Genomic DNA, 72089 nt, shown 5'->3' with positions numbered 1-72089 from the left:
ATAGTTTACACAGCTTGAGTCGCGGGCCTGTTTTTGGGTGCATCAGTGGAACTCTCTGAACACCGGAGGAGTCATGATTCTGCAGTGCATTTGGAAAGAGGTGAACCTGAAACATAAGACCATGTATCACTGGCCTGGTGTGAGGCCCCAGGCCTATGTAAACGTGGTCAAGACTTTACTAATATAAAGCAAAGATGAGCTGTGAGGAAAAGGCAGGCCCTGCTCACGGATTCTGGCGAAGCCAGGGCTGATATTGCAAAAACATCCATAACTAAGAGGGACTATGCACAGGCCATAAATATACTCCAGGAGGATGATAACAGAGCACCTTGTCAGGAGACACCTTGATACCGAGGTACCAACACACTTCCCACAGATAACAGGGACATACAGAGCGGGTTTCAGGACAGGGTCTAAAATGACAGCCAGAAGAATAGAAATGTTTTGATCAAACTCCCTTGGCACAAGGCAATGTCAGAGGGTGGCAACCTGATATGTCAGGAGTGAAGAGTAACTTGTTTGCACCTAAGTATAAAAATTAACCTTAAAGAAGTTGTCCCTGTCCAGCTTAGAGATCAGTGGGAAATCCTATGGCCTGAACCAATGTAACAGACAGTGGAACATACACACCCAGCCAAATGATTATCAATGTTTGATAGAGCAAGATACCTGTCAGGGCATCACGTGGGTGTCCTATGACCACACAAAATGTCGAAGAGAGCAAAGTGGTGATAGTGGGAAGGGTGAGAGCGACTGATGCAGAGTGTGGAGAGAACAAGGACAGACAGAGAAAGCCAGGAGGTGGAGATGGGGGACCCATGATTCACAATTATCTGAGCTTTATATAAGTTAGTGGTCAACACGCGTGTGGGTTTATATAACTTTGGCTTTAAGGTGAGCTGGTTCCTCCATTCCCAGCAGCAGACACCTTATTCTTGCAAAGTCAGGCATCACTAGTGTATGTAGAAGCACAGAAAACCACACAACACAGAGCTACAGCAACCCGTGCTATTGCAAGAAACTCGTGAAACCACACTGACTCTCGGCAAGGGGAAACCACTGCTCAGAAGGACTAGTGTCAAGAACGGTGGAACTGCAACTGCAGAGGAACATGCTCAGAGTCAGAAAGACAGAGCTGGAGAACACCTGTAATTCTCAGACCCCTAATGGGGGAATTTTTGGACAGTCCCTGGCAAATGGGGACCTCGCCTGGATAGCTGATAGGCACACATGAAAAAGTGCAGCATCAGCATGTGCACTTGGGAGAACCTTGCCCAAGACTGTCCCCAGAGTAGAACGATAGTCCATGATGGGGAGGTGCTACTTGAGAGGTCCCACCACTGTGCAGATGAGGAGAGGCAGAAAAGAGCCTCAAAAACTGCCCCGTGCCCATCCAACAGCTACCAACACCCGCCCCTTCTGTGACAAGACCTGCGGCTCCAGATTTGGGCTGATCAGCCATCAACGGACTCACAAATAGGAGGGTGACATGAAGATGTCCTAGTCGTTTTCAAGTGACTGCCAAGAGACGAAGCTGATAGGTGCTATCAGGCTATAAACACTCAATAATAAGCAATCATCACCAGCATTATTCAGGCACAACAGAACAGACTTGACTTGCTCTCCAATTAACTGCATCCTGCCCTTTTACAAATTCCAAATTCTCATTAACGTCTGTGTCCTTCCCTAGTGAATTCCCCGGTGCTTACTCTGAGATGCTGCAAGAAACCTGATGGGCTCATACTCGTTATGGCCAGCTAGCTGGAAGGAGAAGGATGCAGGTTTGCTGACAAGGCCTCTGGGGCCACAAACCCCACAGTTTCTGCAGCCAGGTTTTAGTAGTCTGCACAGAACTCAAGGGCTTCTCTTCCTCTAAGGCCCACCCACCAGCATCAGCCACAAATCTGGGGGAGGGAGGAGAATTAAGGACCAATGTCATATCCTCCTACATCTCAGCACATACGTCAGACATCTGCAAGCCTCATACAGTCATGTAAGAACCATTCAATGGGCATGCATGGACTAGGAAAACAGATCAGGGTTCAGAATGTGTTCACCAACATGCTAGTGTAGACAGGGTTTAGCATATTTACAAATATTCTGTCTTTACAGTCAACCATCAGGTTCCTACTAATATTTTAAATGTGTTAAGCCCAGTCATCATTAACTGGTAAGTGGCCACTGCTATTTCGGAGCAGCCTGATATCTGCCAATCATTGGTCCCTGTCTGTCTCCCAGATTATATAAACAATAGATCTATAATTTCCTGTAGCCAGAAGCACAGCTCCAGAGTGATCCATGCAGTGATGTCAATTACTCAATAGGTGAGAGGGGGAGGCAGAAGATCATTGAGAGAGGGAGAGTAGAATTTTCTCATGCCTGCTAACGAGCTAATCTGTGGATAAGCAAAATGAAAACAGTTTCAGAGGAGTAGCCCTGCTACCCTGTTTCAGCCAGAACAACAAGGAGTCCTAATAAATACCCTAACCAATGTATTAGTCTTTAAATGCCATGGGCTCCATGTTGTTTTTTTAAATGAAAAAAGTTCCACTTCCTTGCAGAGTGGTCAGAAATTTGGGTGTGCAGAAGCGGGAGAGGTAGACCAACAAGAAAAGAGGATGCAATTGATTATAAATGTTAACTTTCAACTGAGCTTCCTCTGTAGCTGTGGAAACAAACCAAGAATGACACATGCATAGGTACAAGTCAAAGGCAACCACTCCCTTTGCAGTCTACCAGGGCCAGCGTCTAATGCCTTGCAGGACATGATACATGTATTTATTACGGTTAGTGTTTCATTATGTATTTGCTCAGATATTGGTGTTTTAATGTCTGTAATGAGCTTTGCTATATTATGTCAGATCCCAAAACGTTGTCAGCTGGACACACTGATTGCAATTATCACTTAGGTAGCCATATTAGTCTCTATCTTTGAGAACAACAACAAGTCCTGTGGCATCTTATAGACTAACAGAGATTTTGGAGCATCAGCTTTCGTGGGCAAAGACCTGCTTCATCAGATGCACGAGTCATTGCAATGAAGACCCTGCTGTCATGTACAAAGAGCTGGTAACATGGAAGAGCCAGGCTAGCAGACTGAAGAAGGGCTGGCAAACACTGCATGAGGAGATTGGCCAGGGAAGCTGGAGATGTAAGGGGTTATTGTGTACAGAACTCCAGGGCTTCTCTCCTGTTATTGTTTTGTTGTCATTTAGTGTTTTGCATTTGAATTTCATGTTTACAGCTGTATAATGATGTATTTGCATATTAGCTGTTCTGTTATTCCCCCAAACTTAAATAAAAATGCATTGCTGATCATTTCAGCATATAAAAAGTAAAAAAGGAAAAGCAGCCTACAATTATTATTACTGATTGCCCTAGTTGGTTTTAGACCCATGCAGCGTTCCCTCTAGTTTTTTATGTCCACGCGTAGAATGACTTTCGTTATGTGTCCCAGTAAAGAGCTGATGTACTGCTACAGTCATTTCACGCACAGTGTATGGCGGGGTGGGGTGAGAGGCTTTGGGTATGGGAGGGGACTACAGGCTGGGCCAGAGACTTGCAGTGCAGCTGGGGGATGAGAGCTCTGGCTTGAGGTATGGATTCTTGAACGGGGCCAGGAATGATTGGTCCGGGGTGCAGGCTGCCCTAGGGAGAGAGAGGGCTACTTTCTGCCCTTTCCCACCACCGCAGCTTGGAGACATGTGAGAGAAGCTTCTCCACAGCCACCGAAGTTCCCGCATGCACAGCTGGGGGAAGGGCACATGTCTCTCTCCTCGCTGGGGCAGGTTCAGGCTAGTCTGGGCACTGGTCAGGGAAGGGGCAGTGGCAGCTCTGGGATAGCTACAGGTTGGGTGCTGTGGCCAGAGGAGAGATGTGCTCCTCTGGGACCAGCCCTGAGCTGCTGAGGCCGGGGAGAGGTGCTTTACCACCCACAGCAAGGACCCGCTATGGCTGGAGAAGAAGGCGGGCAGCGTCCTCTCCCTGCTGGCCCAGGCACGTAGCTGCCACAGCCAGGGAAGAAGCACCCTTCCTGCTGGCCCCAGGCTTTTCTGCTGCGGCAGCTCCTGTTGGGGCCAGCAGGCAGAGGCATCACTTTGTGTGGCCTCCTTGATCCCCTACGTAGGGCTTGTTAGGCAGCTGTGTGACTGTATCTTAGACACAATGTAGGAGCTGAGCAAATATTTCATCTATAATCATTTTAGAAACTGTTTTTTTCTGGTATGTCCTGAGATTAAAGCATATTATCAGGAAGTAATTCCAGGAGTGCAGCTTACTTGCAACAAGTTGTAGGCAAACAGTCAAAATTCTTGATTGGATACATGGATCACGTCACTTATAGAACTAGGTTGCTGGTGCAAATGCTTGTATTTGTTCAAAATTCGTTTTCCTTATATATTCTCCCAAAATGAATTATGATAGAAATCCCTAGCTCTTCTACATCAGCAACGTTCATTGAAATCAACTGGCTTTTTCAACTAATTTAGTGTAATTTGGTGAGTTCATGATTTAATCTAAAGCAACACAACTCATTTGTAAATTGATCTATGAGTGTCCACACAGGAATTTCCATCAGTTTATTTAATTCAGGTTAAAAGCTGGCTGTAGTTAAACAAGTGCAACTTGCATGTGGAAACAAGAACCCCAAGTTTTATTACGTTTTAGATTACCTCTTGTTGCTTTATGATTCTTGTCTGCTTTCGCTGAACTGCACCTGTGAAAATCATTCGTATAGTTAATATTTTACAGTGACAGTAAACATTCTATACTTCACATGAATCACTTGTATCTAGCAAATTTGCTAACTCTTAAAATCAATTGTCCCATTATAATTTCGAAACTGAAGATTTACATCGCGGACAGAAGGAGAAATGGATTTTTGTGTCTGAGTTCGAGATCTCTCTGTGTATGTGTGCTGGGAGCAGCAAGGGGCAGTTATTTACCTATAATTAACCCCACATTTCGGAAGGATCTGTTGGAAGGTGTCTAAGGATTACAGGACTGATTTTTTCCTCACTAACACTAGTTTTATGTGTCTGCAGCAACTTCAGTGGAATTACTTCAAATTTCCACTGCTACATGTGAGATGAGACTCAGGCCTTTAGGTTTAATTACTTGGCTTAGCTATAACATTTTAGATACGTATCCCTCTGAAATATCAGTGTTGCCCTGTGACACTGCCTTTTGGAGCTGGTCCTACAGTGTTGCTCACAACTTTCCACCCTCAAAAGCTACACATTGCACCAGAGATGTCACCTACTATTATCTGTGATATGGGACAGTATATTATTGCAGTGCCCTGATACTGAGCTACACCACTACGAAGTCTTCATTGTGAGTCACTACATGAAGAAAATATGTTACAATGTCGCACGACATCAGAACAGTATCTTCATGTACAGACTCTGGGGAGTCAGGCTGTGAGTCTCGCTCTTGACATGGTGTCAGATAACCCTAAATAAATCCACGTCCCTTTTGTTGTCTTCTGACAACTTTTACATGTTTCCCCAAAGGATCAGGAGCATCCTGCACATTTCAGGGTGTGATGTAATGGGAGGGCTTCACTCTGGCTGGGAAAGCAGCTGGTGGACATCTCAGAATGCCAGTCAGGGTCACGTGGATTTGTTCATTAACTACTATTTTTGCAGAATCAAAAGCACCATCAGCAGCGGGTGAGGTGTACGAGCAAGACCACTCACCCTTACGCCATCTGCAACCAAAGAACTGTAACAGCACGAGGAGGAAGAGGAGGAAGCTGAAACTTCCAGTGATGCTTAATCCAAGGATGAGTGTGTCAGACAGTGGATCTGAGTAGTGACAAAGAGACAGCTGTGTTAGTCTGTAGTCCATCAAAACAAAGAAGCAGTCATGTAGCACTTTAAAGACTGAAAAATAATTTATTAGCTGATGAGCTTTCGTGGGACACACCCACTTCTTCAGATCATATGGAGTCTGTTCTGGTCTGGCTGTGATCTGAAGAAGTGGGTCTGTCCCAAGAAAGCTCATCACCTAAAAAATTATTTTGCTAGTCTTTAAAGTTCTATTTGACTGCTGCTTTTTGTTTTAAATGGGGTATCTGTTTAATTTCCTGACATATAGAAGGAGATATTGCTCTATAAAATACTTTAATATAAAATATGGCTAATGTATATTTTTCAAAGAAGTTCGTGTTAAGTTACAGGGCTGTGCCGGACTGAGGCAGCAGTGCTGGGATGGCCCCCACGATGATTTCAGATAGTCTATCAGCACTCGTGCCTGGGTGACTACACAGATGTGGTGCCCTTGCTCCCACTGCACCTGGAAAGATATACACTCAGTGACAGAAGGGTTTCTGCACCACCCCACCTCATTCACTGCAGGCTTCGGAGACACGGCAGTGGGAGTAGAGCTGTGTAAATAATGATTTTTCAGTCTGAAAGCAAAAAGAAGCTGCCCACCTTAATATTGCTAACAGTGGACCAAATAAAAAACTAAACTCCAAATATGGAGAAGTTGGGAGCCAAAAAATTTTTTTTGCATGCTGGATCCACATTCAACTTATCAAAAGAAGATGAATTAATCCTTTAGGTTTAACAGCCTCTTAGACTCACGCTGCGTAGAAATAAAGATGTACATTCAGTACTAACTAGTTTGATTCAGCATTAGCATTGCATTAAATGTTTGCAATGAAATTTGAAAGTGTACAAAATGCAGCTATTTTGGGAGCGTGTTACAACCTGAAAACTCAAACTTGGGTCCTCTGACAGTGGAGATACCTTTGCAGAACAGCTAGACTGATGCATGGCTCTGCTCTGAGATCATGCAAAATACCACAGGCTTCAATGCAAGACCAAATGAAATGTGATGCCTTTGAATTGAAGTCTGGGAAGTTGAGCTCTGGGAGGACGTTCTGGTCACGGAAGGGAGCTTGGGTGCAGGCTCTGGGATGGAACAGAGGGTTGGGGTACAGGAGGGGTTATGCAGTGTAGGCACTGGGCTGGGACAGCAGATTGGGGTGTAGGAGAGGTGCAGCAGGCAGACTGCCCTGGGGCGGGGAACCAGAGTGGAGGACTCTCCTGCTTTCCTCCTTTCCCTGGCAGGACGCGCACCAAAGCTCAGGAGTTCCAGCCAAGCCAGGATAAGGCCTCCCACCCTCAGAACTGCCTGCTTGTGGGGGAGAACTGATATGTACCTTCTCCTCCCCTCCTCCCACCACCGATGCAGCACCAACTCCGACCTGCTCCCAGCACTGCTCCCTCTTAACCGGCAGTGCCTGGAAAGCGAGGTCAGGGCATTGCTGCAGGAGACAGCCCTGTGCTCCCCAGGGCAGGCAGAGCCAGGGGTCACCCCAGGGGAGGCACGAGGGAGCTGCAGGCTGGGATGCGGGAGAGACCTGACTCCAAACCTTGGTGGAGCTAGCACCTCTGGCTAGGGGTATTCCTGTAGCCTGGGTATCATGAACCCATACAACTCGCCACCCCTGTTCACAAGAGCCTAATACAAAGTGAAAGGGGTGAGAGTTTAGGTTCTGCCACACACTGGAAACTTGTTAACAATAAAATAAACAAATTGCAAGTACCACTCTTCAATATACAGTTTAGACGGCTAATTGTCGTTAATGGGAGTGTCCAATATGTACTAGGCATGCTCCAGACATTCAGTACAGCTGGTATCTGCGTTGGTAGAGCAAGAAGGAGCCACACTAGGATTTATCTTATGTATTAATGATTGAGAGAAGGAACTCACCTGTGAAGTGAGTTCCCAGATTAGCAAATAAGATAGATAGTTTACTCATGATTACAGAGGAGTGAAGACCTAGAAATATTTAGCTAAATTAGATGATCCATCAGGGATATAGTAGATGTAATGTATAACTAAATGATGCACACTGAAGTGAACTGCTTGTCACGGTTTCCAGTGGTGGCTCAGACTTCCTGGGTGTTGTGTGTATTATAAGTTACATACATACCAACAGCTGGGGTTCTACTGTCCGACTGAGGTTCAGACACAGTTAATGTGATTTTGCTGCTTTGCTGTGACGTGCCCAAGGTGATGCTGTAGATGCCGCTGTCGCTGAGCTTCAGGTTCTGAAGGAGCAGAGAAGCATTTTCAGGGAAAAATAAAACCCGGTCGTGGTATGTGCGATGTATGAAGAGACTCCCAGAGCAGCTGGTGGGAATCCCCTCAGCAGAGACAGAGCAGTTAGTCATTGTGTAGGTGGCGAGTGGATTAGGGGTTTCACTGAAATACCACCTAATGGTCAGCGGAAAGGAAAATGGCTCCTGAAACTTGTAGGAGACGGGCAGGAGGACAGAATGACCAACAGTTCCATTGACTGACTCCTGAGGAATGTCTATGAGAAGAGGGTGGGAGGAACCTGCAATAAACACAGACAGATCAGCAAACCACCTGCACCTGACACCAGAGACAACTTTCCCCTTAAAATTCATAGTGTCTGTGGGAAGACACTAGCCTAATTTTATTGCTAAAAACAGCTTTCCATAAAGTATGCAGTGTAACAAACAGCATCCAAGTGCAGCACGCTGTGGTAAACGTTAGCTGTTGTGTCACATTATATTCCAGTACAATTATGATTGTATTATCAATATTGTCAATCTAAGAACAGTGGTTTTCTAGGATACACCAGGTTGCAAATTTGAATACAATAAAATCCGTATGTGAACAGAAGGCAGAAACCTTGGTTTATATATGTTGAACAAATGTCCAGTAACCTGCTCATTCTCAGAGACATCTAAATCAGCTGGAATGCTGTGTGTGCATCTGAGGAGATGGTTGCACCTCTCAGAATCTCTCAGAATAATGCTGTTTCCAGAGTTTCAACAAATAAACCAGCAATGGGCAGGCCGTGACAGTAATAGCAAGAAATAGGGCTCCATCATTTTGAGAACCAGCTTTCCTATAATAAGCCTAAGAGCTCTCAAGAATGTTAAGTTTCCACTCATTTAACAAAAAGAATAAATGCTCATGGAATAACTTTGTTGATACCTGCACTGGAAAAAAGAGAGAGGGTGAAGTTCGGAGGAATCCTGCCTTGCAGAAGACTCTGTAAGACTTGGAGATGTACCAAGTTGCCCCCAAAGAGCTTGCTTGGTGCCGAGATCCTTTGGTACACTTAACAGTACAGGGGAGATGGAAGAGTTCACTCAGAACTAGATTAGTGGAGATGGGTCACTCTCTTCCAAAGACATCAAGAGGAATAAAAAGCAGGACTGAGCTTGGAGGTGTCAGGGAGGTGAAGGTTGCTTCCCCTTTCAAGTTCAAATACCAGAGAGACAGCTGTGTTAGTTTGTATCTCCAAAAGCAACCAGAAGTCCTGTGGTATGTTATAGACATACAGAAATTCTGGACATAAGGTTTTGCTCATGGGCAAAGACCTGCTTCGTCAGATGCATGAAGAAGCTTATGCTCTGAAATATCTGTTAGTCTATAAGGTGCCACAGGACTTCTGGCTGTTTTTGAAGTTCAAGTTAATCAGATTTCATCCTCTCAGTGAAGGGGCACGCAGCAAACCTCTGCCTATTGTCATGAACCCAGCCCGGAGCGTGCGAGATCCAAACCAACAGAAAACTGTAGGGCTCAAAGAGCTTTCATACTATTCTTCAGGCTATTAAATCAAACACAAACAGAATACCTCTAGCGACAGGACCAACCAGTTCCCTTCTCCTCACATGACATTAAACTATATCAGTGCTAATGATAATTTAGAAAAGCTGCAGAGCCTAACTGTCAAATCCAAGTTGGGACATTTCCAGTGAGATGTTTTTGGCTCCCTCCCCAACTTACCGAGGAACAGCAGGATAGACCAGCAGCTCCTGCATGACTTCATGTCTCTTCAGAATCAGTGTATGTGGCCGCAGCAGAGACAGTGCAGGAGAGCCCCTCGCTACAGACCTCACAGCCTAAGTGAACGTCTCTGAAGTGTCATCTGAGCCAGGAAGGAAGTTACTTTGCTCTCAGGGTCTTTACAATAGGCAAGGGGTTTATTTATAAATGTAAATGATTCAGGTTTTTGCCCCATCACTTGAAACAGGCATGCGAAATTGTAAAAGTGTTGAAATCCAATCTAGCTGATCTCTTTCTAAGGGTATTACTTAGTAAAGTAAGGGCTGAACCTCATTCTGGGCCAGATTCTGTTTTCAGATACTCTGGTGGAAATCCACTGGAAATCCACTGAAGTCAAAGGATTTACATTGGGGTAACAGAGCATAACACGGCACTTTGCACATAATTCCACACTCAGTGGGCTCATGTTGTATCACACAGCTACCTCTGGGAGATCAACTGTAACACTATTCAAGCTCTGTTTGAACATGTGGTGTTCTCCAAGAGAGCGATTTCTTTTGTAAGTGGAGACAGGGCATTTGTATTTAACAGAAGTTTGGTCATAAGTTCTAAATTGCCTAATAAAAATCATTTTCCCCCTCAACCTGGTTACACATCTTTGACACCCAGATGTCAGAATTCTATTTCTAATTTTCATAGATTCTTCAAGGAAAATCAAGGCAGATAAGATCAGGCCTCCTAATATAGAAAAACAAGAAGGGGGAAAAATAGCAGATCTATAAAAAGAGGCACAAAACCACATAAAACAACCATTTTTTCTGAGCTCAAATATTTAAAAATTCCTAACATAGCAGCAACTATGAATACAAAAGTTAATGGGAACAGAGTAAATGATTAAATCTCCAATTCTGCAAAAGTTTGCTAGTGCAATTAATGTTGTCCACTGTAAATACTGCCAACACTTTAACAGATTTATTTACAGTGCTCAAAATTAAGTAGCATGCGAGCAAGTTTTTGCAGGATTGTGACCTCAGTGCTTTCTGGAATCATGGCCTAGAATAGGTTTCAGTTGTGGTTCATTATAGAATGTATCACTTCATAGATTTCAAAATAATGAAAGTATTTTAGAGAATAGCTTAGCTGGATACTCAAACTTAATTCAGGAGGAAAACTGATAATTCATCAGGTAACTTGGAGGAAAGCAGGAGGAAGCAGGGAAAGTATATCTAACTAGTCTTTAATAGTAGTATGATTATACAGATCGGAAAATACTTTCGCTTAGCGCTTAATTTTCTGGAGATAGTGCATATGTACAAATCTTCTCTGGTTTAGCAGAAGCAGCTCTTTGCTATTTTGAGCACAAGGATTGCCTAACCTACAATTAATCAATGTTATACCAAACCCATGTAATACGCCGCAGTCCATGTCTCCAGCAGTTACTCAGTTTTACACAACCAGAATTAGCAGCCATCAAAAAACTAACAGAAGTACCCTGATCTCCATGTGTGTGGAAGGATAGAGTAGAACCATATTTAGACTCACATCTCAGAACACATCCTTTATATTACCAGTGTGACTCCTTCAGTATTCTGGTATATTAGCCAATATAGCTATTTCAAGAATTCCTAGGTGAAATACTTCTAGTTAATTTTAGTCGTGCATCATAGCTGATGACTTACTAACAGACAAAACATCACAAAAGTTGAATGAAAGTATTTTTCCTAATGCTGATAATTCATCCAATCATTCTGAAAAAAAAATCTACATTGTGTTGTGTTTTGTTTCTGTAACCCCAGTTTACGACAAATTAATCTCTCCAAATTTGTTCTCAGGTATCTCTCTCTGAGTTAACTGAGATGTGTCAGATTTCATCAAAGAGCTGAAGCATGCTTCATATCAGGCGTAATATTTTCGGGATCAGTTACTTAAGTGTCCTTCACCATATCCATGATTCAAAAACCTTCACTTTTAATTATGCCCCAAAAGATTCTGATTATTATTCTGTTATTTTTTTCTGATGGAAAATACCCAACCAGCTCAACTGGATATCAAAATATTTTTCATTTCTGTTTTTCTAACAACTTTCTTTTTTTTTTGGTGAAAAATTATTTTTTTCAAGAACTGTTCAAAACAGTTTTAACACAATTTTTTTCAATTAATCCTATCATGAATTCCACTCAGATGCCTGTACATGGTGAGATGATAGTGTCGGCGTCTCTGGGCCCAAATATACTAGGAAGGCACTATACAGTCAAATCACATGTTTAAGAATTTCTACCAATCTTGCTTCCAATAAACGCATCAAGAATATATAAATATGAGAGCATTTTTGCAAGAAAATCATGAATATTCTATCCATCCATCCAAAAGTCTAGGCCATCCTCATGTTCATGGGATCACAGTGACTGGAGATAAAGTCCTGTTTGTAATTTTCCTTGTGAAATGGTGTCCATAACTGGTAATATCAGGTTACATGACACCAATGGGATTGAGACAAAGACTTAATTTCTGACCAGTTTCAATTAGAGGAGCAAATTTTGTTGTCAGTTAATGAGTGCTACCCTGTGGGTTTCAGTCAGCGTACTAGTTGTAACTGACAATGGAATTTAGCCCACTGAGTTTTTCAAGCAAAAACTCAGTTGCATGAGATGGATGAAATAGTGCAACATCAGACCATGCACAGAAACCTCTTATTGTCCCAGGAAGAGCCCCTGTATCATGAGAAATTGACCCAGAGAACATGACAATTTAAATTTAATTCAGCAAACCAAATATTAAAGACAGAGAATATTTCCAGTTAAGTTCTGTATCTGTGGGACAACTGCCCACAGAAAACACAGCTGGCCCCTCATTCAGACACAGCCCTTCAAGAGCTCAGTCTAACCACAACGATAGCTTTAGAGAAAGCCACTCCAGCTTTCTGCTTCACTGCTCTTGAGGCTGAGAAAAGATGGACTCTTTTTATGTTTGCACTGAGCTGTGACCACCATGTGTTAGAAATGAAAACCAAGCCCCCACCACCTACCCCAGTCTCTGTCACTGCCAAAAACAGTGGGCAGCTCTGTAATAAACAAACTGTTCTGTATGATTCATTTGTACAGCGTTGGTCTGGGGCCCACAGAGGCATATTCTCTTTTGTCACGCACAGACCTACATTATTATTGCAGGTCCTTCTCTGTTCTTAAATCCTCCCGAGTAATTCCATTGAACCCATGGCATTCCTCCATTAGCGTTGGTGAGGGAATGGGTAGCTCACATCTAGGCTGTGTCTGCGTTTGAGATTTTGTCTTACCTATAATTATTCCCAAGAGATTCTGTTTGATGTTGGTAGCAAGGGTAGAGGTGGGGTTTGGAGATGGCACATACACTTTTTCCAAACTGTGTCATCTAGACTTGCTCAGAGTAGGTTGTTGATGATGTAGCCTCCATTGTTGTTACTATTGGTGGGGCATTAAAAGTAAAATAAATTCTACTGCAAGCAAGGCCACAATGAAGAGGCCTGTAAAAGTTGGTTAATGGATATTCTCTCCCTCAGAACATACTACATTTGTAACATTGCTATGCAGCATATAGCACTGAGGTCAACTAAAGGACTAACTGTGCACTACCATCATTGAGAGTTTCAGAGCTCATGGGTGGCCATATTTCCCTATCACCAAGAAATCCTGTGCCATATTGTAGCCTAACAGATATTTTGGAGCATAAGCTTTCATGGGCAAAGACCCGCTTCATCAGATGCAACAGCAGGTCTTTGCCCACGAAAGCTTATGCTCCAAAATATCTGTTAGTCTATAAGGTGACACAGAACTTCTTGCTGATCTCAAAGACACAGACTAACACAGCTATCTCTTTGTTACATACTTCCCTATGCTGACTATGGGACATCTGGCAAAATTACTTGTATTCAAACAAGTTCTATAGCAATCAAGCAGATCTCGGTACTACAAACATTCAAATTAACGAGTTGACTTGTGCCCTGTTCAAAAGAAATATCATGTTGTTGGATTGTTTCTGGTGTGTGGCTAGCTGGCAAACAGGGATCCAGCCAGCAGTAGGACCTGCCTATACTAACAGGGAGAGAGAGAAAATGCAGACCAATTTCCTTGTTTTGAAGACAGTGCCAGGACTCCTGTAGGAGGGGTGAAATATGGGATTGCCCTGTAAAAATGGGACATCTTGTCACCCTAATGTTTTTTCCTGTCTCCTCCCAGCTAGTTGGACCCCAGCTAGGCCTGTGTGTAAAATACACCAATAACCTATGCAACTTCTCGAACAAAGATCACAATTTCATTCTGAGACATACTGCATCACATTGCAAACTGACACTTGATTGAGCCTCCTTTCCCAGCAAGGGACGAGGCCAGTGAAACAGGGCTGCTTTGGCTGAGCATTCTGAATAGTTAATGTCTGCCATTCCTCCCGGCAATATGTACCTTATGCCTTTAACTCCCACCCCCATCTCACATTTCTGTAAGTAATGACAGTGGAACATAGCAGTAAATTCAGCTATGGACAGAATTTGTGGGGCAGCAGCCTGATGTTGACTAACATGAAGTTCAAAGCATCAGCAGATAGGCTGTGGTAGTAAAAGATGCCACAGTTTCAGCCCACACACAAGTAGCAGATAAAAGACTTAGCAAATGTGGTAATGGCTGGGCTCTCCAAAATAGCTAATAGGTATACATGCATGGCATGAGCTCAAGCAGGGAGCTTATACTGTCTTCTTTGCTCATTTTTAAAAAAAATTCTCTTTAAGTAAAGAAACCCGTTTGATGTGTAACTGATTTTTCCGATGACAGACGTTCTCTCCAATCTGAAGTGTCCACCAGATGTACTAGGTGCAAAGCTAGCCAGATCCTTGCATGGGTGCTGAAGCACTCCATGACTTGTAGTGTTTTCTATTATATCCAGGCATTTCTATACAAGGATAAGAGTTTGGTTCAATGGTTCTCAGCACCTCACACTATACAAATAGTTCCAGCACTCCTGTATCTTTAGACAAATACAAAACCCAGACACACTGATCAGCTGATAACTTTGCCCTGTTCAGTTCAATGATTTGTGTGGTCCCGTTATCCAACACCGGCAAATATTTAGTTAGCTGCTGAGAATTTCTGACCACGCTTAGAAGTTCCAAGAGTTTTCTAAAGTTTAGGCTCCAAGACTGCTCATCCAAAAACCTCTTACAGATGTTTGTTTAAAAACGTTTCAGTTAACAGGTCAGGGAACACAACACAAGCAGTATCATGAGACAAAGGCAACCTCGGTCTTACAGCATGCCAGATACTCTAAGGCTATGTCTACTCTTAGGAAAAACTTAAAAATGGCCATGCTAATTGCCAAATTGAAGAATACTAATGAGGCGCTAAAATGAATAAGGGGATTTTGAAGTTTGCAGGGTCCTTTAGAAGAGGATCCCCATGTAAACAAGGCATGCGTGAGCGAAATGTGGCACTTTCAAAGTGCCGCAGCCGGAGGCATGCTAATGAGGTGCTGAATAATCATTTCAGCGCCTCATTACTATGCTTTGATTTGGCATTTAGCATGGCCATTTCGAAGTTTTTCCTAAGTGTAAACGAGGTCTAATTGAACAATTTGCAAATAATTGACAGGCTAATTCTTTTTCATAGAACCTATTTCACGAATACTTACAAATGATGACTGTGGACGCAGAACTCAGGAACAGTTCACAAATGATCAGCCAGCCAAAATCAAGGTCACATTCTTAACAAATTTTCTTTACAGAAAAGAGATCAACCAGCTCTGTTCACCATGCTGGGATTTAAAACTTTAAGGTTGCTGGAAATGACTCTTACCTTGAAGAGTTTTCAGCTAGAAATTGTTAGGCAACTGGGGCATGGATAGCTATGGTGACTGAGCTAAATAGAAAGAAATATAGCTCTTTTGAACTTTTTTTTTTTTTTTTTTGTGTGCAGGGGATAACTATTTTAGGAACTAAGAAAAGTTTTCTCTGTTGCTACACTACTAGGAACTTAGTTGCTGTTTGAGAATTTAATGTCGATATTGTAACAGGAGTGCGTTGAGCTAGATCACTAAAATATTGTGGAATGCAATGAGAGTAATTCATGTTGCTCCGACACATGAGAAAGGAATTGTTTGAGTTTAAAGCTCTGTTCTGTGCAGCTGCATTATATTGGATTAACATACGAACGTAATGTAATTTAATCCATGGTCACTTTATACTTACGTTTGCAAACGACGGAATGTCTGATACATTGTTTTATGTCTTGAAAGCAGCAGCCTCCTAGACCACCCTTTCCTTCCTGCCTTCCAATATTACATCTATAACTTAGAAATAAAATACAATTATACTTCCTCTAAAATGCTGAGGGTCCGGTTTAGACCTGTGATAAATAACTCTAAAGAAGTAACACTTTCGTATTACTGCTTTGGACAGTAAACATGTATATCCACAACCATAAGTAAGGGCCTCATTGGGTCAGGCCCTGTACAAAGAGACAGTCCCTGCCCTGAAAGACTTAACCATCTAACTATACAAACACTTGAATATTAGTTGTTCTAACCTTGACATTTATACTCAATGTTGACAAATGTACTAAACCTCAGGGGCTGGAATTTTGGGCCAAAATTGTATGATTCACCTTTGAAACACACATTATTGATTCATCTATGATCGCAAAAAAGGCAGACTTTGGGACTGAAAAGTGCACAGGAGGCTTGAAATTTCTTCAGGTCAAGTACATGAAAGCTACCTCAAATTTCTCTCTCAAAACACCTGAACAGAATGCACAAAAGAGGTGCTCAGCAAAGAAAGCTATATTGCAAACGTTAGAAACGGAGATATAAATTAGAACTGCTAAAAGTGAAGCTGAATTTCCTCTTGTCACTGAAATTAAAATAAATAAGAGGGTTTTTTTAGTTATATAAACAAAACAAAGTAAGGAAGGATGAGATTTGGAAGGTGATGAAAGATAGGTAGGTATAAGCGGAACAATAAATGAATATTTTGCTTTGGTATTTAATTTGGATAACAGTATGAGCATGAAAACAGGACAGCAGAGGGAAATAAATGTTTAGAAACAGAAATTACCAGATCCAAGGCAGACGACAAACTTAAAGAGCTTAATGTGCTCAAAAGAGGGGGCTGAATACTGATAGAACTGGCCAGCCCCAGTACTAGTTCACTAGCAATAATTTTTAATAAAACAATTTATCTGGGGGGTTGTAGCACGTGTCAAGAGAATAGGTACCATATGCATATTTAAGAAAGGGAGAAAAAGGGATTCTGGCAATTACAGACCAGTTAATCTAACCTCAGAAGTATGTTCAACCGCAGTACACATAGTGAAGGAAATAATAGTTACATTCATGGAGGTAAATGGTAAAGGGGATGCAATGCAGCATGGGTTTACCAAAGGTAGATCATACCGGTTAATCTGAGTTCCTTCTTTGAGGAAGGAACTGGGTATTTTTGGATAATAGAAATTAATAAATCAAATATCCTGTGACTCCAGTAAAGCCTTTAACATGGCATCACATTGGAATTTGTCAGGTATATTAACCAAGATGGGGAATAGTACAAATACTGCAAGGTGCGCAGGGAACGGGCTTAAGGGGAAAAGGCAATGGGTTGTGCTGTAAGATGAATTATCAGCTTACTAGTGGAGCTCTTCAAGGATCAGTCTTGGAACCAACCATATGCAGTATTTTTATTAAAAACCTTAGGGCAAAATGTAGAGGTGGACTAATGAAATTTGTTGTTGATACCAAATTGGGAGGCATTGGCAATACAGAAGAGGATTGGAACATTATATAGGAAGATATGGATGACCCTGAAGACTAGAGCAACAAACATGGGATGAAATTCAGTAATACAAAGTTGAAAGGCGTGGACATAGGGTGGTATATAACTATCAATGCAGTCACCTTGCTAAGCCGGAGACCGATAAGTGGAAGTGCAGAGGAGAGACCTGGGCCCATCACAAGATGACTAAGAGTTGGAAAGTGACCATCTGTCCCACATTAGGCAGGACAGTCCTGTATTTGGGATGCCAAAAGGCATCTCAACGTTTTTTTTTTTTAAAGGGTCTAATCGTCCAGTATTTGAGCCCTCCCCTGCCACAGCTGTGCAGATGCAGCTGTTGGCGGGAGTCACTTCCCTGAGCCTTGGGGAAGCAGAGGAGTGTGGGTGGCTGCCGAGTCCTTGACGCTTCCCCAGGGGAGTGCTGGGAGCTGCTGCTTCCCCAGGGAATGCTGGTGGCTGCCACTTCCCCGGGGCTCTCGGCAGGAGGACCGGTGGCTGTTGCTTCCCTGGAGCTCCCAGGGAGCGCTTCGGGCTGCTGCTTTCCCCTGGCTCCGGGGAAGGGCCGGTGGCTGCCGCCTCCGTCACAGCTCCCTGGGGATTTGTGAGCCAGGAGGAGCTGCCCCTCTCCCACATATCTCCCTGTCCCATATTTGGGACAGGGAGTTACGATTGCCCTAAAGAGTTACCGGTGTGATGGAGCTGTGAAAAAAGGCAAATGTTAGCCTGGGATGTACGAGGTGAGGCATTCCAGGAGACAGAAGTATTAATGCCACTCTACCAGGCACCTGTAAGGCCTCACTTGAAAGCCTGCGTTTACACCTGTTCCAGGAAGATGCATTTAAACTGGAACAGGTAGAGACACAAGCTACTAGGGATGATCATGCAAATGGATGTCCTGTTATATGACAGGAGACTGGAAGAGCATTGATTGTTTAGCCTACCAACAAGAAGACAGAAGGGGCTAAGAGTCCTCTGCATAAATACTTTAGGAGGGTAAGTGAAAAGCTATTTAAGCTAAAGGGCAATGCTCGCACAAGAACAAATGGATATAAAATAACCATGAACAAATGCAGGCTGGAAATTGGAAGGTGTCTGGCCATCAAAGGGGTGAGGTTCTGTAACAGCCTCCCAGTAAGAGTTTAAGTTATGGGGCAAACCATTTAGTTATTTCTGAGAGAGTTGGACAATTTTTTGAGTGCAGCTGTGTAACAAGGTTGCTTGTAGAGGGAGAGGCAGGGCTCAGCAGTCCAGGGGCTCTCTTTGATTTACATACAGTTGTTCCTAAAGCTCCTGCTTCAGGGCTTGAGTAAGCCTTGGCCAGGGTCAGAAAGGGACCCCTAAATGTATTCTGGGAGGAAGTTTTTATTCTCCTCCAGTGGATGCCTCAGGGATGGTTATAGCTGGAGATGGGGCATTGGAGGGAGTTCCAGGACCCTGAGGTGATGGCACTGAGTTTTCTCGGTCTTAGGTGCTTATCTGTCTGGTTCATGATCATGTGCTGTATCTGATTGCCGGATGTGTGGGGATGGGAATGAATTTTTCTCTGGGTCCAACTGGTAGGCAGCTGGAGGGTATTTAAGCTTTCCTCTGCAGCATGTAGGTGCATGTTTGTTGCCAAAAATATCAGATATCGCTCAATCAATCATTTCCCTGCCATTGTGTGGTTGGTTGGACCCTCTTAAAGGGTTTGGCGATGACTGTGGTTCCCCTGCACATGAGAACACTGAGTTGCATTAGATCTCTGCAAGGGTTGTTATGGAAGCTGCCTGTCTCTTGCTTACACAAGGTCAGCCCACCTCCGCTTGGTAATCAATATCTAAATGAAGCCACAGGGATCAAATACGCTGCAGGGCCAGCTATCTGCAAACACTCAGGTCTGCACTCCTTCATGTCAAATGCAAACAGCACCCTTTGCAAGTCATCTCAACAATGAGTTAGCCAAATAAGCACCTGGCCGAAAACCAGCAGGCAAGAGCTGAGCGTGGGCATGACTGAGGCAATGCTGGTAGAAAGAAGAGAGTGTTTTGAAGCACTTTCTTCCTCTATAATTATCTCCACTATTGAGAGCATGTGTCCCCAGAACGTTAAGGCAGTCCATAGCCTCGGGGTCCTCTTGGACTCAGGGCTGTTGGACACCCAAATAAATACCCACAGTGAAGACAACTTCTGTCTGCAACTCACTAGAAGATTAGACATCATTCTACAGACTGCAGCCCTTCTGATAACAGGGGTAGGATTCAGCTGGCTGGTAGTTCCTTTAAGATTTACCAGACACCACCAGTCCATGAAGCAAGGAACTTTCTATCAGAAGGGGAAAAAGAGATCAAACACTTTGGAAGAGACCTGAAACAATAAACCACAAGTATCTCTACATATGACTATTCAGCAAAACTCCCACTCCTACCCACTAGCCCAGCAGTGTTTTTGGTAATAGCCTTTTGGTTCAGTTTTCCATTGCGGTGCAAATGCCCAAGAAGGCAATATTCCTTCGACAGCCAGTCCCCCATCTCTTTTTCACTGCACCCCTCTCATTGTTTGTTGTCTAAAGTTAGTAGAGGCCAGAATTCAGGCACATCCCTCTCCAGTCCCTACGTGAAATCCTGGCTGGTCTGCCTAGGAACCCCACCGTCTAATCCACCTATGGGCATTTCAGCTGTAATAAGCTGGGCCCTGTGTGGGTTTCTCAGTTTCACGGTATCTGTTCTTTACAGTCTCACCAAAAAACACCCTGTGCCGCTTCCGCTCACTGTGCATCTGCTACACGGCAAAGTGTTCCAAGAGAAATCGGTGGCATACAGGACCCTAAACAAGACCCTGCCACCTGGGGTGCACCCGCCTCAGAAAATAAAATCCCTTCTTTGAGCTGGTCCAGGCTGTGTGACACAGCTGTGACAGACCCTGGTGTTCATCTGGGTGACTGGTCACCCCACACACTTTTGGGGCAGTTCTGTTGCCTTTGGCTGGAGGAATGACAACCTTTTAATCACCTTTTTCTACCACTACTTTAATGCTCACACAGCTCTTTTCAAAAGGAGGCTATTCTAAGCTGTTGGACCCTTTTCCTGCAGGAGAGACACGTTTCACTGGAACCAACAATCTTGTCAAAGAAAAGAGAAAGCTCTTGAATACATGAGAGGGAAGTGGATCTGGACCCAGGAAGTGGAACTCTCTGCCACAAGAGACAGGAATGAGCATGGGCCTCAGCAAGTTCAGAACAGAAACTTTCAGCTTAGCTTCCCCCAGATGAAGTGCTTCAGACACACACCCACACCCCACAGCCATTGACTGGCTCACGTACAAACACCCACATAGCAAAGCATAAAGCAATCAGATGAGTTCCCTGAGACACGGGGTAGAGAGAAAAGGCAAGAGATTAGTATTTTAAACATCTGACGATCAGATTCTACAATGATGGGGTCACTCAAGTTCCTAGACAGAAACATCAATAAAAAATACGCAATAACAGCTAACGGAGCTGTCAGCTAACTCTTCCCATCAGTAGATCTCAAAGAGCTCTACAAAAGGTAACTATCGTATCTCCATTGCACATGTGAGCTACGTCTACACGGGGATGCTACTTCGAAATACCTTATTTCGATGTAGCGAAATCGAAATAAGCTATTTCGATGAATAGCGTCTACACGTCCTCCAGGGCTGGTGCCGTCAACGTTCAGCTTCGACATTGGGCAGCACCACATCGAAGTAGGAGCTGCAGGGGAGTGTCCACATGCCAAAGCAGCCCACATCGAAATAAGGGTGCCAGGAACAGCTGCAGACGGGGTCACAGGGCGGACTAGCACTTCCCTGGCAACAGCTAACCGCTCCCTTAAAGGGCTCCTCCCAGACACACTTGCACTAAACAGCACAAGATCCACTGAGCCAACAACTGGTTGCAGACCCTGTGCATGCAGCATGGATCCCCAGCTGCAGCAGCAGCAGCACCCAGAAGCCCTGGGCTAAGGGCTGCTGCACACGGTGACCATAGAGCCCCGCAGGGGCTGGAGATAGTGTCTCTCAACCCGTCAGCTGATGGCCGCCATGGCGGACCCCGCTATTTTGATGTTGCGGGACGCGGATCGGCTACTCATGCCCTACTTCGACGTTCAAAGTCGAAGCAGGGCGCTATTCCCATCTCCTGATGGGGATAGCGACTTCGACATCTGGCCGCCTTACTTCGATTTCAACTTCAAAATAGCGCTCGCCACGTATAGACATGGTGGGCGCTATTTCGAAGTTGGTGCGGCTACTTTGAAGTAGCCGGCACGTGTAGATGCGGCTGTGCAGTGCTTCTGCTAGAAAACAAACAAAAAAAAAGCAGCAGAAACGTAGCACTTTAAAGACTAAGAAAATGATTTGTTCAGTGATGAGCTTTCGTGGGACAGACCCACTGCATCAGACCATTCCCGCTGCTTTGTTTTGTTGGAATAGAGACTAACCCGGCTACCTCTCTGCTTCTGCTAGGACAGCGTGGCTCTCCCTCATTTGCTGCATCTCAGTGGGCCTGAACCAGGGAATCTGCCAGACCAGGGGAGGTCAAAGCTGGTCCCTCTGCTGATGCTGCCTGTGGGTTTCTGCTGTGGCAGCAGCAGAGGGGCCGGCATTAACCCGGTGAGGACTGTGATAGGAAGGTGCTCAGGGAAGAGCCAAGATGGCCACGGAGCCTCATAACCAGGGGCCAGGAGCGCAGCTCAGCCAAAGTACACTGAGCTCTTCAGCTGCTGAGCTGCACTGCCAGGCCACGGATGCCAGACCACAGATGCTGCCAGACTGTAGAAGTCCAACCTGTATACAACCATGAGTGCAGTCTCCCTGCTAAAGTTATCTACAGCAGCGAACTACAATAGAGGGAAAGATTTAACTTGTATCTCGTTTAAGAGCTCCCTCTGTGGGACAATGAATGCTGCTGCATGGCACGAGAGACTTGTTTTCATTATCAAAACAAAAAGCAGTCAAGTAGCACTTTAAAGACTAGCAAAAGAGTTTATTCGGTGAGCTTTCGTGGGACAGACCCACTTCTTCAGACGTGTTTTCATTTCATAGGGATCTGGATTTTGAAATCCACCAAGTTCAGAAGTTTGAAGCTCCAGCCCTCACCTCCCATCCCATCTCAAGTTCATACTCGGTGAAAATTCAGATTTATTTTTTCTAAGCTTTATTTAAGAGTCACACAAAATGAATGCAAACCAACTGCTCTCCTATGGGCTGAGAGTACTGCTACAGTGACTCATTCAGGGGTTAATGCAGCAATGTCAAATTCCCTAGGAGGAGGCTGGATTCCACTTTTAATTTTGGTCACTGTTTCAGACAGTCTGCAAACTCAGGCACCACTGTACACTCAGATCACATTTGGAAGTTCTCTCTGCAGCCAGCTGGGCTAGAGATTTACTTCTGTTTCTTCCCCTCACATTTTAGGTATGTCATGCTAGTCATATAAATAAATCACAGTTTCCTAACTGGGTCTGTGGGTCATGCATTTGTCCCCACAAGCTGTTACCTCAGGGGACTAGGCAACAAGAGAAACAGAACTGGGAAGGAGGGAAAGTAACCCTTGTCCCAGAAAGATTACAGGCCCACCTCCGCCTGTATCTTGTCACTGGTGGAGTAGCTACCTTAATACACATACCCCTCCCCAGTGTGGTGCAAATAAGAAAAGGCGCCAGACAAAAGAATCAGGTGCAACCAAGGTCAGTGTGGGGAAGGGGGATCAATGCATCATATTACAGTGAACTAACAATGGGTATCCCTTGTGCAAACAGAGCCCATGTGATCATAATGGGGCATGAAGCCCAGGCCCCACTTGGCCAGAAGGAAGAAAAGGAGATAGAACACACCACTAAAGGAAAAGACCCCTGTATGTTACGTGCAGGATGGGAATATGTGGGTTGATGCCTGGGACCTACAACCTTTGGGCTAACGTAAAGCCCTCAGGGAGGAGTGTCAGGGAAATCCAGCGAGCGAGGTCAGTCCTCGCGGGGAGAAGTCTTCTTGGATGACACACTTCACTAGGCTGCAGGGTAGGGATGGTCAGCAAATGTCGTCTTTCTCCTTCTCTAAGGAACAGATGATATTCTCCAGAGCAACAGTCCGACACCTGGAGATCCAGCCACAATCTGCACTTCCCTGAGGGTGGCGAACGGCAGCACGCAAATGCAGACCCGACTTGCACTGTCACTGCAATGGCCAGCCGGCCAGCACTGCAGCTGCACAGAACCTTGCAGAGAATCTTAGGCGGGAACAGCTCTGAGGAGATGGAACCTGGGATGTTCTCTGGCGGGAAAAGCCAGATTGATCTGGTTCTAGCTGGCGCAGCCCAGCCTTAAAGGTCCTTTTTGGCTGGTACAATAACAATATGGAGTTTATGGTCTGGGGCAGAAGTTTGGGGTGCAGCTGTGGATGTGAACTACAGGATGGAGATTGAGGTGCTCAAGGCTGGATCAAGTATCAAAGGGGTAGCCATGTTAGTCTGTATCTGGAAAAACAACGAGAAGTCCTGTGGCACCTTATAGACTAACGTGTATTTTGGAGCATAAGCTTTCGTGGGTGAAGATCCGCTTCCTCAGATGCAATGTGGTGGAGAACCAAGAGGTCCAATTATACAGGCTCAAGAGATGAAGGGAGTCCCCATCATGAGAAAGGCCAGAGCTCATGAGGTTGGTTCAGCCAGGGAGGATGTGGCCCACTTCCAGCAGCTAATGTGGAGGTATGAACACCAAGAGAAGAGAAACTGCCCTTGTAGTTGGCCAGCTATTCCCAAGGAAAATAACAGAACACCACTGGCTATCACATACAGCTCCAGCTAAAACCTTTCCAGAGCATCATCAGTTATCTACATCCCATCCAGGGTCAGGTCACTCCGGCTATGGAGGAAGGGCTCTGGAGCCTGGCTACTTGGGCTGTGGTTGTATTTGGGTCAGGGGAGAGGCTCTGGGCTCAGGCAATCCCTCTCCCAACCATGGGGGCCTGGAAGCCAGGCTAGGTTGGGTGGGTGCCTTGAGCAGCTGTGAAACTCAAAATAGGCAGCTGCACAGCCATGTGGCTTATGTCACCTCTGCCTCAATCTATTCCTTTGGCTTCATTTTTGGTCCAAAAACCTTTTAAAATCAAGTTTATGGTAATCTGCATGTTTGCTAATACAGAACTTAATTTATTAGATACTTTGCTTAAGAAGGTCCCACAATCCCTCTGTTAACTTTGCCAAAGGAGCAGTGATAAGCTTTGCATGATTTCAAAGGAAAAATTATTCAGACAATGTAGGAGGGGCAGGAAACTGCTTCCAGTGAGTAATACCTTTTTATTCATGTTTTCTTCAAATTAGCCAATCACAGAGGAGCCATAGGGGAATGAAATCCCTGGGTCAGTCTTCCGTGCAGTATGTGGAAGATGTAAAGGGAGCTGGACGATTTCCCCCAGGCAACTGCTGGTAAGCTGAATTTTCAGATTGCTTTTCCTTGGTAACATAAAATTCTTACTAGCATTACTATTCTCCTACTTTGTTTAAGATGTTGCTAGGCTGTATTACATAGTTTCTGTAAAATTTATTCATGTTCCGCCTTCCTAGATTAGTTTGGCTTTGTAGATAGCACACAAATGACTTAACACAAACTGCAGCTTTCAAGACATTATCAAAGCTTGGGCAATGCACACAGATCTATCTGTGCTCACTAGCTCGGAAAGATTACTTTACACCGGAGTCCCAGTACATAAGAGATCCCTTTGTTGTAAGCATAAGCGAAAAGATGTCTGCACCATTCAGAAGGAAGCCTGCAGGGATTTTACTAATTTTAGACTCTGCTTTAAGTGTGATCACTGAGCAGATGCAGGGCTGGGAAAGGTAGGAGAAAATGCACTAGGCTGGAACTTAAGTCCAGCAGCAGAGCTAGTGAAAAAGTAGTTGTTTTTGGAGACGAACTTTCCAAGGAAACAAGCCTGGTTGTATTGTATTTAAAAAAAAGGTCACAAAATATTTCAGTTTTTCTATCCAATGTCTTTTAAAATGTCATTCAAACTAAAATGAAATACGTTTGGAATTTGGTCCCGCCCATCCTCCGCTCTCTCTTTTCTTTTTCCTTCCAGCAATGAAGGAAGCTTTTTTTTTTTTCCTTTAAAAGAAAACAGCAATTTAGAAAACGAATCTGAAACACAGGACTCAGTGATGATACTGAACTTCAGCTACCCAGACGTGTGTTGGGAAAAAGAGTATAGGCAGGCAAAAACGATCCAACAAGATCTTGGAGACTTTTGTTGATTCAGAAAGGAGAGAGAACCACTGGGAGAGAGCAGGTTTTAAATTTGATTTTGGCAAATAGGGAGGAACTTGTTGACAATTTGAAAGTGAAAGGGAGCTTGGGTGCACATGGTCGTGAAATGCTTGAGTTCCTGGTTCTAAAGAATGGTAGTAGGGAAAACAGCAGAATAAAGACAATGGATTTCAAGAAGGCAGACTTTACAAATTCAGGGAATTAGCCCAGAGAGTCAAATGCTGCACAGTTAACTGGCAGAGGTCCTGCAGCTGGCAGCACGTGTGTCTACTGGGGGTGCACATCTGCATAGGTCTTGGTGCACATAAAATTTATTCCACACATGGATTAATAAACAAAGAGGGGGAACGTTGGTTGTGACTTGCTTTGAGGTCCTGATACACAGTTTGCCTCAATGCAAGAATTCTCAATTTTTAACCTGCTGTATTCCAGGTGAAAACACATCAGAAATTCATAATGGCATTGCATTTTCAGTTTTTTTTTATACCCTGTTTTTATGTAACCTGATAGTTCTTCTGCTTTTCTGTCCACTCTTGGGTATTTATTAATTACTATTGCAGGAATGAGATAAAACCCTATGAGACAGATTCTGTACAAACACGGTTACCAGACCAGCCCTGCCCCCAAAGAGTTTAAAATCTAATTTTAAAAAAGATAGATTGATGAGCATAAACAGCAGGTAAAATGGAAACAGATGGTCAACTCTTTGCACTGCCAGAGACTGAAATGGTGAAATTGGGTATTGCAGGGCACAGACCAGTTAAACCAAAGCTGGCTGCTTGTAAGTGGTTAGGCAGCAGTAGAAGGGGTGCTGGAGAAAGTGAGACAACCACATGTCCAGTTGGGGAACTTTTCAGGAGGTTTGGGGATGGATAGAGGGGCCTTACCGGAGTTTGGGGACTTACAGGAAGGGTACATCAAGTATTAGCAGTTGAGGACTGTGGAAATGAGAAGCTATTGTTTAGTTAGTACAACTCTGCTCAGTACTCAAAGAGATGAATGGAAAACATCTAAGGAAAAAAAGCTTCAAAGCTCGTAAATCATAAATGACAAGCCCGACCTCTCGACTGTAACGGCATGAGAGGCAAACAACCCCTGAGCCAGAGCTAGTGAGAGCAGCAAACACAGCGGCTGAGCCTACACTACAAGACAAAATTGAATTTAAAGGAGTTAGCTTGACATTAAAACATCGCTGTCTTCACTGTAAATGTCACTAGCTCGATTTAGTCTGCCCGACTATCGATAGCAGAACGTCAATATTAACGGACGAGTATAGTGTCAATCTTGAGTTTAAAATGTCGAATAAAGGCTAGTGTGGAAATGCCACGTCTTTCATTAGACTTTATTAGCCTGCATGAATCTCCCATATGTATTCCACAAAGCCACGCACTGCGCCTGGCTCCCAGCTCCTCACCACTAGCGGGAGCCGGGAAACTGACCAGGGCTGCTGCAGCTGGCTCCCAGTTTGGAATGCGGGGCTGAGGGAACTGTGGGATAGGTTCCCACAATGCACTGCTGCAGGTCAAAGTTTGTTGATTTCAGTGTGGAAGCAATACGTCCAATTTGCTGGGAGCATTTGGGAAGTGAGGGTACTCAAAATCAAATTTAAAAAAACGGCATTATAAAATCAATTTTTAATCAATTCGAATTTATCTTGTAGTGTAGATGTAGCCAGAGTGTGTGGTGGGAAGACAGGAGGGCAGAAGGGAGAAGGTCCAAAGCAGGTACCTAATATTCTAGCAAGCACTAGTTATGGGGAGCTGGAGTGAATAACCTCCAGATTGGTCCTTTCCTGCCCCAGGAGCGATGATATTCAGACATTCACTTTTTTAAAAAAAATGAAGTTAGGAGTAAATTTCATGTGCCTGTTATATCTGTGTCACACACCTCAGTCAGGGACATTTGCAAAGCTCACAGCAACAAATTGCAGCTGGGGCTGGAGCCCACTGCCCTTCCAACGTCTGAGAGCTGGGACACCTGCGTGAGACCCACTGTCTATACAGCTATTTTCTATCATCCCTGACTCTGCCACTCACTGAACATAAGAACATCAAAACGATCACACTGCGGCAGACCAAAGGGCCATCTAGCCCAATATCCTGTCTTTTGACTGACCAATGCCAGATGCTCCAGTCTGAAAACTTACCATTTATTTTCACCCTTTGTTTCTGGGCTTTTAACCAGTTACCAGTCCATGCGAGGACCTCTGCTCTTATCCCATGACAACTTACTTTCCTTAAGAGCCTTTGGTGAGGGACTTTGTCAAAGGCTTCCTGGAAATATAAGTACACTATATTCATTGAATTTCCCTGGCCCACATGCTTACTGGCATCCTTAAAGAACTCTAGCAGATTTCGTCAGACTCATGCATCTGATGAAGTGGGTCTTTGCCCACGAAAGCTTATGCTCCAAAATATCTGTTTGTTTATAAGGTGCCACAGGACTTCTTGTTGTTCTTGCAGATATGCAAGGCTTGATTTCCCTTTACAAAAACCGTGTTGATTTTCCCCCAACAAACTATGGTCATCTATCAGAGGTAGCCAAGTTAGTCTGTATCTTCGAGAACTACAAGAAGTCCTGTGGCAACTGGTAGACTAACAGATATTTTGGAGCATAAGTTTTCGTGGTGGTGAAAGACCTGCCATGAGATGCATGAGTGTGGGGGGAGGGGTTCGGAGGAGAATTTGAAGAGGGGGGTCTCAGTAAAGTTCATCTACGTGTGCGACAATTTTATTCTTTACTACAGTTTCAACTAATTTGGCTGATACTGACATTAGACTTACCAGTCTGTAATTGCCAGGATCCCCACTAGAGGCCTCTTTAAATAGTGGTGTCACATTAGCTATCTTCCAGTCATTACCTACAGAAGCTGTCTTAAAAAGAGAAAGCTGCTGCTTGCTGTGCAGATGTACCTTCAATGGATGCCATAAAGTGACCATTCTAGAGTCATGCCTATTTCTCCATTAATTTCTGTTTTTTGCTCCACTCACATGCAGACCAGTAGGCTCTTACAACCTTCTAAAATAGTCTCTCTACAGGATCATATTTCAAACTCCTTTGGTGTCAATAGGACTCTTTTTATAGACTTCAATAGGCTTTGGACGAAGCTCAAAGTTCGGGTTTTTTTCTGTGTGACATGCTTAATTACTAACGTCAGTGAATACATATTTTTCCCGTGGTGTTTACTGTAACGTATAAGATCATTTAGTTGCCAATAAAGGCTGGCAATACCTTCTCCTCTCTTGTGCAGGGCTTGCAAGTGAAGGAAAAACTTTCACCAACAGGTATATTCCTGGAAAACACTGGACGGGTTTGTGACTCCTGGTAATAGAAGCAGGGAGAAAAGGAGGAGGAGACAGCTATAAGAATAAAGGATGAGGGAAATGGCATGATAAATTGCCAGTGATTGACAGTAACAGACTAGCCAACCAGACTGGCTTAATGGCCTTGCCAGAGATCAGTTGGAGCAGAACTCTGGCTGAAAGGGAGCCGTGTGCCACGATAAGGGTGAATTAACAAGATAATCCTTGAGGAGAAATTCTAGCAGCAGTTGGTTTATATTGCTTCAGATAATCACGGATGACTACTAAAGAAATTAAAGTCTGAATTTCAAGGTCACAGGAGATTCAAAAGCAGGTGCAAGGAATATAAGCCAAACGGTCTTTCTAGGTGAGACTGCACCTGCCAGACAAGAGCTGTGTCTACACGTGCACGCTACTTCGAAGTAGCGGCACTAACTTCGAAATAGCGCCCGTCGCGGCTACACGCGTCGGGCGCTATTTCGAAGTTAACTTCGACGTTAGGCGGCGAGACGTCGAAGTCGCTAACCTCATGAGGGGATCGGAATAGCGTCCTACTTCGACGTTCAACGTCGAAGTAGGGACCGTGTAGACGATCCGCGTCCCGCAACGTCGAAATTGTGGGGTCCTCCATGGCAGCCATCAGCTGAGGGGTTGAGAGATGCTGTCTCTCCAGCCCGTGCGGGGCTCTGTGGTCACCGTGTGCAGCAGCCCTTAGCCCAGGGCTTCTGGCTGCTGCTGCTGCAGCGGGGGATTCATGCTGCATGCACAGGGTCTGCAACTCGTTGTCGGCTCTGTGTATCTTGTGCTGTTTAGTGCAAGTGTGTCTGGGAGGGGCCCTTTAAGGGAGCGGCTGGCTGTTGAGTCTGCCCTGTGACCCTGTCTGCAGCTGTGACTGGCACCCTTATTTCGATGTGTGCTACTGTGGCGTGTAGACGTTCCCTCGCTGCGCCTATTTCGATGAGGTGCTGCGCAACGTTGATGTTGAATGTCGATGTTGCCAGCCCTGGAGGATGTGTAGACGTTATTCATCGAAATAGCCTATTTCGATGTCACCACATCGAAATAGGCTACTTCGATGTAGGCTTCACGTGTAGACGTAGCCAAGTATATCCGTCTGCGTTAGTATTCTTTTGGTAATAAGATTTTGTTGATCAGAGCAATGCAATTTCTAAATAGAGCTTCTGGATGGAGAATTAAATCCAGTTTCAAGTTGGAATTTTCCTTCAGTTCATGGGGAGGATACACATGTATTTTCTAAGGGTCTGACTCACAGCTCTTGAATGGCAATCTTTCCCTTGCCTGCACTGAGCCCCCAGATACAACACTGAATAATGGCATTTGAGCAGTGGGTAGGGAATCTAAAGCTCTCCTGTTGGAGTGGGTATGGGGATATACATGTCTAATAATTATTAGCATATATGTAGGGCCAAAGTCTGGGAGTAGGGCACTGCCTGACACAAACAAACAGTCTCCGTATGCAGGAGGACAACACACACACACACACACACACACTGCTCCCACCCATTTAGGACAGCGTAACATTCTTCCCCCTGTGCATCCATTCTGTGTCACAGACAGATGCTTTGGAGAACAAGGCCTTAGCCGTACTTCTTCCCGCCCCTTTTTGGTGTAATTTTTGCTGCTTGGATGGCAGGAGAGGGCAATTCTGTTGTTTCTCCAAACACAGGAAGCCCTGGGAGGAGACTGGGGTAGCAGGAAGGATGTGGAAGATCCACTGACATTACAGAATCTCTCGGTGCTTCTGAGTTAGGTAGGGCAGCCCTCATTTTCATCTCTGTTTCATTGACTTGAATGGGGAGGACAGTTTTAGCTGGAATTAGATCACAAGGGTTCCTGGTCTCCAATCCAGTGCTCAGACCACTGCTAACCTTTGGTGGGGTGTCCTGATTTTATAGGGACAGTTATGCTATTTGGGGATTTTTCTTCTGTAACTGCCCATATTACCCCGTCCTCTGTCCCAATTTTTCACACTTTTTGTCTGGTCACCTTCACCTTGAGGGACAATTACAGGCTATTGCTGCTGCAGAACAAATTTTCCCAGGAGATCCTCAAGAGTTCCACAGTTCCTTGCCTTCTCCTACATTCTTTACAGCCCCCAAGTGTCCTGTGTTGCATTCAGGCACTCCTGGACAGAGGAGCACTGCATGCTGTTTCTCCCTATCCTCTCCTGGAAGCAGCCCTAGAACAAGCACAATCTTAGCTCGGGCTGTGTCCGATGCTAACTGTGTGGCCTTTGCCTTCTCCTAGGGGAGGGAATCATATGGAACTGCAGGTCACTTGTAGTGATTTCACCGATCCTATTGTTACTGCATATTGCTGATTTTTCCTGTATGTTTCCACAGGATGCTGCTGGCATTGCACCTTCATGTTTCCCACGACTAGTGCAGGCCTCCTCAGATGGAGGATAGTCTCAGAGGGCTGGAGGAGTTACAGGATGATGGGCCTGAGTACGTATAAATTCCTTCCTGTACCGGAACACAGCTGAGAACTGCATTAGTTGGACACTGAAATCTGCCTCAATCGTGTGTCAGGTGTTATAGAGCTGTCATATCAAAAGAGTCCCACAGTGCTTCATTGACTAGTGGCACTGGGGCTGGAGCCTCAGCCATGCCATTCCAGCTCTGAGGGCAGGAGGTCACTGGGCAGAGGAGGGGTAGGTTCTAAGTCCTGTTTTGCATCCCTGGTATTCTGGAGCAGCCAAGACCTGCTTGACCCCTTGTGTAATTTAGATCAACCTCAGGGCTGCTCCAGGTTTTTTTTCTGCTTTCCGTGGCCTAGAAGGTCTTGGAAAGCCAAAAACAATGGCACGGCAGGGCCGTTTGGCCATGGACCTTCTCACTCCCAGCAACAGCAGTGTTGATGGGGTGGCACAGGTTTCAGCATGTCCTAAACACCTGAGTGCGTACTTCAGCTTGTGTTCAGGCAGCTAGCCCATACCACCATACCTTTGCTTCCCATGTTAGCTCGATTAAAGCTAGCATGGAGACTGGTAGGGTCTACAGCCAGAAAGGTCCATTGTGATCATTTAGTCAGAGCGTCTATATAGCACAGGCCAGAGAAGTGCCCCACGAGAGTTCCCAGAGCAGAGCTTTTAGAAAAACGTCATCTATGTACAATTTTAAAATTACCACTCCTGGAGAAATCCGCTAAGACCCTTGAAAAATTGTTCCAGTGGTTAAAAACGTATACTGTACTCCCACTGTGAACTGTCGAGCTGCAGCTGTTTTCTGAGTGCACAGAGCTGAATCTTCTGCTTCATCATTGGAAGCATATTTAAAATCAAGGCTAGGAGGGTTTTTTTAAAAAATGAACTACACGCACTAGTGCAGCCAGCGATGATACCACAGAAGCCGTAAGGCCTGTGCTATGCACCAGCTCAGCTGAGATGATTGCAGAGATGTCTTCTGGCCTCACACAGTGTATGAAACAAAAGTGCCAAATACAACTGGAGATGGGCCCAGGTAATGCATCCTCCCTTGCCCGTACCACCGGTGTCCAGGGACATCTAAATTTCGGTTCTGGTTCAAGCCGCTCTAAGGATACAGTCTACACTTACAGCACCGTGTGGAATATGTTCACTGCTCTCGCCCTTAGCACGGGTATAAATAACTGTGTAGATGGTTGGGCAATGTGGGTAAGTAGCCCAGATGTGGCCCCTGCACCCTGATCCCCTTCCTCAGCCCTGCCCCACACCACGCGCCCAACACAGAGCTCCAGCTCTGAGCCCCCTCCAGCAACCTAGCTCCATCCCAGATGCCATACCTGACCCCTTCCAGCACACTAAGTCTCTCCCAGACCCTGCATCCCCACCCCATTCTCTTGTCCTCTGCACTCCAAACCCCTTGTCCCCAGCCTGGAGTCCCCTTCTGCACCCAAATGCCTCAGCCCCATGCCAGAGCCCACAACCCTAGTTGGAGACCTCAATCCTCCCCCACCCCCATTCTTCTGCCTCAACACACAGCCCTCCTGAACTCTGAACCCCTCATTTTGGCTGTACCCTGGAGCCTAAGGCACTGGACAAAAATCTAATATGCCCCAGAAGAATTAATCTGGCTCTGCTGCCAAAGCCTTTCACTGCCACACGTAGCAACTCACCTCAGCATGAGCACAGCCTGCTTGTCTCCGAGGCACCCGCTGCCCGTGGAGATGAAGCCTAGTTGTGACCCAACCACCTGTTCAGCAGGAAATGAACAGACCACCAACAGCTGAAGCATGCCACCCAGCCCCCATCTGCAAGGTTAACTTCACCACAACTTTTCTGGGCCACAGTCACATTAATGTCGCAGAGGAACATGTCCCCATTACCATGCTCCAAGCCCAGGCCCCCAAATGAACATTGTTTCATAAGCCTGAGGCAAAAATTGTGTAAGACAACTAGTTTGCTTCCTCCCTTTCTCTCTAGCACTGCTGCTGGTTTTCCCATTGGCCGTGGAAACAGCAGAAGCCCAAGAACAGAGAACGGTTCCTGCCGGCTCTTCAGTGCTGCTGAATGTACTGCCCACTGGCACACCACCAGTGATAGATCATCTGCAGTGGGAATACATAGCAAACTCCAACCCCGAGAATGTTGTGGATTACTATAAAACTGAAAAAGCACTTGTGATCTATGCACCCTTTCAAGACAGAGTAATTTTCAATGAATCCACCGGCTCCCTTTTGTTGAAGAATGTGCAAGAAACAGACAGTGGGATCTACAGAGCTACCGTCAATTTGAACAAAGTTGATGCCAGGGAAGTAAGGCTGCAAGTCTTAGGTAAGTACTTTAAACAGCAGGCAGCACAAAATAAAATGCGTGCTGAATAGATTGCACCACTGTGAATTTTGTGAAGGTTGCACGTTTCAAGGAAGCAGCCACACAAACTGTTAGCTACAAAAAACAGCTCTGAAGTCATTTACAAACAAACCGAAAACGAACAAACTTACCCCTGTGATATTGGAAAAGGATCCATTATGCTGCATAAAGGGAACGAATTTCTAAAAAATATAAAAAATAAAAACAAAAAGGGGGAAAAGAGCATAAGATCTAGTAAAAGAGAGGTGGCCGTGTTAGTCTGTACTTCAACAAAACAAAGCAGCAGAAATGTAGCACTTTAAAGACTAACAAAATGATTTATTCAGTGATGAGGTTTCATGGGACAGACCCACTTCTTCTTGACCTGAGCCGGAAATATCCATTTTTATTTCACTGAGTTGCATGTTAAAATTCTACATCATACAGTCATAACTGCCTCTATTCTTGCATAGCTACAGCTACACGTGAAGCCTACATCGAAGTAGCTTATTTCGATGTAGCGACATCGAAATAGGCTATTTCGATGAATAACGTCTACACGCCCTCCAGGGCTGGCAACGTCGACGTTCAACATCGACATTGCGCAGCACCACATCGAAATAGGCGCTGCGAGGGAACATCTACACGCCAAAGTAGCACACACCAAAATAAGGGTGCCAGGCACAGCTGCAGACAGGGTCACAGGGTGGACTCAACAGCAAGCCGCTCCCTTAAAGGGCCCCTCCCAGACACAGTTGCACTAAACAACACAAGATCCACAGAGCCGACAACTGGTTGCAGACCCTGTGCATGCAGCATGGATCCCCAGCTGCAGCAGCAGCAGCCAGAAGCCCTGGGCTAAGGGCTGCTGCACACGGTGACCATAGAGCCCTGCAGGGGCTGGAGAGAGCACGTGTCTCAACCCCTCAGCTGATGGCCGCCATGGCGCACCCCGCTATTTCGATGTTGCGGGACGCGGATCGTCTACACGTGCCCTACTTCGACGTTCAACTTCGAAGTAGGGCGCTATTCCCATCCCCTCATGGGGTTAGCGGCTTCGACGTCTCGCCGCCTAACGTCGATGTTAACATCGAAATAGCGCCCAACACGTGTAGCCGTGACGGGCGCTATTTCGAAGTTAGTGCCGCTACTTCAAAGTAGCATGCATGTGTAGACACGACTCATATGACCCAAAGAAAGTCCTCCAAAAGGTGGTTACTATGCCATCCCTGGTGAACCATACAACTAGACTAGAGAAAATACTGAAATATATTGCAGGGACCAGCCCCACACTGGTCCGTAGGAATTGACTGAATAGGTTATTTATGATTCTAAATGGACCATATGATTCTAGAAGTTTGTGCAAGAAATCTGTAGGGAGGACAGAGCAAAGCAGTCAAGAGAAACAAAATTTTGTGAAGTTGAAAGACAGTGGTGTGAAAAAGCTCTTTCAAGACTCAGTTTCTTAGACCTCAGGATTAGTCTATTTAAGTTTAGACTAATCAACCTACATCACTGCACGTTAGGTGCATAGATTTACAGGTTGTGAAATTATTTGTCTATTATATAAAGCAGCGCTGATTGCTTCATTTCAATATCTAAAAATAGCATTAAGTGCCTAAGTATCCATGCATACACATTTCAACCAGGACTTTTAAATACGTGTCATATCCTTCTCTATCCCAGAGCCAGTGCCTGAACCTCAGCTACAGATAAATTCTACTGCAGTAGGTTCATCTGTTGAATTATCCTGCAAGGTGCCAGCTGGCCACGTGCAAGCTATTGATTGGAAGAAAGATGGGAAGCCCCTCCCCAGCAACAAATGCTACCAGCTCTCTAAAGACTTCACTGTTTTATACATACCAGAAGCTCAGAAGTCAGATTGTGGATCTTTTTCCTGCAATGTCAGCAATGATATAAGCTGGCAGGAAACCTATGTGCATTTGACCCTTGATGGTAAGTGTTTTATTGAGACCTGTGAAAGCAAACACTTGCCACGGCTAGTGCCAAACCTGGTGGTTAGCAGTGTCATGCGATGTGTTACCCTCTTTGGGCTGCAGATTAGATTAAGGATGAAGTGGAGATGTTACTGTCACATTTTTATCTCCTGCTGTGAGCTCCCAGGCTTAATTCTATGAAACATCCATACAGATAAATACAACTTTAGGAAGTACAACTGCACTAAAGCAAACAGAGATGTTAGAAGATTCTCTGGATAACGTTACAGGTTTTTTACTATGTGCTAGGCATGCTGCACACAGAAGGTGTGATTCACTGCTGCGCAATGTCAGTTTTTAAACATCATATAACTCTTCTGAAATCAGCGAGTTACCCCAATACAAGACTGGAACTGTACGATGCTGAATGAGGCCCAGAGGAACATACATGGTGATGCTTCCTTGGACTTATGCAAAGGCACGTACGCACAATCCCAGGAAGGAGGAAAGTCTCTGATTTAATCTTCACACCTAATGAAAACCCAGCAGTTGGCATTATTAATAGTGTCTAATAATTGCATGACATACAACTCCATTTTCCACAGTATCTCATAGACTATGTCTGCACTATAACCAAATAGGTATAAAAGGATTTCTAAGTGTACGGGGTCCTTTCGAAAAGGACCCCCACGTAGACCAGCCGCGCTCGATCGAAAGTGGCACTTTTGAAGCGCCGAGGTCGCCGTTATGCTAATGAGGCACTGCATTCTCACTGCAGCACCTCATTAGCATATCCCAAAGTGTCTCATCAGCATCCCCCTTTCGAAAGGTGGGGGGCTAGTGTAGACACAGCCATACTGTTTTCTAAAGCATGATACATAGTTAAAACTTACCATTGAGATTTACAAGCTTGTATATGCAGTTTGGCACACAGACCCAGATCTGCAAAGGGTCTAGGCGTTATAACATTCATGTCTACACTTACTAAAAACTTCGAAATGGCCATGCTAATGGCCAAATTGAAGACTACTAATGAGCCTCATTAGCATGCCGCTGGCCACAGCACTTTGAAAGTGCCGCGGTTCGCTTCCGCGTGGCTCATCTACACCAGGGTCCTTTTCAAAAGGACCCCACCAACATCGAAATCCACTTATTCCTATGAGCACTCCTGTGCCTCATTAGTATTCTTCGATTTGGCCACTAGCATGGCCATTTCAAAGTTCTGAGTAGGTGTAGATCTAGCCGCAGTGTCACAATGCATAACTTTTAGGCCTCTAGTGAAATCACTGGAACAAAACACCAAGATGCACAACTTGCATTAAGCAACTTACTTCCTGTACAATGGATGGGAAAAGTTATGCACCCAAAAAGCCAATTCAGAAAAGCCAGATCCTCCACAGCTCGTTATGGAATAAGAGGGGGCTTTTATAATCTTGTGGAGTAAGGAACTACTGAACGAATAGGAGTGGCAGATTTTGTATCTGAGACAACTGCAGCAGCCAGCTAATTTAGAGACACAAGTGACACAGTAACTTAGAAAAATAACTCTTTCATGCAAACTAGGAAATCTGGGAAACAAGTCTGGAGAAATGGGTAAAACATGGCACCTCAAAGTATCAGGTTTGACATTTCATCATCACACTCACAGCATAACAGTCTTCAATAGGACCGGGCATCTTCCTTCACAATAGATCCAGTTAAATTTCCCATTTTGAACACTCACCGATCTAAGGAGGTCTTAGGGAATCTTCAAAGGAAATTCTACATGAAGAATTCACCATAGGTAAAGGGGATGGAAAGTTTTGCTCCCCCTGCCAGGTGTCAAAGATTAACAATGTGTTTATTAAATATTATTTTTATCTGGGTAGTACCTAGAACCCCCAGGCATAGAACTAGAATGATGTCCTAAGGGGCTTCCTTTTCATGATATCTCAGATCCCAGCTATAAGATTCAACCACAGTTTAGTCACTGGGACACTGAACTGCCGACAAGAAAGAAATTCTACTTACGCTGCCCTTCAAGTAGATAGAAAAAGCAGAAAAAACAGAACGGCTTTCAGTCTCCCACCCCCCATGTTTATCCTCTTCTCAGCTTTCCAGGGATGACTTGGATTTGTGCTGTTCATATTGCAGGTATCATGCCTCCACTAAGCCATGCACTGAAAATTTCTACTGTTGTTCTTGCTCTTACAATAACATTGGCCGCTGGATCTGGATTCGGCCTCATTATCTTGTGCTGTCAAACAGAAAGTAAAGAAATCAGTAAGTATTTCAGCTCCTTTCCCTTAAGTTTTGGGCAATATTTTTCAAATAAACCTAAAATTTGCTTAAATTGCTTCTGTGAATGAAAACAATGACTGAGTAGTGTCGATGGCAAAAAGGCATGTGGTCTTCTGGCATGGTGGCACTGTACGTGCCTGTACCAGGCCATTTCACTTACTTCACTTTACATCAGTTTTCATGTTCATGTCTGATTAGATTTCTCTGGGAAATTCCAAAGCTTCAGCATTCTAAGGCCAAACAATTTTCAACCTGGGTTCCTAATGCTAGGATCGAAAAGCTACATGGAGGCACCTAAATGAGTGACCTGCCTTGCTTTCAAAAGTGCAGAGCAGCCAGCAACTCCTATTTACAGCAACAGACCACACACTGTTTTCTTAGGAGGATAGATTTTCTTCGTCCAGTGCTTTGAAATCATCTGATGACACCTTTATTATTATAGACTCCCATGCCAGTGCCTCATGCACCAGATCCTGTTTTAGTTTACCTTAAAAGCTGGTCAGCCTTTTCTCTTCTCTCTGCAAATTTTTTTCCTTAGTTCGTCTTAGTATCAAACCAGAGGATGGGGGAGATTTCACTCACTAACGTAACCCTTGCTTTCATAGAGGGAGAACTGTGGAGATGGCTTGTCGTAGTCATTCAGGGGCTGGTGTGCATCTCGTCCATCCTGATGCTCATTGCTGCTGTCTTCTGGATGTGGGAAGAAGGTAGAGCCACTCCAACTCTTGGACTAAGGGGTGAAAGGCGTTTGACTGTGAAACAGTGAATCAAGTAAAGGGAACAAACTACAGAAGCTGAAACTTGTTCTGAATCAAAGGTTCAGCACTAGACACAAAAATCAAAAGCACCTAGAGGATTCAGAGGCAAGATGTAACCCATCCTGCAGGGTGACATGGATTATAGAATCATAAGTGCCGGAACAAGGGGAGGAAGAGCAGGAAGAAGGCAGGAGGCCACTCCACATATCAGAGACAGGAGATTTTAAATTAAAATGCCATAAAAATTAAATCTCTAACCAGCACTTACTCCCAAGAAGCAGCAACCACCTTCTCCATCTCTGGGCTCCACCTTCATCTTACTGCAGCCAATGAGCCAAACTTTTCCAAGCTGTATCCATAACAGAGGTGGGGTTACGTGAGGTATAAACCTGTTTCCATGCCCTAAAATAGAGTCAAAGAACCACTACCAAGTAAACCTGGCTTATCTTGGAGTGAAGTGCTATGCCCCATCAATCAGGGCCCAGACCGCCAGTTTTATTAAGTAAGAAAAGCAGAGCACAACCATTTTTCTGAGTAACATTTAAACATAATTTCAAATGTGTACTTAAATCCCATGAAAATGATTAGGACTTAGGCACATATTCAACTTTAAATACAAATACAGCTGAAAGAGAACCTACTGCAGGTGGTTATACAATGGAAGTTACAGCTATTCGGGCATGTCTGCAGAATGAATGATGAGCGAAAAGTCAAGACCCTGGTATTCAGCATAATGGATGGTTCAAACAGGAGAGGCAGACCCCACAGAGAATGGGTAGATTGGTGCAGAGCTGGTCTACAGAAACTAAGCCACTCTGCACTGGACAGGGAAAGATGGAAGAAATAGTGAGGAAGTCATAGGACACCAATGGGTGCTGAGCCCAGGGTTGTTGATGACGACGATGAACTCTGTTTGTAAACTGGAGCATCTCTGATATCTTCCATGTCCTCCCCGCATTTTGCACACCCCAGTCCCTCAATTTGCCCTGTGATCACTCCACACAATTAAGAGCAAGGAACATTGGTTCTGCCAGGCCCTTCTTAGTTTAACCTGGGTTTTAACAATAGATTAATGGAGGGTTTATAATTTTTTCCCCTATGTGACATTATTGAAGGGTGGAATTATGGCTGTTTGGGTAACTACATTTCCACACCATATTGTGTTTGGATATTTTACATTTAGCCTTAAGTTGGCATCTCTTGGGTCTATGATGCTGGAGGATGTGATATTCGTTATTGAGACGTATTCTTACCCTTAACTCCAGTTTAGCATGTTCTGGCTATGCAGTTATTAAACTACACAAACAGAATGAATCCAAACCAACCCTTCTGTCATTCTAAACAGAATGCAGTCCTGCTACTTGCTCCATCGTGGTAGATCCCCAAAGAACTCCTTTTGGTTGCAGGGATCTGCCCACGCAAAGTGATTTGCAAGAGCAGATCCTAACTATAGGCACAACAATTCTAATTTCATTCTCTGTTTCTGCACAGGTCTCTCCACAGCCCTCACATTGTGTATGATCCTCCTCATGTGGGTGATCATAGTAACACTTCTCATATTTGTGGTCCTGGCATTTTGTCCCCAGAACCTTAAGAAGTTTAAAGGGAAAACAGGTAAGTAATACACTCTTTTTACATGTCCCCATGTATTTGCGACATTTAAGAAAAGGTTAGACAAACATCTGACAAACTCCTGGCCTCAGTGTAGCAAGATGGGCGAGAGGACCTTGAGGCCTCTTCCAGCCCAACATGTCTATGATTCACAAAGCAAGTGGTGTAGCTGTTCTATCGTAGCAGTTACCTTTCTTTACAGGATACACCTCTTGAAATACTGAGCTTTGTTGTTCTACCTCACACCAGCTGTGCCAACCAGGCTTCCCCTGCTAGCTATTTTAAATCCAGCTCTTCCAGTTCAAATTATCCTCATATGAACTTAATGTTGTGCCTTATTCATTGAAGCTAACAGACTTCTATGTGCCCGTGAGAGAAGCGAGGTACATACTCAGAATGACCTGCCTCTCCCACAGTCACACTGCTGCTTTTAGCACGGTAGTGCAGTCAGAGCTAGGGTGGGTCTGTTTCCTCTAACTGTGAATCACGCTGCAGCTCAGAGCATTGACTTACCCTGTGTGTCGAGGGCAAAGTTTTGGCTGCTTGTACACATGCCTAGAGGGAGAAGGCACAAGGAAATGTTTTGTCCCTTCACCTAGCACATCCTTCAAGGAGCCAGACAGAACACGGACTCAGCAAAGAGCTGAGTAGTTGGCTAGTGGGTAGGGTTACCATATTAGAACTTTCAAAAAAGGAAGACATCCCTGAGAGGGAGCATGCCTGCATTAGTAGCTACCAAGTCACATTGCATTAAAATGTGCTCCCTCTCTGAGGCGTCCTCTTTTCTGAAAGTTCAGGTATGGTAACCCTATTAGCTTGCCTGCAAAACCCCACACCCGGCAGCTCAGCCCCACACCTCCTGAGCAGCTGCAAGTCCTGGGCAGCAGTTGAAGCATACTTTGTACATTTCCTCCTTTGCTACCTGATAAGTGTTTGTCCTGACCTGCTTTGCCTTAAATGTTAATCAAAGAAAATGTGTGTACAGAGAGCCTATCACCACGTGAGATGTTACAAAACTCAATAAACTGTTGCAGACTCGTGGACTCCTGCTGCTACTTACTTCACTGGATCCTCATGAGCTGGCACTTGCCATGGGTCACTCAATAATTAAATTTCAAAGGCTTTTGCAACAGTGCAGGAAGCAGGAATGAGCCTGTATGCAAATAGAAAAAACAAGACAATCCCCAGCTACCTTCAAGTATATCAAAGAATGCAGCACTGTCTTCTCTCTTTTCTCTTTCCAAGTGCACCGTGTGCTTCTGGACGCTGCAGCTCCTGGGGGACTGATCTTCGTTGTGTTGTTTGCCCTTTACCTTACACAGAACATCCATCATCTCCAAAGTAAGTCTTCCGCCTGCGATGATGAACATTTATACTGCATGGTTTCCTGCAAAGAAGTTTTAAGGTTATTTTTTTCAAATGGGAAATCTTGGTTATGTATAGACAATGCTCACATTTGTGCATTTGAATTTCATATTTGGTGCAAAATAAGAGCTTCAGATGCCCCTTGCAGCCCACATTGCCAGATAATCTCCAGATCACTGAATGCTACAAGCTCCCTGGGCAGAGTACATCCTCTCCTACCTCTATGCCTGGCCTGCCTTCTATACCCAGGCTTACAAAGAGGCCTGCGTAGGTTTGCTTAGGACAGCCATATACAATGCGGTGTCAGGAGAATTCTCCCTTGGGTAACTGCAAGGTTTCCATAGCTCCCAAGCCCTGGCCTTCCAGGAACCCAGCATCCCACTGTGGCATTTCCCCCAAGGAAATAAACTAGTCATGTGGTATTTCCTTCCTTCTTTTGACCTCCAGGAAAAGGCTGCTCACCACATTTTGACTACACAGCTGTCATCCTTATTGCTGCTGCAGTTTCTCTAATTATTCTTCTAGCGCTCTTCGTGTGGTGTAAGTATCAACCCCTCTCATTTCACGTGGTTTTAAAGCTTTCTTAAAGATCACGCTTACATCACATTCCTCCACCTGTTCTAAATATTCCATATCTCTTAAGTCTAGCGGGGAGGGGGAAAAAGGAGAACTTCATAAAAGTAAATTAGAGATCAAGTGGATGACCTGTACAGCCCATCTATCATTATTTAGTGTGAGCTGGGATGGTAAATAGCTCTTTGGTTTAACCTCTTCCGACCCAAAATTCTTTTATTGCCAGAGCGATTGATATCTGCCTGCACCTCCTTTTATTATTTCCCTGTTCAAATAAAAATAAAATCTCTATGACTGAAGTTAAAGGATTTATACTAAGCATATACTTGGGTATGTTGTCATTATACCTAATGGAAAAAAACAAACCCAATGGCTTCAGCCACACCTTCTTTACAAAAACATTTTGCAGATCTTCCTGTTTTCTCAAGTATTATGGCAAGACAATAGTCTCCTGGAACAGGGACCACAGAACCCCTTTCCAAAGGGTGTTTTGTTTCACTCTCACTCCATGAAGCTATGCCTCATTAGGTTCCCCCAGTGATTCTCTCTATGTAACATGTTTTTCTTTGCACTGGCTTTGATGTGGATACATAGCACTAAGTCGGGGTTAATCAGTGTATACTTTCAAGATCACAGGAAGAAAAAAAGCCAAGGAAACAATCAGCAAGGAGAAGAAGGCACACATGTAAGCATGACACACGGCAGAAAAGTTTTTCATTGGACTTTAAAAATATCCTCATTGGGTCTCCATTCATCCAGAACTTTCATGAGCTTCCAGTATTCCAAAACTGATTCCACCATCCTGGCTCCATTGTGCTGTTTTTGCAAGAAGTGCCATTGGGTTTTTCATGTGGTACTCAGGAGTTCTGAATGTTGTAGCTGCACTAGATGACACTGCATCAAGGAACAGTATCTCTAGCACAGCAGGACTTGCTGCTGCCACTTCCTGCAGAGCCCATCAGCTGGGAAAGGTGAACCATGGCCAAATGGAGTTCTGGGCAGCTGTCCGTGTGGATGCAAGATAAACAACCTGTCTGGTGGCCCGCCAGAAGCTTACCCTGATGGCCAACCACTGGTCTAAAGCTGTGCAAAGACATCAACACAGGACTTTACTTCAGGCTATATTATAGAGTTTGACAGTACTTGATTTCTTTCCCAATCCCCTGCTATGGAGCAATAGCCACTTGCTTTCTTGGTCTTGGTCTATGGTTGCACCCCATAAAGAAACTCCAGTGCTAGTTCTGCTAATGCCTGGAGGTGCTCCCAGCAAGATCTCTCATTCCATCTGCAGTGTGAGGAAGGTCATGCGTACATTCCTGAAAGATGTCCCTGTGTTGTCCAGGCCTGGAGGTAAGGTGTGAAGAAATCAGAGGTGCAGTGCAGAAGACTAATCAGCACAAAAGTCATATTGCAGAATTGGAAAGAGATTAATTTCATTCAACATGAAACTGTGCTATTACCTTTCTGCAACGTTGTTAGTGACGAAATTGAGCTAAAAAATTTAAAAACCATGAAGTGAAGGTTGTCAGTATTTTTAAAAAATTGTAACAATTTAAAAGATAAAGCTAATTCTGCAAACAGCAATATATATTCCAAAGAAAGAATTGAAGAAATTATTGTATTAAGAAATAATGCTTATGATGTCAGCATTTGCAATTGATTAAATACAAAAGGAAAGCCGAGGCATCTGAAAAATTGCAAGTTCCATGCACCTAGATTAGAAGTTTATCATTTGAGATGGCTTCCTGTTGGAGGGAGATTAACTGAATATTGGTGTTGGCTAAATACATTTCAAACATGAAGATTATCAAAACAACAGGTAGCGATCTCAAATTATTATTCTCTGCTCATGTTCTCCTATAGCCATGGGATATGTCCTAATCCCAGTCTGAAGTGTACTACCTGCCTCATTCTCAGGGGACAGTTAAATCCAAAATCCGTTGTTCTCCTGCTGATACTAACCAAGGGACTCCTTGCTGCTCCCACCACCTGGGATGGTGGTGATGGTGATGACAGGGTCCTTCATACACAGGGTATACACTTGAGAAGTGTGTGTGTGGGGAGTGGGGGGAGGTCCAGGGACTAAGGAGGCTGTGTCCTGCTGGAAGAGAAGTGGTGGGATCCCTACTAGCCCCACAGATGTATGACACCTGCCACTATTACTCACTCATACTGCAAGTAAGGTGAGACACATGGTGAAATTCTGTAGGGACAAGAATTGTCTTTACCTGGCCCTGATCATCTAGAAGCCACTCTGTCAGCTCGGGATCATAAGGTGCTCCAGCCCCATCCCTTCCTGCCACTTTCATATCCCTCAAGTGCAGCTGGGGAAGCGGGTGGCATAGAACTGGCCCTGCCATCTTTAACACACCTGAGGATTCTTCTACATCAGAGGAAGCCCCACCTGGCACATCCGGGCAGCTTTCTAATGTGTGGTGCTGACTGAACACCAGCAGCTGGTGGAAGGGGAGCCCAGGATCTGCTTTACTTTCTTATGATGTCTTTAGTGCATGGGTTTTTTTGTGTGTTCATGTAAACGCCATAATGCGTATCATGATAATTTTTACTTATTCTTATTCTAGGTCTAACAGTCCTAGGATGACAAGAGTGTCAGATATGACCAGACAGCAAGCATGGCTGAAGGGAAGCCTGAGGTAATAGCTAACACAGCAGAACAAATTTCAAACATTTTCACATCTTCATTGATTTTCTACGTAGGTAAAGTTGCAAGAGACTCGAGAAGATGAAAGCCAGCAATAAAGGTACGTATCCTCCAGATCAGTGGTTCTCAGGTGGGAATACAAGGCAGCATTATACGTATTAGAGCTTAGAACGGAACGTGTTTTCTGCTTAAAACTGAATTTTTAGTGCTCCCTACAAAGCTGAAATGATCTGCTTGACATTTGGAACGCTCATTCAAGACCCAGGGTAGAGTTTGTAATACAGAATTGCAGTCTCACAGGCATGTGTTTAACAAAGCCACTCTCAAGCCAAGACCCATTAAAACAATCCAGCATTGTTGTACGAAAAGATGACGACTGCTCAGGTGGCAGATACCTGGAGGGAAAGAGCACTTTGTTGCCTAGAAGAAAGTCACCTTCAAATGGAAGAGAGAATGGAAGGTCGGGGTGAAATCCAGCCTCCACTGACGTTAAGGTTAGTTTTCACATTAGGTTCAGGATTTCACCCTAGGTCTCAACTAGGGGCACAATACAAGTCAAGCGCTGCTTCATCACAGTTGCCCTGATACAGCTGTTGTGCTGTGATGCGACTGTGAAGAGAGGGACAGAGCAGGCGCTAACAGCACCTTACAGCAGAGGTGAGCAAACTTCACGCCTGGCCCCACTTTTCATGGTAAATTTTCCAAATGGAGAGCGGTAACTAGAGGTGTCCCCCAGGGGTCAGTCCTAGGACCAATCCTGTTCAATTTATTCATAAATGATCTGAAGAAGGGGGTGAGCAGTGAGGTGGCAAAGTTTGCAGATGGTACTCAGCTGTTCAAGATAGTCAAGACAACAGCAGACTGTGAAGAACTTCAAAAAAATCTCACCAAACTGAGTGACTGGGCAACAAAATGGCAAACGAAATTTAATGTGGGTAAGTGTAAAGTAATGCACATTGGAAAAAATAAACCCAACTATATTTACAATATGATGGGGGCTAATTTAGCTGTAGCTAACCAGGAAAGAGATCTTGGAGTTATTGTGAATAGTTCCTTGAAAACTACCACACAGTGTGCAGAGGCAGTCAAAAAGGCAAATAGGATGTTAGGTATTATTAAAAAAAGGGATTGAAATATAAGACAAGGAGTATCTTACTGCCCCTGTATAAATCTATGGTACACCCACATCTTGAATACTGTGTACAGATGTGGTCTCCTCACCTAAAAAAAAAGATATCCTGGCACTGGAAAAGGTTCAGAAAAGGGCAACTAAAATGATTAGGGGCTTGCAACAGGTCCCATATGAGGAAAGGCTAAAAAGATTGGGACTTTTCAGTTTAGAAGAGGGGAGACAGAGGGGACATGATAGAGATATATAAAATTATGACAGGTGTGGAGAGGGTGAATAAGGAGAAGTTATTTACTTGTGCCCATAATACAAGAACTGGAGGACACCAGATGAAATTAATGCGTAGCAGGTTTAAAACTAATAAAAGAAAGTTCTTCGTCACTCAGCGCATTGTTAACCTGTGGAACTCCTTGCCAGAGGAGACTGTGAAGGGTAGGACTGTAACAGAATTTAAGAAAGAGCTAGATAAATTCATGGAGGTTAGATCCATAAAAGGCTATTAGCCAGGGGATAGGAATGGTGTCCCTGGCCTCTGATAGTCAGAGGCTGGAGATGGATGGCAAGAGACAAATCGCTTGATCATTGTCTTCGGTCCACCCCTTCTGGGGCACCTGGCACTGGCCACTGTCAGCAGACAGGCTGCTGGGCTGGATGGACCTTTGGTCTGACCCAGTGTGGCCGTTCTTATGTTCATCCCTGCAATTAGCGGGGCCTCCACAACCTCTCTACTGGAATCCAAACCCACACATTTTGGTTATATTCATATGCCATAAAAATCCTCTTGCAGCGGTTGTAAGAAAATAAGTCTGTAGAATGCTAAACCTTTATTAATAGGTATATAAATGTGAATACACAGACAGAAAAACCAGTCACATATTTCAACATTTTCAATGAGATGGGTGAGCCTGAGACCCAGCAGCTGATCGTGCTGTGCCCCTTATGAAATTTCATGCCCCCACCCTTTGCGCAGTTCTGTCTTACAGAGTACAGCTGCCCTATGCCAACACATAGTGACTACCTTCAAAAGAGGTGGAAATTGTGTCAGTGGGAAAGCAGCTACTGCCATCTCAGTGCTGATGTGGATAATGCTTACACCACTGTAACTTACACTGCGTGGGGTGGAGGTCTTTCTCCATACCCCTGAGTAATGTAGGTAACAGAATTCCCCCAGGGCATTGTAGTTCTACCTCGTAATCAGACTCTGCAAAGTGGCACATTTAGCAGTTCTGTTTTTTCCCGCCCCCCGTAATATGAACACAGTTAAAAGGGAAACCGAATTTATGCCTCTGCTGCAATAAAAACCCCACAGCACAGAGTCATAGAACTAATTTCTATTTCGGTTAAAATAGCTGGCCATTGTTTTGTCGCTTCCAAATCTTCCTCTCTGAGAATCAAGGCTTGAGTTACTATTTAGGTCAATTGGAGGTAGGCACCCACAAGGAGCTGAATCACAGTTTCTTTATATACCGCCGAGACTTTTTATCAATACATCATTCTGCACCTCTCTTTTGCTTATAACAGCTATACTTGTAATTTTCACTGAACACTTTAATGTGTTTTCTGCTTTGATCTCCTGGGCATTTTTCCGGTCGCCACACAGAGGGTCAGAAAGGAATTTCCCAGAGTTTTTCCCCTCTTTAAAAAGAGGGGTTTTCTCTCTGGGTTTTCGCCTTTCTCAGGAGAACTAAGCAGGACTAAAACTATCCTTTGATACCTGGATAGAGTCAATTTGTTGCTAATTTGACTCAAAGTCACTCTGGCTTGAGCTCAATAAAAGTTTCTTTTTTTATAACAACCTACACTCAGCGTCTTTTCTTTCATTTTTATCATTAACCTGCTGTCTGACAACCAACATGCCTGACAAAAGGGTCTAACATGAGATCCATTTGAATACAAAGGAAAAAAAAAGGCTCAACCCAGACAAAATGGAACAGAAGGACCTTTCCAAGGCAGAAAACGCCTATTCCATTAACTATTGCAATATAGAAAATTTTAGGTTGCCCGTGAGGCATCCAACCAGAGTCTCCTGCTCTATGATAGATAGTGGGTACAGATATAACATGTTACACACGTTCTACACATGGTACTCACACATCATCTGGGTGAATGCTCCGCTCCCACCTCAACCAGCATTTTCTTCTTACTCTGTGTTCTAATACGAACCCACATTGCTCCTGTAGCGGTCTGGAAAGCTATTTACTTGTCCTGAAGGTTGGTCAGTATCCCGAGCTTCTTTTCCCCTCTCCCACATGGCTGGCTGGCATGTGGTGAAAGAGAGATTATCCTCCCTGGACCTTCAATGAATTGTGGTTGGGCACTAAAAATGGAGGGCAGGAATGGTAACCAGGAGTAAGAGAGGGGACAGACAATGATTGGATTCCACCTAATTGACACTAGAATGTGGATTCGAAAATGGCATGGACCTGCGTCATGGATGTTGGCCTTACGTTCTTTTTGTTTGCTCTGGGCCAGGCTATCAGGCCATATCACATCTCCCCTAATGCACCGCTTTCCCCCCTCCTCATGAGCAGTGTGGATGCATCACAAGAGTCATGGTCTGTGGTACATTAGGGGATATATACTCCAGACAGGGACCACAAAGCAGAGAATAGGGACAAAAGCTACAACTTTCACAAGGCATGATCCCTCCATTTTGAATAAAATACATCAGGCATTCCCTGTTTGATGTCATTGTCATTACATGTCATTGTAAGATTTTTTGCAGAAAGATTGAGGAAAAAAATTGATTTACCTGTAGTTGAAAACCCAAATTTGGCAGAAAACGTTCAGCCTGCCTTAACATACAGTGACCAACCTTCAACATACACTGGCCTGTAGCAACAAGCAGAAGGAATGGGGCAGTTAATTACAGAATACCTACCATACTCTATCAGGTCCCACCACACAGCGCTCTAAACAAGAGACATCACCATCTGCATATTCACCACTGGGCAGAAATAGCCTTTGGAGGGAGTGTCTCTGACAGGACGGAGAGGAACCCACCAAGTGATGGATATCCACCAGTGGAAAGAGGGGTCAACACAGATGACAGATGATGTAGGAAAGGCTGAAGTACTTAATGCTTTTATGGCCTGAGTCTTCATGGACAAGTCAGCTCCCCAACTACAGCACTAGGCAATGCAGTATGGGAAAGAGGTGGGCAGGCCTCGGTGGGGAAAGAACGGATTGAGAGCTATTTAGAAAAGCTAAATGCACCAAATTTACGGGTCCAGATTTAATGCATCCAAGGATATGGAGAGAATTGGCAGATATCATTGCAGAGCTTTTGGCTATTATCTTTGAAAACATATGGAGATCGGGAGAGGTCTCAGATGATGGAAAATGACAAATGTAGTGTCCGTCTTTAAAAAAGGAAAGAAGGACAATCCAGGGAACTGTGGACTGGTCAGCCTCACCTCAGTCCCCGGAAAAATCATGGAGGGGATCGTCAAGGAATCCATTTTGGAGCACTTGGAAGAGGAGAAAGTGGTGAAGAGTAGTCAACATGGATGCACCAAGGACAAGTTGTGCCTGACCAATCTGATTAGCTTCTATGATGACGTAATTGGTTCTGTGGACATAGGGAAGTCAACGGATGTGATATACCTTGATTTTAGAAAAGCTTTTGATACAGTCTCCCACAACATTCTTGCCCAGAAGTTAAGGAAGTGTGGATTGGATACATGAACTATAACATGGACAGAAAATTGGCTTGATGGACGGGCCCAAGGGGTACTGATCAATGACTCAGTGTCTGGTTGGTGGCCAGTTCCAAGTGGAATGCCTCAAGGATCAGTTCTAGGGCCAGTACTGTTCAATATCTTTATTAGTGACCTGGATGAGGGGATGGATTGCACCCTCAGCAAATTTGGAGACGACACTAAGCTAGGGGGTTAGTTAGATACATTGGAGGGGAAGGGTGGAGTCCAGAGTAACCTAGAGAAATTGGAGGATTGAGCCAAAAGAAATTTTATGTGGTTCAACAAGAAGTGCAGAGTCCTTCACTTGGGACAGAAAATCCTAAGCACCGTTACAGGCTGGGGACCGAATGGCTAAGTAGCTGTGCTGCAGAAAAGGACCTGGGGATTACAGTGGATGAGAGGTTGGATATGAGTCAGTGTGCTCATGTAGCCAAGAAGACTAATGGCATATTGGGGTGCATTAGGAGAAGCACTTCCAGAAGATCGAGAAAAATTAGTATTCCCTTCTACTTGGCACTGGTGAGGCTGCATCTGGAGTATTGCGTCCAGTTATGGGCCTCCCAGTACAGAAAAGATGTAGATGCATTGGAGTGGGTTTAGTGGAGAGCAACAAAAATGATTAGGGGGCTGGAGCACATGACCTATGAGGAGAGGCTGAGAGATTTGGGCTTATTTAGTTTCCAGAACAGATGACTGAGGAGTGATTTGATAGCAGCCTTCAACTTCCTGAAAGCGGCTTTGACGAGGATGGAGAGAGACTGTTCTCAATGGTGACAGATGGCAGAACAAGGAGCAATGGTCTCAAGTTACAGAGGGAGAGGTGTAGACTGGATATTGAGAAAAAACTATTTCCCCAGGAGGGTGGTGAAGCACTGGAATGCGATACCGAGAGAGGTGGTGGAATCTCCATCCCTAGAGATTTTTAAGTCCCAGCTTGACATACTCCTGGCTGGGATGATTTAGTTGGTGTTGATCCTGCTTTTGGCAGGGGGCTGAACTAGATGACCTCCCAAGGTCCCTTCCCACCCTAGAATTCTATGATACTCTGAACACAGCCGATGACCTGACATCTGTGGCACATTAGTCTGGTATGTGACCTTCCTTTTCAACTCATTTATAGCAGGGAAGATGTAGAGAGGTCTCCAGGTAGTATTATTCCAGTAGCCTTAGACTAGTGCGGGAGACTGTGCACACAAAGCTATTTGAACTCTTTACAGCAATTCTTTAAGTCCTTTTTTGTCATTACTTGTCACACAGGTTGACACACAACATGGCAAAGAGTAAATCCCAATATATGCAAACTCTCCTAAACTGATGAATGAGTTCCTCTCTCCCCAGGCCCATGTGTGTATGGGGGGAGAGAGAGAATCTGAGTCAAGCTGTTTTTCCTCACTCACCACCAGAAATAAAGATGGTGTGGGCTACACTCTAGATTCACTTTCACCTAAAGCCATCCTATTACCTTCCAATTCTGCCCTGAAGCTTGGCCAGACAACTCTGCTGAGCTATTTTCCTACAGCTGGAGCTAACTCTGCAGGAAAAGGGAGGGAAGAATAGACTTAAAGCTGCTCTAGTTCCTGCCCCTGCCAGGGGAAATTCTCAGGCAGTGTAGCTAGCTCTGCACCACCTCCCCCTGCCTCCCAAAATGCAGGAGGATGTGGCAGAATCATGTCAAGAAGATGAGGGGTTTGGCTGGATGCACTGTGCTCTACAAAATCCCAGTTGCTGTAATGCCACTTAGTAGAAGATCCAGCTTGTAAAGAACTCAGAAGTTAACCGTCATGAACTGGGGCGGTGGAGGACAGAAGATGACAATAAAGCCTCTCACATCCGCCTGCCCAGGATCAGGAGAGTAGAAAGGCTGTGGGATATCACCTTTGCCCCTTCTCCCCATTTCAGGGAGCCAAACGCTGCTGGGCAGACACAAGCATTTGGTCCAGTGTTTCCATTTTCTCTTTCCTAAAGTTATATAGAATTTACCTTGAGTAGTCTTTTAGTCCAGTTCCCTACACTCAAGGCAACCTACGTCTACATTACAGGAAGACCTTCCAGGGTTCAGTTTAGTGCATCTAGTGGGGATGCACTAACCCGCACTTTTATGGTGCTGCCGTCAACCCCTCCGATATTCTTGGCAGTCACGAGGAGTATGGGATGTCTACTGGAGAGTTTTTCCACATAAACCTCCCACTGCGTAGACAGCGGCAGAAATCTATTTTAGGTAAGTTGACTCCAGTGTGCAATTCTCTTAGCTGGATTGGCACACCTCAATAGCCATTTTACCTGCTAGTGTAGACCCGGCCTGTGTATTATGTAGACAATCCCCAACACGTGTTTCTAACCTGCTCTCAAAAATCTCCAAAGATGGAGACTCCACAACCTCCCTAGGCGCTATCTTCCAGTTACCACAATGACAGGAAATTTCCTACTGTCCAAACTGAACCTCCCTTGCTGCAATATAAGCCCATTGCTTTTTGTCCTGTCCTCAGAGGCTAACAAGGACAATTTTTGAATCCTCCTCCATGCAGCAGGCCTTAGATCTCGATTTAAAGACATTAGAGGCACAGCTGTGCAAAATCAATGTTCAGCTGCCACCACTGCATGGCCATCCTTAAATGAGAATGGGCCTGTACAGATTGTAATATATTTAACTAGCTGTGATAGCAAACTAGTATGTAGGATCCTCTTGGTAGGGGTCCCCACTTCCTTTCTTTAATTGGTGTCTGAGGATAATATTTTCTGGCAGATAGAGAATGGCAAAGTGCCACACTGACAACTAAATGCTTGACCTGCCGCACATGCTGAATGAAAGGGACTATGATTATATGATTGCAGAGTATTGCATTGACTGAAGGCTCTCTGGGTAGTGTATTTCAGTGTAGGAGCACAAAGCTACTTTCTACAGCTGTTGATGATCATTTAAACAAGAGGTAAACAAAGAGTTGGACAAAATGTTTGAAAGGATGAGTAGAAAGCAAACCACAGGAAGGTAGAAAGACAACAGTGCTTAAACATTTCCCTCCTCCTTAAATGTCCAGCATAACTTCTACAAGGTAAACAACAAAATATGACTTTTGGCGTTCACTGAGTCCCGGGTTACACTACAGAAGAACGTCAACTGAAGACACGCAACTCTAGATAGGAGAATTGTGCATCTGGATTTGACCAATCTCAAGATGCTCACATTCTCTGTATGGTGGGGCCACATTTATGTGGTCTACAGTGAAACATCTTCAACACAAAATATTTTTCTTTATGGAACCTGTCCGCAAACCTCAACTGCAATGCACTTTGAGTCCGAATCCAGCAGGTTCAGATGAGGAGTAAGGTCTGATAACAGGGGGCAAAGTGGATCAGATTGCTTGGAAGAAGGATAGAAAGCCTCCTCCCTAGCGGGGAGGGGCAGGAAAGCTTACCCTACCTCTTTGAAAACTGCAGTGTTTTGTTTATAAATAAAGTGGGCAATGCATCTTTCGCCTGCAAAGTTAGCAAAGCGGTCAGTTGGTAGGCAACCTCACTGAACTGACCCTCTCATAGAAGTTTTGTCTTTGTATCTTGGGCAGAGAGATTCTCAACATTTACTAGGGGTTTTAGACCCACAACTCCCAACAAAAATTGGGCTGGGTTTCAAGCCATCCTTGTAACGATGGCAGAACTTGCCCTAAAGGATTGGATTTGAGGCAGATGGCTTTTTATTTTGCCTGCACTAACTCAAGATAAAGTGAAGCTTTGTAATTTGATTAATATGTATCTACTTTTCTTGATAAAAGACTGGAAAGGATTACCCAAAAGGCTATAGTTACCACTAGCTCTAAGCTTTACTGGAATGTTAAGCACAATGGAAAATCAGTGCAGGTAGTTCCTGTCTTTATTATAATCCTTAGTTTCTAGAGAATTTTAGTTTTTATTTGAGTTTGCAGGAGGAGAGAGAGGGTACCAAGAATGAAGCAGAAATTTTGGATGGGGGAGTGTGATGGAGTGGGGGATACCTGTGTGTGTGTGGCTCACAGAGGGTGTGGGGCTCCTGCTGAGGGTAACCCTGACAACCAGGTAACACCTTTGTACTGCAGACAAAGGAGGAGGTGGAGCCTGAGGGGTTTGAATTGGAACTGGGAGTTGGAAGCAGTTAGTCTGGGCTGAGAGAGAGAGAGACAAAAGAGGGGGCAAGGCCCCAGCTTTGGGGGCCCCTCGGGGCCTCCTCTCCCCAACATGGATGGGACTGGCTGTCTCTGCCTGCTGTACTGACTCCTCTGTACAACGCTGTGTCCTGTCGGCCAATAAACCCGCTGTTTTCCTGCTGAGTGAGAGACTCTCCTGCCTGCGGACAGGGGGCAGAGCTTGGGGGACCCCAGAACCACATCACAGGGAGTTCTGATGATTTCCTCAGTGCGTTTCCTGTGCGTGAAAAAGGAGTCACAAAATGACAGCAGGGTGCCAACAGCCTCGGTGGGCCCCTGGGCAAAGTGTGTGTGTGTGACTGGGGAGCAGAGGGGCAGGTGCGACTTACGGAAGGGGCAGGGCCATGGGCAGAAGGGGCGGGGCTAAGGAGAACCAGCTCTCATTGCCACTCGGATTGCACCGTGTTGCCTGCCCCCCCGCCCAGCAGCCTCCAGTGCCATCTCTGTGTGCAGCACCTGCCAGCCTCTAGCACTGCCCAGAGTGCATACCGCGGTGATTTAAAGGGCCTGAGGCCCCAGCTGCCACAGTAGCAGTGGCTGGGACCCCGGGGCTGTTTTAACCACCAGGCCCTGGGGGTGACTGCCCACTTTTCCGACCTGCCGACGGGAGGGAGGGAGGGAGGGCTGACAACGTGTTCTGAATGTGGATTCAGAAAGCCACGGAGGAAAGACTGGGGCATACCTGAAACAACTGAAATGGAGATTTAGAATTGGACTATTCCCTGGACAATTGGACCAGTTTGCGTGCACAGGTACAAATGTTGCCCAGGGGTATTGTGGGTTTATTTTCTTCAGAGTGAGGTTTAAGTGTGGGGGGTGGGGAATACACACAGGACAGGAAAGAGACATCCTGGGTGCCTAAATCTAGTGTACTGCTATTGCAGGCAGCCTCCTAGCGTGGGCATAAACTCAAAGCTCCATACGCAGACCCAATAGGTTTCTTACCTTGGGCGCCCACACTGGAACTCTGTTTGCACTCCCTCAAATAGGGTTACAGGAGAGCGCGAAAGATTGTGGGTAAGTGGGAAGAACCTACAGGAGCCAGGCAGCATGTTTGCATTTTCATGCCTTCTCTTTGTAATTCAACTCAGAGTCTCCTGGTTAAAAGTAGCAGCTGGGTGAACAGCAGTTCTTGCTGCACTTTTCAAAAGCGGTAGTTATTGATTCCCTAGTTCCACATGGGCATGATGTGAAGCAAAGTGACAACCGAGAACCCCAGACAGCCAGGGATTTGTTACTATGCCTAGAGTCATGAAAGCCAGAGATGCAAAGAACTAAATAGGTCATCTGGCCCATCCTGCTGCCGGAGCCAAATGTCAGAATGCAGTCATGCAAACCAACTGTAAAATACTATTCCTACCATTTTAAATGGTGAGGGTTAACAGGCGTTATCAGGAAGTCGTTCTACTGAGGGGCTTAGGCAAGGAGAGGTGCTCCATGAACAAATAAAATAAATCTCGGTCCTGGACATAGCGCTCTGCATGGGTTGGCAAGATGCAGCTGGTGGATTCAGGAGCCCAGAAGGACACAGGTTGACAGCAAAAGGAGTGCTGATTACAGGGCAAGCAGGTATCTTGCTTTCGCAACTTAGCAAAGCTTCTACCCGCCAAAATGATGATTTCAAATACAAATCAGTACGGTGCCTCACGGTTATCACCCCAGACGTTCCCATTTGCATGGGAATGCCCAACTAGGAGTTAATCATAGCGGCTGTACTTTGGGAGCAGGGCCCCGAGTCACCTCTTGCATTAGCGTACTTAGCACAGAACAGCGACAAGTTATTTAAAAAAAAAAAAAAGGGAGATACACATCTCATAGAACTGGAAGGGACCTCAGCAAGTCATTGAGTCCAGTCCCCTGCCCTCTTGGCAGCACTAAGCACCATCCCTATTTTTTTGTTTTTGATCTATTTGCCCCAAATCCCTCCTTCCTCAAGGATTGAGCTCACAGCTGTGGGTTTAGCAAGCCAATACTCAAACCACTGAGCTAGCCCTCCTCCCCTATGATGCACGACCTGTTTAAAGAACAAACCACCCACAGATATTTATACTTGTATCTCAGCCAAACAACATTAGCAAAGAACTTTCTGAGGAAACCTCCTCTTTCAAAAAGAAATGAGCTACAGTCCTAATTCCACCAACTCTTATATACAAAAAGTGCAGTAAGTTACTTTATTCTTGGATGGAATCTCATTGAGCTCCCTGGACTACTCACATGAGCCTAATCATTCAGGAGGATGTTTGTAAAATCAGCAACAATGACTGCCTGTGTACACTAGATGTTAATAAGCCAACTTAGTGGGACAGCAGCCAAGGTTGGTGTGATAGTAAGGAATGAAAAGACGTGACTCTTTATGTGAGCTTCAATAGCCGTATAAGAACTGAAGTCAGAACTCCTTCAAGTGCGTGCAGGAAATAAAAAAAATGTAAGTAAGTGAACAATGTCTCCCACTCTACAGCTGTTGAACTCCTCACAACATTTCAGCACTAGCCAGACGTTGCTGATATGCCCAGGCAGACAAGAGCCCCAGGAGAGAATAATGGCCTCCCATGGAGAATGACAAGCAAATGAAGAAATGTTTGAAGATGAAAATGAAAGTCACTAACAGATTTCCTAAATTCCCAGAGAAGCTTCTAATTAAAATGGAGAACAAATGTAAAGCAAACAGGTACTGGGAGAAGGGACTTTGTTAATCACACATTTTACACTTGGGCTTTCATTAAAAGGCTAAATGTTATGTGGCAGGTCAAACCCTCTCTCAAAACATGAAATAAGCTTCTTTACCAAGAAAGCCAGAGGTGTCAAACCATGTCACATGCACAGGAGTGCATGAGATACAGCTCCTGCCTTTTACAATGTTCAATCCAAAGCCACCTTTTTGAGAGTATTTAAGTCATGGCTTTTAATGAACAAAGGGACCATTTTAATCATCTAGTATGACCTCCAGCATTCAAATTATTACCACCGTATCATCTAGGAACCCAATCCCATTGTGCTAGGTTATATGCAGACAGGACAAACAATGATTCTTAACACCAGGTGTGTTATTTTGCTAAGGCCATGGCTACTCTGGTACATACAGGTGCACAGTCACCATGATAGCTACAAAAAAAAAAAAAAGACAAAACTATTGCCTGTCAGGCCAAAGGAGAGTTATAACTTGTAAGGAAAGGGCTGGAGGGCAAGGAAGTACTTTTACATGTATTTATGGGGAGTTCCTTCCAAGTGTGCAGGGCAGCATGGGAGGAAGCACAAAGAAGATTGTTTGAAACATGACCAAGCAGGTGCTACAAATTACCGTAATGGTAATAAACCAACTGAAGATGGGAGTTGGAAGTCTCAATACTCAATGGCTACATTACAGCAATCTTTTGAAAGAAGTTCTTCCAGAAGATCTCTTTGGAAAAAGTGTGTCCACACACAAAAAAAGACAAACATCGATCTGCTGTTTTGAGAGTGCAGCTAAACAACCCCTGCTCTTTCAAAAGAGCAGGCCAGGGATCGAAAAATCTGGTGCCATGAGAACTGCTCTTTTGAAAAAAAGGGCCCCCAGACCATCTACACACATTTTTTTGGAGAGAATCTTTTGGAAAAAAGCGCTCCTCCTCATCTGGGAGAGGAAGAAGAAGAGCGGTGCTGGTAAAACATGCCACTTTCTTCCAATTTCAGATCAGAAGAGCACATTTTGCACGTGGGCGCTCTGGTGTTTTTTCAAAAAAGGGCCTGCTTTTCTGAAAGAACTTGCTAGTGCAGGTGCAGCCAGTGAGAGATAGCTGGTGTGGAAATAAATAATGAAGGGCCTTGCAAGTGAAGATCAGTAGCTTCTGTATGATACAATAGAGAAGTTAGCTCAAGATTCTTTCCTAGTCATTTTTGTCTGAGATCTGGAGAAAGTGGCCTGGGTGTACAGCTGCTATGAAGAAAATGGAAATCCCCTTCCCTGGTTTCTTTGTCATGGGTAACCCTAACAGTCCTCAGAAAGAAGTAACATCCCATCCCATTTCCTGCTCCTTTGCTCTGGAGCAAATCATAGTGACTGAAGAGAGGAGATGACTCTGGTATGGCTGTATTTCTACATGTGGCTTGAATTTGCAACTTTTCTCACTACCCATTTTGTGCAAAAAGCAGCAGCCACCCTCCTTTAATGCAAACCAGCTCCTGTCTGGCTGCATCTGCCTTTGGGCAGAGACTGAGAGCCACAAGTGGACAGCAAATAGCCAAGTAGCAGACTGACACTCGCTACTTTTACTGAGGGCCTGAGGAGGCAAGTCCCACCAGGCAGTGTTTGGGTATAGCCGGCAAACTATGAGCATCCCTTCAGCCTCTTTTCCTGGTGGGCATACAGGGTCCAAGTCTCACTGCCATAGAGAAGGGTGCTGAGGATGCAGGCTCTGTAGACTTGCATTTTGGCGTGAGTGTACAGCTTGTTGTTATTCCACACTCTCTTGCTGAGTCTGGACAGAGTTGTGGCCGCTTTTCCGATCCTCCTATTTAGCTCAGTGTCCAACGACAGGGTGTCAGTGATGGTGAACCCGAGGTAAACGAACTTGTGGACGACCTCTAACGTCTAGTTGTCAATGCTGATCGATGCGGATTCAGCAACATCCTGACCGAGTACGTTCGTCTTCTTTAGGCTGATGGTAAGCCCAAAGTCCTTGCATACTTTGGAGAACTGCTCCAGCAGTTTTTGAAGCTGGTCTTCTGTGTGAGACACTACAGCAGCATCGTCTGCGAACAGCATGTCTCTGATGAGGACTTCTCACACCTTAGACTTAGCTTTCAGCCCTGCAAGGTTAAACAGTTTCCCATCAGATCTTGTGTGCAGCAAGATGCCCTCTGTTGAAGATCCAAAGGCATGCTTCAGGAGGAGTGCGAAGAAGATCCCGAACAATGTCGGAGCAAGCACGCATCCTTGTTTGACGCCGCTCCTGATTCTGAAAGCATCCAATAATGCGCCGTCATATTGGATGGTTCCTCTCATGTCTTTGTGGAATGACTGGATCATCTTGAGTAACCGTGGAGGACAGCCTATCTTGTGGAGCAGCTTGAACAGACCATCCCTACTGACCAAGTCGACGGCCTTGGTCAGGTCGATGAAGGCTATGTAGAGTGGCTTTCTCTGCTCCCTGCACTTCTTCTGCAGCTGCCTTAGAGAGAAGACCATGTCAACGGTAGACCTCTCTGCGCGGAATCCACACTGCGATTCGGGGTACACCCTCTCAGCAATCTTCTGGAGTCTGCCAAGGATGACGCGAGAGAACAGTTTACCAGTGACGCTTAGGAGGGAGATTCCATGGTAGTTGTTGTAGTCGCTTCTGTCTCCCTACTATGGAGCATCCCTAGGCTTTGAGGGGGCTAGAAAGAGTTATCTGAAAAACTCGTGTTTCTTCTTTTATTTAAATACACATTTAATAAGTGTTATGTCAGTTTCCCCTCAGAACCAGCCTGCTGCTGACTGACCCGTCATCTGCCCCTAGCTGCTCTGTGCTGTGACATATAATCACAATCATAAAAATTAATTCAGTGTCTTGGGTGCTTCTTGTATTAGGATTTGCCCTTTAATGTCAATTATTCTGTGAAGAAGTGTCTTTTTCTTCATATCCTATTATATTTTTATAATGACTTTTGGCTTAGGATTTCCTCAAGCCATTTACGGTGTTGTTAAAATAACCCCAGGGAGAGATCCCGTCAAGGCTGCTTAACAGTGCACGCTGCACGAATATTTTGGCGAGGAACAAGAACATCCTGTTAAGATGGGAAGTGCGAATGGCTACCCTCCAGCAGGCCTTGGCTCTGTACATAATCAGAAACCTGGCTACCTTCCCTTCAGGCTAAGTGAAGTACCACTGCCCAATGCACTTGAGTGTGTGGCAAAGTCTGAGCAATGACAAACTTTAAGAGATAAAAGGAATAACTTGGGACTGGTGGATGACAGGAGGACTAGGGAATTGTTTTGGTGATCTCTGTATATCAGACTGAGACTACACTACAGAGTTAAGTTGATACAAGGACGCTTATGTCAACTTAACTATGGAAGCGTCTACATCAAAATTTCACTCCAGTCAACATAACGGCACCCCTGTGCCAACTTAACTCTACCTCACCAAGAGTCATGGCGTCCATGTTGATGTAATTAGGTTGCAGTGTCAGTGTCGACATTGCATTGCATGTCAATTGTTGCTGTCTTTCAGAACCCATACAATGGCTCACACTGACAGTACAATTGATACAAATGCTTTCGGTGGGAATGGAAGGAGCAAAGTGTGGACAATCATGCCAGCAACGTAATTACTGCTGCAGCCATATGCCACCATAAGTCCAGCAGACTTAGTTTTATAGTGTAGATGTGCCCTGGGAGGAGAAAGCCAGCAGACAGTCAGACTAACAGTTGTTATTGTGGGCCTGAAGCAGGCAGAAAGACAGAGCTTCTTCAGGACAGAACTGATTGTAGAAGTAGGAGGCTCAAACAGCAGTTTCCCTGCCTGTGTTCAGGGAAACAGGACTTTATAACAGAAAAGGATTATACTGAATCTCTGTCTCTCTGCACTGTCACCTGTTTCTCTTTCTAACAGGAACAGCCCAGAAAGGTCCTGAAAATGCCTTAACTTTTTGGCCAGAAGAGACAATGATTTCTAACTGAGGGGTACAAATCCACAGTTGTTTTAAATTGGCTTAGCTTCATGAGTTCAGTGGGAATTTGGCCCTTTATTTTTTAAGTTTGTTTCACACAGATACTTTGCTGCATAAGCGATATATTAAAAGAAAAAAAGCAGACACTTCCTAGTTAATATATTCATATTTACTAGTACAGGTTGAACCTCTCTAGTCCGGCAGTTTCTGGTCCAGCAACATCCATCATCTGGCATAATTCTAGTTACCCACATGACCACTTATCACGGGTGTGGTCAAGTTTCTCCACTGTCCCATAAAGTTTGCTTACAGCCACCAGTCCTGCCTCTCAGTGTTCTGTTGTTATTTAGCTACAATTTACCCCTAAATGTCTTCTAAGAGCCCAGTAAGCAGTGGAAGTGTTAGTAATGCTGCCAGACAATACTGACCTCCCATAGTCTGGCAAATTCTCTTGTTTGGCACTGGTCAGGTCCCAAGGGTGCCAGACTAGAGAGGTTTAACCTGTACTGCAAATTTGAACAGTGAATTAAGAATTCAATTTAAAAAAAAATGATAAAACGTACTAGTCATTTAATGCAAACTGGTAAACAAAGAGTAAATGTCACCACCATTCTGTGAATTTGTTTTAAGTGATATATGGCCCTTCTACTGTCTGGGTCACCTGGCAGTTAAAGGTGGGGCTATAACAGTGGCTGCTTTGGTCAAGTTCCATCAAGCTGCAAGCACAAGCACTTCAACTCATTCACTCCATGGCCCCTTTGCAAGCTGACATACTGCTGGGGCCTCTCCTGCGATGTGCGATTATGGGAACATTCCTGACACAATTACAGAGTTTAAAAAGGGCAAAAAGTAACAGATGAGTTACCGATGTGTAAATGGCACAGAGTTAACATGTATTTGTTCTAACTTGTTCAGGTAAGAATTCCCTTCTTGTTACCAGAAGTCTTCCTAAGAATTCTGTAGTGTCTCTTTTTCTTGTGCATTGAGGGCAACTTTGCTAGTCCTATTATACATAAAGGTTCTTTCTAAACTCAAGTTTCTTCACAGTTCTATGCAGGCCTGCTGACATGGGCGGGCGGTGGGAGGGGGACAATAGAGGTGACTACCCTGGAGCCTGGTGATTCAAAATATCCGGAGCTCCTCCTGGCCGTTTAAATCACTGCCAGAGCTCCAGGTGGTGCACTCCAGACAAGGTTGAGGGCTGATGGTGGGGGGAAGCATGACACCCTCTGGGTGGTGCTGAAGGCTGGCAGCCTCCTGCCCCACCCCTTCCACCAAGACCCCACCCCTTCCAGGAGCACAGAGAGCTCCCCCGACCTTGGCCAGGATCCTGGACAGCCTGGCAGCCTCCCTGCTTCTACAAGCCATGTTTTAGTATAGTAGCTAAAGAGGATGTAAGTAGTACATTATAACGTTACTTTCCTATTGTTCTTTCTGTACCGGGGTACAATAATAATGCTGCTTCCTTTCCGAGCAGTGTGCTATTCTACTCCACTTTATGCTGAACGGGGATTCTAGCCATCAAGTCTTTACTACTGGTGAGAAGTCATGGAGAAAGTCACTGAATGAGTACCCTATTTGTGTGCATTTGTTTTTTGTCTCAGAAGTTATAAACGCTCAATATTTACATCGGTTTCCACAAGTAGTTGCAGCGGGGGAATGCCCACCAGACAAGATGGTTTCATTCTAGAGAGTTGGGCGGGGAAGGACCTATTCAGGGAAATAACCCATTTCCTAATAGGCCTGAGGAGATGTTCACTTCCCATGTGAGGAACCTTCCTGAAAATGCTACAGATAATGTCTGTGTAATGGCTGATGTGCCTCTGCAAAGACATATGATGTGGCCAACTGTCCAGAGCCTCCATCTTGGGGTTTTGTTTTTCCCCAGTAGACTGCCCCGGGAACGAAGCTTTGAAACAAAGGGTTCTCACCACATGCAAGGGCAGGGAGTGACCTCATCAGAAGTTCTTCGCTCCCCCTACAAAAAGGTGTTTCCAGTAGCCTGAGGAACAAAGAGCGAATTGTGGGAAATGCTGGATCCAGGCTACTGGGACTGGTAGTGTGTGAATGGAACATCTGGGGACTCCAAGCTGCTACCAAGTCCAGCTTGCCCCTGAAGAACCTGGAGCCTGCTCGTATCTCCTCTGACGGGCAGAACCGGCTGTTCTTATTCAGCATATGAAGTTTAGTTTGCAGTCTTTACATTAGCACACAGATCAAAGCAGATTACCTATCACTTAACACTCACCTCTTGTAGTTAATGAATTTGTTGTGGCTTTAATCTAAAAGCAGTATGTTGGAGTCCTACCTAAGGAGCAAAAGGCTATTACCACCACACTGAGCACGAGCAGGGGTGACAGGTGGGGGACATGCATGAACAAGTGTGCCAGCTGCTGTGGACAGGAGAAGCAAGGGACCAGAGATACCGGGCAGCCCAGGGCACAAGCAAGGCTGGGGATCTGGGGTCTACAGGAGGGGTCAGACCCCTCCACACTCACTGACGGTGGTGGTGGTGGTGGTGGGGAAGCAAAGCAATGCAATCCCTGGCCCTCTGATCCCCTGATCGCATCACTCGGGGGAGGGGGAAGGACTCCCCACACTCCTTGGTGGGAAGCGGGGCTATGCGGCTGGGAGAGCAGAGCAGGCTGGGGCTATGTTGCTCTGCTGCCTTCCACTGCTGTCACTGAGTGTGGGGGTCTCAACCTCTTCTGTGGGTGCCAGACGCCGCCCCCCTCCGCCCCAGTCACCTGGGCCACATCACTCAGGGGAAGAGATGGCACGGGGGCAATGGGGAGGTTGTCCCAGACCGTCCCAATCTAGAGGTGGTACCGGGAAGAATCGTGTGGGGGGAGTCACGTGACTAGCACCCTCCCACCATTGTGTTCTTCCTCAGAAGTTCCCCTGAGAGGGGAGGTGAATTTCTGGAGCTTACACTGTGCAGTTCCCTGTGCAGTGCAAGATGGTGTATTTTGGGGTTTATACTCCTGGAGGGGGCCCTAGCTAAACCCTTCCTCCGCAGAGACTGGTCACAGTGCCTGCAAATACTGCAGCAGGATGTGTCCCTACCTGTACGTATGCAGGTGAAAGCACCAGTCTTGGCAGCTTGCCACAGCACTAGGGGGAGTGGAAACAGGCTGGCGGGCTGGGGATTCAGGGGTACCCCGATTCCAGCTGGCACAGCAGTGGGAACCCCTCACAACTGAGGGAGTCCCTACCACCATAAATAGTTCTACTACCATCAAGAGAAGTCATGGCAATAACACCCCCTGCTAACACTGGTTTGAAGCATGAAGGATTTGAATGATTCCCTCAAAGCACAGGCTCCTGAGAAAATGAGGTGAGAAAAACTACAGTCCATTGATCACAAACTTTACTGCTCAAGGCGGGTGAAACTTCCAATACGCCAAGTGTAAATGAGCAATTTTAGCATAAAAGCACAGTTAAACTAATCAGTGCTCTGCAATGCTGAGCCGACACTTAGCAGGAGACATGGAAAACAACGTGAGGGAAGTGTTTGGGTGCGGGTCACCCTGGAACTGCAGCCTCTCAAATCAGCTGTTACCTGCCATGTAAAAACAAGTTCTTCCTCTTTGCCCCGCTGCGTGTCATCCTGGGCTCTGCAGTCTGCTGGGAAGTGTCTTGAGAGGAGTTGTTTGGAACAGGAAAGTAGCAAAGTGAGAATGTATCATCTGCGGCAGGGTTCTTCCCTTGGGTGCTCAGGCACTGCTGACGTGAACACAGCATGTTTTTGGGCTGTCAGACCCTCACCTCTGGAGCATCCTTACGTAAATGGACATTTCAGACTTTGCTGACCTAACACTGTGTTTTCCTGCGTAGAGGCATCATCCCAGGGCCTCGTGTCACTCCAAACAATGGAATAAAATTACAATTCTTTACTGTGTACTATTTCAGTAACAATTACTGCATGGGGGAAGGGTTCTCGAGGTGGTGTTAAGTGAAGCTAGACAGACTCTGGCTGCAGTTGTTTAATAACTACCTTCAACCGGAAGCAGCCACAGGACTACTTCCAAAGGAAATATCTTGCTAAATAAACTAAGGCTGTGTTTATAGGACAGTCTTGCATGCAGGGGCTCTAAGCCTTTCCCAGTGATCTGCAGACGGTCTCTTGCTCAGAGAGGACCATGTTAAGGACATAGTTAATGGGACTTTTTCCATAGCAGGAACATTTGGCTTCCATTCAAGGCAATCTCAGCATTTCCTGTCTCCCTCCAAAAAGGACTAAGTAGCTCCTTCCAGCAACATGGGATATTTTTCCCCCCAACATTGGGGGTTAGGTTTTTGTTCACACCTCTGGCCTGCTGATGTTTTTTGAGAAGATGCAACTGCTACTGTAAGTGAAGCAGGTTGGCAGAAGCCAGTGAGACTAGTTTGTCCTTCAGAGTTTCTCCTGCTGATGACAATGCACGAGATGAAGGAATCCTGGCCTGAAAAAGTCCAATGGAGGGGGAAGAAGATGGGTATATGTGAGGGAGAGGGAATAGATGTACTGATGGAGACAAGCAACGGATGCACTGGGGAGCAGGCCAGATGATGGGAGGGAGCGAGAAAAAAGGGGCACCTGCCCTGGGGTCTGGTGATTCAGAAGTGCTCTGTGTTCTTGGCTGTTGCTGCAGCTGCAGCCACCACTGGACCTTCCAGTCCATGGTGCACTTCAGGTGGCTTGAGAGCTAGCTGCCCCAGCCCTGCTCAAGGTCTCACCCCTTCCAGGAGCCCAGACCCAATCCCCAGGCCAAGTTGATCAAGGGCCCAGCAAATCTGCCAATCCCTCTCTGATTGTTGGGGGAAAATGGGTATGCCAGAAGGATAGAAAGCAAATACTGTAGGGGAGAGGATGACGACAATGATTTCTCACCCAAACATGACAAGTCCTGGCCATCTTTACCTATGTCCCTCAAAGACTTGGAATTCCCCCAATTTTAGTGGGAAGTTTCATGATTTTATATGTCCTATAGTACAGAAAGTTCTTTTCACTAAATGAACAACGCTTGCAACATTTGAATTCTGGAGCACTGAAGACATGGGATGAGGACACAAAGGATCGTGACCTCTCTGATGAGGGTTGAGAGGCACAGAAGGTACCAAGTGGTAAATTGTTCTCCCTGTGACTCAGCACAGCAAGACGTATCGTTCCTTCTCCAGTGACCACATGGCTAAGGAAGGAAATTGTGAGGATCCTCTTGTCCCACACAGTCTGCCTAAGAGGGAGGACACAAAGAGACAGTTTAGAGAACTTGGAAAGAATCAAGACGGAGTCAGTGGGGGTAGGGGAAAGAGCGACTTCCAGCAGATGGTTAAATCTTCCAATTGCTAGCAGCCAGGAGAGATGGGCAAATCTAAGCAGGTATGAAGGAGAGCTTGCACAAGGAGCTATCATCAGGAGATTGGGCAGTGGGGAGAGATTGGGGTGGAACAGGGCCACCAGGTAGGGCTCAGACTAGTGTTCTCATATAGAGGGTTTGTGTTTACTCATGAATTTCTTCCTTTGCTTCTTGCTCTTTGCAGAGGCCATGTTTTATTGCTGCAGCAGGTCTGAGACTTAACCCTGTTTGCCTGGGGAAAGGAAGGCAGAGGAGGTTATGCCTCAAGACCAAGAGAGTTTCACCTCTGGTGCTTGCTGGCTGTTGCAGACAGTTCCTCCTTTTCCAGGCAAGGATAGGAACTTTTGAACTGGATTTTGTTTTAGGCCCAGTCAAGACAGACATTCACTACTCTGTCCAGACCAGGTTTGAGCACTCCCCGCTCCCAGACAGTCATCTAAATGAAAGGGCTAAATTGTCAGGGCAGTGGTGCTAGACCAGTTTTTAGGGTGAAGGTGCTGAGTTGTGGCCCACCCCGCCAGTTTTGTGCTCTGACAGTTGTCAACTTTCCTGGACTGGACCAACTGGACACCATTCATGGAAATGGCACCCAGGCCATATGAGCTGGATGAGTTGGCAACCCTGGGTTCCCTCACTCCCCTCCCCCACCCAACAGGTGCCCCAGGCCAAGGCCAGTGGTGGAACCCTGAGCAGCGGGGCAGCCTCCAGGGCCAGTGACCTGGACCCTGGGGCTAGCAGGCAATGGGACCCTAGAGTTCTGGCAGAGCCCATGAGACTAGTGGTGAAGTCAGTAGGCCCAGTGGGATCCCAGAAGCCTGGCAGAACCCCACAGGAACCATGCAGAGGCCAGGTCCCACGGCTAGTAAAGCCAACTGTGGATGGGCCTAGGGAAGCAGGGAGCAAAATCTGGAGTGGGAGGTGCTGCACCACCCCCTATGTGTCAGTAGCTCCCACATTGTCTCAGTGGGACGAGGGACGTGCTGAGAAACTGACCCTCTTCTTACTTAGCACTGAACAGAACACCCGCACCTTTGCTGGTTGAGGGGTAGGAGGCTCACAGGAATTTTCCTGATTCCTTTTCATCTGTCCCTGAAGCAGTTTTCCCCTCCACAAGGAAAGAGGTTTTCACCTTCTGCAGGAGGACCGCCCAGCAACCAAGAGACCTGAATTTCCCAGCTAGCTGGGCTCAGTAAAGTCTCTGCTAACCGAGATCAATACAGTAAAGCTTTCAGTTTTGATCTCAGCCCTTTGCTTGGTGCTTTTGTCCTGCTCTTTATATAACATTTAGCCCCATCACTGGTGCTAAATCAGCAGCGTGTGCCCCCAGGAAACTTTGGCAGAGATTCTCCAAGCTCTGCAAGGGACACCCACTTCCCACTCGTTTTACAAGTACTCACCATCTTGACCTCCCCGTAGGTCTAACCCAAAGGTATAAAGACACAGCTGGTCACTGCTCTGAAAAGCCTGGTTTACACTGCTAAGTCTTGGTTAAGACTCAAAGGGGCAACTTCAATCTAGCTGAATAATCACAGGGTGATTCATGGTTTTATTCTGCTCACTGACTTGCTGGGCCCCAAGGTAGTCACAATCACTTGTTGCCTCAGTTTTCCTATCTCTTAGGAAGCAGGCAAAGGTTCAGTAGACTCAGGGTGTCTCTCCTCACAAACCAAAAGAAAACAAAAAACTTTTTTTTTTTTCAAAAAAAGTACAAACACAACCTTACCTGCTCTTCACCCTGCTTTCAGCTGGGCACAGCACCACCTTCCTCAAGACCCGGCTTTCAGCTTCCCAACACCTCCATCCTTCGCTCTGTCCTTCTTTACAGGTTCTTCCACCTTGATCTTTGTAGCCTCTTCCCTGCTTGGCCAGATCCGCACCCAGTAAACAGCATTCTTCACCCTCCCCTGCTTCTTGAGCCTTTTTACTTTCTAATTCAGACACCTGCTCACCTAAGCTCCCCTACTCCCTTCACTACACCTTCCTACTCCTTTTGTAATGGAATCATCTGATTCCTCTCAGGTGAGGCTCCTTCTGCACTCAGGGTAGGCTTAGTCCACAAGGCAAGCCAATGTGTGACACCTGCTTTCTAACCAACCTCACCAAGGAATCACTAGAGATGCATCTCCTATGCAGTGTTAATAATGGCTGGGGGACTGAGGCCCAAATGGAACTCAGGTCATTCTCAGGGGATAACTGAAGCCAAAAGACCAAATCCAGAACCTTGCCCAGAGGATGGATCCAAAGCCCATAAAAGGACAACTTCCGTTTCTGACACAGAAATCAGACTCTGACCCCACACACCTCACCACTGATAATTTCTGAGACCAGGGACCTGGGTCTCCACCATCCAAAGCTTTCACGAGCATGACAGCTGCCTGCTTCTCAACCCCCACAAGCCTCTTCTTGGAAAGACTTCTGGGATTTTGTAGTTGCAGCCAGGGTCACTGGACTCCAGGAGTGGACTGTTCAATTCCCAAATGTCATGAGCGTGTATCTCAGGACAGCTACCACCCACAGGAAGACCCTCAGTTATGGTGTTTAGTCATTGCAAGCCCTGCAAACTCACCACAGGCTCGAACAGCCAAGCTCTATTCTTTTCAGTTCCCACGACAGCCTCCATAATCCTGAACTGACTGACGTACACTAAAGACATAATAAAAGTGCAGCTGAGGTCCCAGCCTAGATAATAAAGCTTCTGCAATGTGCACGTGGATCTCTCCCTTTGGAGCGCAGAGTTGTCATTTTGAGATATATCATAGCAACTGTAGCAAATGTCGGAGTCAAATGAGTCTTGGAGTTCTAAGCTGGAGAGCTTCTTGTCTTTTCAAATCTGTTGGTGGCGGTTGACATCAGACAATTGTTCCTGGCTTCATTCCTTTGGAGTTGTAATCCTCTGTCCATCAGCACCGAGGTTTGCAATTGATTTGCTGTTCCGTTAAAAAGCCGCGGTGGCTTTTGTGCAGCAAGTTGATGTCCTTTGTAATTCGGTCATCATATTTGTTCAGGAAAATACCAGTTAGGTTTGCAATGTCTGGGGCTTTGATTCTTGCGCCCATCGACATTTCTTTGCAAGTTTGTATTGCTATTGTTTTATTTGTATTACAGTAGCATCGAGGAAGCTGTGACATGGCCTTGGAGTCCATAGCATGTGGTGACTTGCTCTTAGATGGTGAGATTCGATGACGTGTAAGCCACGAGGACTGCGGTTAATAAATATGAGAAAAGCTGAATTATCAGCACATTAATAATTTTGCAGATGTCTAATTCTGTTATGTCATAATTAGCCGTATGCCATAAACAAACATGAAGCAAACTGTGCTCACATGAGCTAATCTGTCCTAAGAATCCCCTGTTGTTATCAAACTACACAGAACAATGCACATAAACCACTTTCTAGTCTTCAGGATGAGGGTTTTCCTAGTTGTATCGACAATGCGTTCAAAGCTATTCCTTTCTTCTACAACATGGAGAAAAAATATAGGCACCCTTCCCATAAACCTTCCCTCACACAAGTACAGGTTGCACCTTCCAGATCCAGCACCATCAGGACCTCACTGGCCCCAAATGAAAGAATTTGCTGGACCAGGGGAGTCCCTCTGCCACTGGACCCCCAGTGCCTGCTTTGGTTCCCCCGCTCCCCTCCTCCTTGCCCAGCTGCTGTGTCTGGGTGGCCCAATCTTTGGCTCCTGCCCCTGGGGCTCCAGCTATCACTCCACAGCTCTGCGTTGTCCCAGCCTGTGCTACCACTGGGCTGCCAAGGGGTTCCAGCCTTGCCCTTGGCTACAGTGGTGGGGCTCTGGCCCAGCCCCGAACTGTCAGCATGGGGTTCCAACCATGGCCCCTCACTCTCCAGGACTGCAGCAGAGCTCTGACCCTAGCCTCACGGCACCAGGCTCTGATTCATCTCCAGCCCCAGCTGCAGCCCCTGTGCTGCCATCTTGGGGCTACGGCCCTGGTCTCATACTGCCACAGGGTTCTGGCCTTCTGCACCAAGCTATCCACCTTCTTATGACTGGCAGCCTGCCTTTTGGCTCCCAGGCTCTCCAGTCCAGGAGCTCCATGGTCCAGCAGGACAAGAGAGTGATGGTTTTCAGAAGTGCAACCTGTGGTCTTTCCCATTGATTTCAGTAGGAAAGCAGCTGGTAGTAGAGATGATTTGCATGTCAGAGTTTGCAAGATCAGATCTATTTATGTCTGTGTGGATGAAGGTCAGGTCTGCCTGGGTGCATACTTCTGTTTCTACAGATAAAAGGATTCTTTCTGGTGCTTGAGAGATCTCCATATCTGAGTTGGGAAATTTATCTTGGAGGTGGTGGAGAGAGTTTAGCGGTGGCATGTACAGCATGCAGTATTGTATATAGTAGAGAGCAAATGCAGGTGATCTTTGCTATTTTGACCAAAAAGTGTGGTGAGTCTTTTCTATGAGAGAGAGATACAGGAGTTTTGGAAATAGCTAGATAAGAAAAAGGCTATGGGGTCACATTAAAAGCTGAAATATTCATGTATCACTCATACATAAAAGTTCTTGATCTAATAGCTCAGTGGTTTGCACACTGGCCTGCTATAGCCAGGGTTGTGAGGTCAATCCTTGGGGGGCCACCTAGGGCAAATAAGGCGGGGGGGAAGGAACGGTGCTAGGTCCTCCCAAGAGGGCAGGGGCTTGGACTTGATAACCTCCTGAGACCCCTTCCAGCTCTATAAGGGGGGCAGTGTCTGTATCTCCAACCACTAGCTCAGTCCTCACCCACGTAAAACTTCCTGAAGTCTGGCTCAGACTTATATCAGAGCCCCACATTGCCACCAATCCAATGGAAAAGGCTACTCTGGAGAACTAAGACACAGCGTGTCATCTTCCTCATGGCTTGTCCCTCTTCCTGCGACAGCTCACGATAATTTTGTCCTCACAAACCCTGGCTCCAACAGCACCGGCCAATCAGGTTCATACGTGAACATTCTAAACTCTTCTGCTCTATTGCAGTGGCGTACAGACGTCGTAATATGTTATTTAAAAAATTGAACATTCGTATCTTGATGGTTCGCCCCTTGGCCTCTTTGACCTAATCACCAGGTCAGCTTCCTCAGCAAGTAACTCCAACCAATGCCTGGAGAGCGTTATATGGATTTATTGGCCCAGCTGCCAACAGAATCGAACAATAGGCCCCGGTGCCACTGGGAAGTTGTAACGGAGGGGCACTTACCTCTTGTGAGCACCCCTGCCTGGTCAAGTGCATGTGTCTGCCCTCACTCAGCCCTTTGCCTCCTCAGCCCTCTGGACAAGTAACAGTGCAGGTGCCATCAAATGAGCCACTTCCTGGGTACGCAGTTAACAGGGCTCCTCTCAGTGCTCTCACAAGATCTGAGTTGTTTCCCCACTCAAAGAGGGTGGTGTCTCCAGGGTGCCTCCTCCTGAAAGGCTGTGTCTGGTTTCTTTCCAGGTCAGCACCGTCTGTTCCCTGCTCTGCTCCAAGTAGCAGCTCCAGGCTTCCCCTCCTGCAGACAGTGTTTGGGTCATTGCTCAGCCCATTGAGTTCCTGTGCTCTGGCTGGGCTGCCAGCCTCTACTTCCAGGATACCAAGATCAAGGTCACCTTCTAGTTGCTAATGGAGGGAGTTGGGGGAAGTGTTGTGGGGGGCGGGGGGGGAGAAATGCAGTCCTGCCCTCAACTCTGGGCCCCAGCCCAGGGACCCCATAGAAAGCAGCTACATTCTAAGTCCTTTTTCACTCCTGCTACTTCCCAGGGACACTTCTCCTCAGTTCAGCTGAGTCATTGCCCTTTCCTCAGGACGCTATGACCCTAAATAGAGTCCTTGCCCTTTTCAGGGCTCTATCACACTCTAGCCACGTCTATATGTGCACGCTACTTCGAAGTAGCAGCACTAACTTCGAAATAGCGCCCGTCACGGCTACACGTGTTGGGCGCTATTTCAAAGTTAACATCGACGTTAGGCAGCGAGATGTTGAAGCCGCTAACCCCATGAGGGGATGGGAATAGCGCCCTAATTCGACGT

The 72089-nt window shown here is 45.5% G+C and overlaps 1 protein-coding gene across 2 annotated transcripts; it reads left to right on the top strand.

Annotated features, from left to right (window-relative positions):
- The first annotated feature begins 24910 nt into the window (after positions 1 to 24910).
- LOC142020296 (cell adhesion molecule DSCAML1-like) lies at positions 24911 to 48031 on the top strand. Of its 2 annotated transcripts, none has more exons than XM_075008023.1 (11): positions 24911 to 24989; positions 31493 to 31597; positions 33553 to 33903; positions 35608 to 35877; positions 37992 to 38120; positions 38744 to 38845; positions 40388 to 40510; positions 41753 to 41848; positions 42320 to 42412; positions 43082 to 43795; positions 45028 to 48031. In XM_075008023.1, coding segments are annotated over exons 2-10 (1248 nt in total). In that variant the 5' UTR covers positions 24911 to 24989; positions 31493 to 31515; the 3' UTR covers positions 43084 to 43795; positions 45028 to 48031. The 2 variants fall into 2 exon arrangements, with proteins under 2 accessions (XP_074864124.1, XP_074864123.1); XM_075008022.1 differs by having other exon boundaries at positions 43075 to 43795.
- The last annotated feature ends 24058 nt before the right edge of the window (positions 48032 to 72089 follow it).

The sequence above is a fragment of the Carettochelys insculpta genome, chromosome 13 (assembly GCF_033958435.1).
Source record: "Carettochelys insculpta isolate YL-2023 chromosome 13, ASM3395843v1, whole genome shotgun sequence".
NCBI classification, from domain to species: Eukaryota; Metazoa; Chordata; order Testudines; family Carettochelyidae; genus Carettochelys; species Carettochelys insculpta.
Note: the sequence above shows the minus strand (reverse complement) of the source record. Positions and strands in the feature narration are given on the sequence as shown.

Bases quoted from the DNA above. Each gene is read 5' to 3' on its own strand.
- LOC142020296 (XM_075008022.1), top strand. From the start codon at position 31,516: ATGTTTCCCACGACTAGTGCAGGCCTCCTCAGATGGAGGATAGTCTCA. The intron at 33,904-35,607 runs GTAAGTACTTTA...TCTCTATCCCAG, and splicing joins AGTAAGGCTGCAAGTCTTAG to AGCCAGTGCCTGAACCTCAG. The intron at 40,511-41,752 runs GTAAGTAATACA...TCTCTTTCCAAG, and splicing joins GAAGTTTAAAGGGAAAACAG to TGCACCGTGTGCTTCTGGAC.